Source organism: Nicotiana attenuata, unplaced genomic scaffold (genome assembly GCF_001879085.1).
Source record: "Nicotiana attenuata strain UT unplaced genomic scaffold, NIATTr2, whole genome shotgun sequence".
Lineage (NCBI taxonomy): Eukaryota > Viridiplantae > Streptophyta > Magnoliopsida > Solanales > Solanaceae > Nicotiana > Nicotiana attenuata.
Genome location: NW_017672181.1, coordinates 77,887 through 149,975, shown reverse-complemented (window position 1 = coordinate 149,975; position 72,089 = coordinate 77,887). Strand labels below are relative to the sequence as shown.

The 72,089-nt window shown below is 39.5% G+C and overlaps 3 protein-coding genes across 3 annotated transcripts; 2 read left to right on the top strand and 1 right to left on the bottom strand.

Annotated features, from left to right (window-relative positions):
* The first annotated feature begins 31,374 nt into the window (after positions 1-31,374).
* On the top strand, positions 31,375-36,554 carry LOC109212192. The gene is made up of 5 exons (XM_019375818.1): positions 31,375-31,764; positions 31,984-32,098; positions 32,238-32,870; positions 33,253-33,436; positions 36,131-36,554. The coding sequence occupies exons 1-5, from the start codon at positions 31,688-31,690 to the stop codon at positions 36,154-36,156; spliced, it is 1,035 nt and encodes a 344-aa protein (XP_019231363.1). The 5' UTR covers positions 31,375-31,687; the 3' UTR covers positions 36,157-36,554.
* Positions 36,555-38,908: 2,354 nt separating this feature from the next.
* On the bottom strand, positions 38,909-43,421 carry LOC109212193 (cytochrome b5). Its single transcript, XM_019375819.1, has 6 exons — positions 43,232-43,421; positions 43,078-43,122; positions 40,700-40,732; positions 40,456-40,611; positions 39,752-39,807; positions 38,909-39,491 (listed from the first exon to the last, which is right to left on the bottom strand). Exons 1-6 carry the CDS (start codon positions 43,269-43,271, stop codon positions 39,129-39,131), a joined length of 693 nt encoding a protein of 230 aa, XP_019231364.1. The 5' UTR covers positions 43,272-43,421; the 3' UTR covers positions 38,909-39,128.
* Positions 43,422-46,887: 3,466 nt separating this feature from the next.
* On the top strand, positions 46,888-50,329 carry LOC109212197. Its single transcript, XM_019375821.1, has 4 exons — positions 46,888-47,009; positions 47,223-47,323; positions 47,930-48,204; positions 49,150-50,329. The coding sequence occupies exons 1-4, from the start codon at positions 46,980-46,982 to the stop codon at positions 49,923-49,925; spliced, it is 1,182 nt and encodes a 393-aa protein (XP_019231366.1). The 5' UTR covers positions 46,888-46,979; the 3' UTR covers positions 49,926-50,329.
* The last annotated feature ends 21,760 nt before the right edge of the window (positions 50,330-72,089 follow it).

Genomic DNA, 72,089 nt, shown 5'->3' with positions numbered 1-72,089 from the left:
GTTAGACAAATATACTACTAGTATCATTTTCTTGATTACTTTTCTCTCATCCTCGCTGAAATGAAAAGTTTGATGATCTCTACTTATTGTTTGACTAAAAATTATCGAGATCTTTTTGGCTAAATCAATTAGAGAAGAATGAAGGAAAATCTTAGTCAAACATAATAACCTCGAGATCATAAACAAATCAAAAAATAATGCATAAGATGAAATAGGGGTGATCAATCTTATTGATGTTTGTCATTTCTTCTTTTGTTAATCGACGGAGATGACTGTTTTTCATTCTCCATGGAAGATGACTTTTCCTTCCTTTTGCTAAGAAGATTACAGAGGAGAGGGAAGAGAGAGGAAAAAGGCACCTTTTTATGAAAGACTCCTCTCCTATATATAGTTATGGAATCCTCACTATGGGTCGATACACTTGCGCACCACGTCCGCTTTCGTCGTTCCCTGAGTATCATTCCTTGTCATGGCGGGTATTGTGAGTACGGGATTTTGGTGCAAACCATGCTGTCTTCCACTATCTTGTCGCTTGGACGGGATCTCGGTTAGGCCGACTGCAGCGGTCAGATTTTGACCAATACAGTTAGTCCTCCGTCTACCGGGGTCGTCTCTTGTCGGGCCTGGTAGGCGGATCATGATTGTTACATATCTAAGAGAAATCTGACTACCTACCCCTTGGGTATTGTCTTTAGATTCTAGTAATGTGACGACGTCTTTTCGATATCCTTGAACCATTACGGTCGTTTCGGAACCTGAACATCATTTATCTTGAAGCGTTGTTCATGGTTTCCCGCCATTATGACACACTTTCCCAGGGGATTGAACCGTTTCATGCCCAATCAACTTCAATTGGCGACTCTTGGGTTTCGCGCTTGGAAAATTTATGTCTCTTATAAATAGGACTCACCGTTCGATTTGGCACATTTTTTGCCTTTACTTAAGAGAACTTTGCGAATCTTCTTTTCTCCTGATACTTCGGATTTTTTATTTTCTCCGATTAGCCAGGAATTTTCGTCTTTCCTTTTCTTTATCCCTTTACTTTATTAGATTGATTCAAATGGCTGGAGATTCTTTTCGCGCTGACCTCTCTGCCACAACTTCGGGCATCAAAAAATGATGTTCTGGCCACTGGATGAGCAGAAGTGTAGAAGATGAGGAGGTCCCGTCGGTGGCTGAGATCTTGCCTCGCCCTGGGAAAGCGTGGAGCGATTTCCACAGCCCTGCCGGGGAGGAGCCGGAACCTGCTCACTCCGTCATAACCGAGGAGGGGATCGCAGGCGGTGGGGTACCACATAGTCCATTTTTACCGCCCAGGGTATTGCGCGTTCTACGTCTACCCCTTTATTGTTGGGTACACGCTTCCTCTCCCTCTCTTGGTGGTAGATTTCTGCCGCTTTTACGTGGTATGCCCAGCGCAACTTTCGTCGTACCTATATAAATTGTTCCTCATGCTGCTTAAGTTTGCGGAGCTCGCTGGTCGTGAGATCACTTTGGGGTATATGCTCAATATTTTCGCCCCTCAACTTATTCGTGGCACGATGATTCAGATGCGCCACCGAGAGTCGAAGAGTCTGGTGGTGAAGATAGATGATAGAGCTAACCGTCGCTTCTATGAGAATTACTTTTATGTGCGGACTGAACACCTTATGGCGGATCCTACAGGGTTCCCTGAGAAATGGAACTTCGCCCGTAAGTTTCTATGTTTTTTGTCGGAATGATGTTTGACTGCTTTCTTTCGGCTAGTACTAAACTGTGTTTTTACAGCCGCGAAGTACCTCCCGCACCTGTTGATGGTATCCGCGAGTGGGTGAGCGCCATTCTTCCTCATACGGCGGGTGTCCGTACATGGTCGTCTTTCTATGAGAAATATGGACGCAAACCCCTTACTAGTGAGTAATACCGTCTTTGTTCGCTATTCCTTCTCCTTCCCTTTTTACTTGGTTTCTTATGTGTTGTTTGTCGATTCTAGGCAGAGTGCGGAGACTCCATTAGCTTTTCGTCAACCTGCCTCGTCCGCTCGTCCTGCCTCGGCATCTACTACCCGACCTTCGTCGAGGGCCGCTTCAGTCGAATATACGGCTACGGCCGTACACGCGGAGGTTACCCCTCGACCTGAGATTTCAGCCCCTGTCACTTCCCTAGTGAGGGAATCTTCCCGTGCCGAGGAAAGGGAGGGGCCATCAAAGAGGCAGTGAGTGGATTTCGAAACGGCTCCTTCAGCCGTGATACATTTAGGGGAAGACCTTCCCTTGATGGGATCTGAGGCAGGAGTTGATGCCGTTCTGCCTATAGAGACGGTGCCAGCTGTTGTGTCTGACCTATCGACGGAGATTCTCGCCGCTGTGATTAATCTGCCACCAGCCGTGACGGGGGGTCAGATTTCTGAGGCTGCTGCTACTGCTTCGGACGGGCCTTCATCCTCGGTACCTGGTCATGATTCTTCATTGGCCGCAGAAAGGGGAAAGGGTGTCGCGGTCGACGACTACGAATTCGAGTCTGTTCTTGATCCTGATGATGTCAGGATATTTGAGGAGGGTCTTACCCGTTCGGTGGTTCAGGCGGGAGGGCCGTCCCGTATTCTTGAGACTCCGTCGGATATCAACCTTCTGGGAGATACGAAGGACATGGTGCCGCACTTTGACCTCTTGTGCTCCGCCGCCGAGAGCGAGGCTCTTCGGAACGTTCCTGATGTTGATTTGATGCACGAAGTGGCCGCTATGGGATTGAGGGTACGTTTCAGTTTTCTTTCATATTTCTTTCGTTTTTCTTGCCGGCCTGGCCTTACCCTGTCATTTTGTTTTTTCAGACGTATATGGTGGAGATTTGAAAGTGCTCGCAAGGCCAAGATTTTCCTGACGATGTTGGGGAAATATCAGCGCTATCGCGATAAGTGCCATGAGATGCACGAGCAGCTGAAGGCGAACCCTGATGCTTGATCCCTCAGCGAGGAGCTGGACAAGAGGGACCAGCAACTGATGGAGGCTATCCGCAGAAGTAGTGTACTTGAGGAGAAACTTCGTGCAAAGGACGAAGAGCTTAAGCTGGGCAAAGGGGTTGCTGCAGAGTGCGAATATCTTCAGGAGAAGTTGAGGTCTATGCAACCAGAGATGGATCAGAACCTTATCAGGGTCGAGGCGATGAGCGCGGAGTGGATGGGGAAGTTGACCGAATTGGAGAGAAAAGTTGCCGGTTTGGAAAATATCGAGAGTGCTTGGTCTTCGTCTTTGGCGAGGGCTGCGGCTTTAGAGAACACCATTCGTGTCCTCCAATCCGAGCAGGAATCAGAGAGGGCGACGACCACACTGAGGGAAGCGAGGCTTGAGGAGCGCATCGGTGAGATCGACCGAGAGGCATCGACCCTAGGGGATCGGGTCGTTGCTCTTGAGGCCGAAAAGGAGCAACTGTTGGCTCAAGTCGAATCCTCCTCCACCGCTGTTCCTCGTCAATTGCACGAGCTTTGGGTTCATGTTGAAGCCCAGCGGGACATTTATAAGAGTTTGAGGGAAGCAGGCAACATTACTGAGGCCGCATATGAAGGAGCACGGGCAAAGGCGCGAGAGGCTCGTGTTAACTATGGATATGACTCTGCAACGCCGGAAGCTGATGAGGGTGCGGGTGATGAGGGAGGATCTCCTGGAGATGGTGCCGAGTGAAAGAATTGCTATCTCTGTTTTTCTTCCTTTTTTTTATTGTTGTTTATTGTTCTTTTCTTGGACTCCGTTGGTTTTAGCTGTAGCTAATTTGCAGCTGTTTGCGCAGTAGCTTTGTATGAAGAGGATTTTTCATTGTTACATGTCTTCTGTACTCCTTTTCCTGTTTTGCTCTTCGTAATTTTGATGCAAAGTAGATTTTTGCATGCTGACCTCCCACTTCTTAGGGGACTTCAAGGTCACTCGGGTTGAGTAGAGCCTTGGTGATGGCTTTAGCCAACGGGACGGTGCTTGTCACCTTGTGTCGAGATGCTAATCCATCAATGTCCGTATAGTATCGGATTCCTTTTCTGATAGAGGCCTTAGCCGTAGGGATTTTATTTTCGAGCTTATATCAAAGTATCATCCCGTCGGGAGTCCCAGTTTTCTTCGGCGATGGCTTTCGATCTTAGGGGTATCATCTAGAATTCTCGTTGAAATGTTGACCCGTCGTTGTTCGATCGAGGTCTAACTCTTCTTTTTGACGGAGGCCCTTGGCCTTAAGGGTGTTATTTTGAGCTTTCCCTCGAAATATTAACCCGTCGTTGTTTTATCGAGGTCGAACTCTTCTTTTTGGCAGAGACCCTTGGCCTTAAGGGTATTTTTCAAGCTTTCGTCGAAATATTAACCCGTTATTGTTCGATCGAGGTCGAACTCTGCTTTTTGGCGGAGGCCCTTGGCCTTAAGGGTGTGATTTTGAGCTTTCATGAAAATATTAACCCGTCATTGTTTGATCGAGGTCGAACTCTGATTTTGGCGGAGGCCCTTGGCCTTAAGGGTGTGATTTCGAGCTTTCGCCGAAATATTAACCCGTCGTTGTTCGATCGAGGTCGAACTCTTCTTTTTGGTGGAGGCCCTTGGCCTTAAGGGTGTTATTTCGATCTTTCATCGAAATATTAACCCCTTGTTGTTCGATCGAGGTCGAACACTACTTTTTGGCGGAGGCCCTTGGCCTTAAGGATGTGATTTCGAGCTTTCGTCGAAATATTAACCCGTCGTTATTCGATCGAGGTCGAACTCTGCTTTTTGATCGAGGTCGAACTCTGCTTTTTGGCGGAGGCCCTTGGCCTTAAGGGTGTGATTTTGAGCTTTCATGAAAATATTAACCCGTCATTGTTTGATCGAGGTCNCATATCATCTATATACACTTCCATGGTTTTACCTAAATGTTCTTGAAACATTTGGGTGACCAACCTTTGATACGTTGCACCTGCATTCTTAAGAGCGAAGGGCATTACCTTGTAACAGTAAGTCCCCTTGTCTGTTATAAAAGAAGTTTTTTCTTCATCTCCTGGATCCATCTTGATTTGATTATAGCCTGAATATGCATCTAAAAAACTTAATAGCTCATGCCCTGCAGTAGCATCAATTAACTGATCTATGTGCGGTAAAGGAAAGGAATCTTTTGGACAGGCTTTATTTAGGTCTGTGTAATCTACACAGACTCGCCACTTACCGTTCTTCTTAGGAACCACAACAGTATTAGCTAACCAATTAGGATATTTTACCTCACGAATTGAACCAATTTTTAGCAACTTTTGAACTTCCTCTTGAATCACCTTATTTTTGAAAGTTCCTTGCTTTCTTTTCTTTTGCTTGACGGGAGGATATGATGGATCTTCATTCAAATTATGAGTCGCGACTTCCGGTGGTATCCCTGTCATGTCAGAACGGGACCAAGCAAAATAGTCCGCATTAGCTTTTAAAAATTCAATCAATTTACGTTTTACCTCCGGGCTAAGATTAGCCCCTATGTACACTTTTCTCTCGGGCCAATGTACAAATAATACCACGAACTCTAGCTCTTCTATCGTTGTTTTGATGTTCTCATTCTCCTCCGGTTCTTGAATGGTATCAGGTCTCGAATCCAGATCTGTTTGCTTTTGCTCAGGTGAGGTTGACTCCGTGTTACCCTTACCTAAATTCTGTAATTGCTATTTGTCTTCACCTTTAACAGTTGAATCTGCAACGGAATTGATGCTTCTAGATGTTTGTTGATCGCCTCTGATTTGGCATATTCCCCATGGAGATGGGAATTTAATAACTTGATGTAAAGTTGAAGGAACAGCTTCCATGTCATGAATCCATAGCCTCCCAAGAATCATATTGTAAGCCATTTCCATATCTACCACTTGAAATTTGGTATCTTTAACGACGCCTTCTGCGAACGTGGTAAGTATTGCCTCCCCTTTTGTTACAACACTAGAGTTATCAAATCCCGACAAAGTATGCGCCTTTGGAATTAATTTATCCTCCGCTTGCATCTCGCGCAATACCCGTATTAAAACAATATTTACGGAACTACCTGGATCAACCAAAACTCGTTTCACGTTAGTATCATGTACAAGTAAAGATATTACCAGTGCGTCGTTATGCGGAGTTATGAGTCCCTCGGCGTCTGCGTTGTTGAATATAACATTCTCCTCTTCCAGTACATGTCGAGGCCGCTTCCCGTGAGTAATTGTCACTTTTGAAACCTTTTTATATGATACATCATTGATCTCTTCACCTCCACTTATAACGTTGACAGTTCTCTTGGGCGAAGGTGGTTTTGGAGGCTCCTGTCTGTTCTTCATGTATGCTTGTTTACCTTTCTCACTGAACAACTCAGTAAGATACCCTTGTTTTAACAAATGATCAACTTCACCTTGTAGAAACCTGCAATCTGCTGTTTTATGCCCATGATCGTTATGAAATTCGCACCAATGATCAGGGTTTCGTCTGTTCGGATTTGATCGCATTTCCTTTGGCCATCGTACCTTATCTCCCATGCTCCTTAAAACAGCCACGAGTTCAGAGGTGCTTACATTGAAGTTGTAACCACCGAACCTTGCCTTTAGACTTCCATCATAATCTCGTAACCCGCATGTGTTTCGATCATTCCCGAACCTTGATGAGGAGCCTGATTCCCTGTTCCTAGGTTTGTGATCGTACCTTTGATTATCTTGTCTTGATCGTGAGTCCTTTCCCGCAGGTCCCATGTATGGTTCGTACCTGTTTTTACCGGATCTCTTTTCATTTTTCACACGCCTTGAGCTTACCTTTTCTTCTGTTTTATGTCGTAAAATAATGTCTTCTTCAATCCTCATCTTTGTACTGTATCTGTTGTAGACATCATTCCACGTTGTTGCTGGAAATTCTCGAAGGCTTTCTTTGAGTCGCCTCGTGGCTTCTGAACTCTTCTCATTCAAATTACTAGCAAAGGCTATGGCTGCCCAATTGTCAGGTACTCATGGCAGCGTCATTCTTTCCCGTTGAAATCTATCTACGAACTCTCTAAGTAACTCTGAGTCTCCTTGCTTGATTTCGAAGATATCTTCCATTCGCTTTTCAACTTTTTGAGCTCCCGAGTGTGCTTTGATAAATAAATCTGCAAGCTCAGCAAACGAATTTATAGAATTTTCGGGTAAAAAGAGAATACCATGTTAAGGCTCCTTTAGTGAGTGTTTCACCTAATTTTTTGACCAAGACCGACTCAATCTCTTGCTTAGTCAAATCATTGCCCTTGACACCTGTTGTGAATGCAGTAACGTGATCTCGTGGATCTGATGTATCATCATACTTTGGAATATCAGACATCTTAAACTTCTTTAGAATTGGGAGGGGAGCAGCACTTGGCTTCCATGGTTGTTGGGAATATTTATCTATATCCACTCCCTTGATCACTGGCGGTACTTCAGGTATTTGCTCTATGCGTTCATTTTGCTCCTTAAGCTGTTTCTGCAAAGTTAGTACTAGATTTTGTAAATCAGAGTTAACTGGATTACCTGGGTCTCTCTCTTGTGTTTCACTAGGGGTTCCACCGGTGCCTGAATTAACCAATCCTGAACGAGGATTCTCCAAAGTGTTGTTGTTTGGAGTAGATGTGGGTGGAACAGTAGGTAATTGGCTAACAAAAGCTTGAAGAGCGTTATTGACTTTAGAGGCAATGAGTTTTTGCAGAGCCTCATTCATGGTTTCAACATTTTCGAATTGAGCCTGTCCATCTGTGTGAGATCCATCAGGAGTTCCTTCACGAGACCGTCGTGGGGAGCCTCGTGAAGAACCTTGTGGAGAGCCTCGTGGGGAATCTCCCTGAAGTTGTTGGATTGTCTGAATTTCTGGGTTTTCTTGAGTGTTGTCATTGTTGTTCGACATGATTGATGCAATCAAGAAAATTAGGTTGAGATATGCTTGATTATCAGATTCCCGGTAACGGAACCAATTTGTTTAACCAAAAATTAGATTTTAGGTCAAAGCTTGAATTTAGAAGAACTCGGGTTACTGATAATCGGAAAAGTATATAAGAAAGAGATTTTGAATAATATAATCAGAAAGCAAATAGAACAAAGTATATGCCAGTAATATTTTTTCGTGTCCCTACAGTTGTTTGTGACTTTCCCTTTTATAGCTGTTTTGGGAATACGGATTTTTCCTTTGTCATAATAAGACAATTATGGGTAATTAATGACCTTAAATGTTACGTTATGCAATCATATACATTAAATACATATTCTCTAACGTTTCTAGTATTTAATACTCATTAAATGTTGTATCTGGACTCTTTTTGTTGTCAGATTCATTCCTTTGTCTCTTCTCGATCTTTGACCTTTGAATGTCTTGAATAGGTACGAGCGTTGAATTATTTGTATGACTGCTCGTACCTTCTTCATTTAACTTGCTCGTATCTATCGTTGCTCATGTCTGTTGTTGCTCGTATCTCTTAACCAACCTTAATTCTTTGACTGCTTCGTCAGTCTACGTGCCATGACACATCACCATATAAATACAATTTTCCCCAATACAAACGCCATAACCTTTTCCCATATCCCATATACATATATATACATATATACGCGTATATAACGTTGTCTGTCATGGGTCAATGTACATGCATAAATGCATGAAAATATGTTAAAAATCTCAATATTGTTTTCGGATAAACTTTATCAACTGCGTATTATTTTGATACCCATGAACAGAAAATATAATAATATACCACATGGGGAATCAAGAACACAGAGACCCCTAGTATTTCTATGAATAGAGTCGTTATGAAAACTATGCGTTTGCTCGTTTCTTCTGTATAACTTGGATCATGCCAAAAAGAAAGAAGGGATAGCCTTAACATACCTGGAGTAGAAAAAAACCCGTACGATATTCTTGGAAAAGGTTGCACCGTACTCCCTTAGAACAGCAAAATTTTACGTTGCTACGGTTCTAACAATTCGAACGAGAATTGTTTGGTTTCAAGAATTTCGTTGGAAGCTCTTTTTTTTATTTATTGAGTTTAGCTTATGTTCTTGACATATTTTGAGTTAGGAAGAAATATATATATAAGAACCAAACTTGTAGTATAGACTTTACATGTTAAAGTCTAGCTTCTGTTCTTGATATTCTTTGAGTTAGGAAGAAACATATATGAGAACTACACTTGAAGTATAGACTTTACACGTTAAAGTCTAGCTTCTATTCTTGATATTCTTTGAATTAGGAAGAAACATATATGAGACCTAAACTTGAATGTATAGACTTTACACGTTATTTGTTTGGTTAGAATACTAGTCATTTGTTTAGCTAGTTTTCTTGCTGCCACCTAAGCCAATATGATTCTTAGTCATTTGTTTGTTTAGTTGTCTTGCTGCCACGTTTTGGTCGGAAAATTTTAATCTTAACTCATAATTTGTTAATTAACTAGATAATGTTCCGTTACCTGATAATTAATCAATTACCCGCATAATTAAGAAATATCTCAAATTACTTAAAATACTACTCATTTTTAATATACCTTATACATCATACTATCACGGTCATATGGTATGGTACCTTGTATGGTACTAGTCCACAAATACCGGGTAGTTTAGCTAGGGTCGTATTTTATTCCGAACTGCCAAACTTCAACGAAACTCATTTTTTCGATTTGTTTACCCTCTCACCTTCACTAATTTACTTATCCCTCGTTTGAAATAGCGTGATACTTATAATCCCAAAATAAATCTCATTCCCGAACTGACATCGATTAACTTACGATGAAACTTCAGCGTACGAGAATGCGGGACGTAACATTTTACTTCTTATCTTATATCAATTTACTTGTGGCGTACCTCCACGCGCGAAAACAAGGGGTATAACACTCCTCCTCCTCCAAGTGATCCTAAAAGCAAGGGAAAAGCCAAAATGGACGATATGAGTGGTATCAGGAAAGACAATGCTACGCATGCAGAGAATGTCGAGACTTCGGATGGTCGGAGTACTCCGGTACAGAACTATTTGGTCTTATGGTTAGAACAGAAGATACTGGAGCTACAAGGGGAACTTGAGCAGGTCCGGAACTTGGCAAATCTTTCTCTTACCGTAAACGTCCCCGATGTCAACCATCAAAATGCGCAAAACCCAGCACCTTCCCAGAACACACAAAACCAACAAAATCCTCCCGCACCTCATCAGTATGCCACACCTACTCAAAATCCTAATACTCCACCAGTAACTACCCTCCACAACTTCATCACCATCCAACCCAGTATCCACAATCCACCACCTACCATACTCCTCAAAACGCACCACAACATACCCCTGATCCCCAAAACTCATCCAACTACCACCACTACGCCCAAATTCCTGGAGTCCATCAAAGCAACCCTATATACGTGGAAACCTTACCCCACACTCCACAACAGACCCTGTACACAACGTAGTCTGCCGAGAAGGACCTGCTCATCAAGAACATGGCAGAGGAACTCAAGAAACTTACTAGTCGAGTCCAAGGTGTTGAAGGCAGTAAAGGCGTCGAAGGTTTGAATTATGAGGATTTGTGTATTCAGCCGAACGTAGAACTACCAGAGGGTTACAAACCTCCTAAGTTTGAAATGTTCGACGGGACAGGTGATCCGAAGGTACACTTGAGAACATATTATGACAAGCTCGTAGGGGTTGGTAAAGATGAAAGAATCCGCATGAAGCTGTTCATGAGGAGCCTCACCGGAGACGCCCTGTCCTGGTACATCAGTCAAAACCCGAAGAAATAGGTTAACTGGGTAAGCATGGCATCAGATTTTATAGATCGATTAAGGTTCAATACAGAAAATGCGCCAGACGTCTTCTACATTCAAAATCTTAAGAAGAAGCCAACAGAAACTTTTCGCGAGTATGCTACTCGGTGGAGGTCTGAAGTTGCGAAAGTAAGGCCAGCACTGGAAGAAGAACAGATAAATAAGTTCTTTGTCCAAGTTCAGGATCCGCAGTATTATGAGAGACTGATGGTTATTGAGAACCATAAATTTTCTGATATCATCAAATTGGGAGAAAGAATAGAAGAGGGAATTAAAAGCAGAATGGTATTAAATTTTGAGGCACTCTAGGCTATAAACAAAGCCTTGCAGTCGGGCGGTATTTCTAAAAAGAAGGAAGTAGGGGGAATGATGGTAGCCCAAGGTCCAAAGTCTCCCCTCACATACCAAACACCACCACCCGCATATCAGCCTTCACCTCCCAGATACCAACAACCCGCCACCATTTACATACTTATAACACTCAGCCAGCATACTACCACTCCCCACCAACCTGCCAAAATTACCAAAAACCCAGACCAAATTCCGACCGCAGACCACCCAGATAATACACTCCTATTGTTGAGCCCATTGACCAGTGTATGAGAGACTAAAGGCCGCCGATTATGTCACTCCCATTCCCGTTGTTGCCATGGAAAACTCCTCTTAGTGGGTCAATCCAAACAAGACATGTGCCTATCACTCGGTCATGAAGGGTCAAACATGTGCCTATCACTCGGTCATGAAGGGTCAAACTATCGATGAATGTCGCACTTTGAAGGATAAGATCCAAACATTGATTGACACCAAGGTTCTACAAGCGAAAGAGGCTACACCTAATGTCCGCAAGAATCTTTTCCCGGATCATAGGGGTGAGGGGGTAAATGTGATAGGTACCGATGAAGAATGGGATCCGAAAGGGTCAATTGGACTCATTCTTGAAGGGGATAAACCTAAAATGCCTCCAGTCACTCTCACACCTATTGTGGTGCAGATTCAGTCACCAATTGAGGTCGAAGTAGCCGCACCAACTCTGTTTGAGGTTGAAATAACAACACCCTCAGCCACGCCAACTCTGTTTGAGGTAGGAGTGACGACACCCTTCACCGTGACGGTAGCACCTACATTGTCCTTTAAATCCAATGCCATACCTTGAGACTATGCTGTGGAAGCAAGAAGGAAAGGAAACGGGAAAATGGAAGAAACCGGTGCAGCACAAGGCATGACTAGAACTGGTAGGGTTTACACGCCCGAGCATTTGAGAGGAACAAGTAAAGAAACCATTTCCAAGCCTCCTATTATTGAAACTGGTCCAGATGATCTTTGGAGAAAGGTGCAAGTAAGAGAATATTCTGTGGTTGATCATCTGAACAAAACCCCTACTCAGATATCCATTCTGTCACTACTACAGAATTCGGAGGCGCATAGGAATGCATTGATGAAAGTGTTGAATGAAGCTTATTTATCCAATAACATCACTAGTGGAGAAATGGCCAACATGGTGGGACAAGTGTTGTAAAGCCACAAGATCACTTTTCACGAAGACGAGCTACCACCGGAAGGATTGAGTCATAATAGGGCACTATACATCACAGTGCAGTTTGAGGACAAATTCATCGCCAGGGTCCTGATAGATGGTGGTTCGAGTATCAACATTTGTCCATTGACTACTTTGAAGAGATTGGGTAAAGGTTTGCATGAAATACGAGCATGAACTATGAACGTGAAAGCATTCGATGGGTCCCAAAGGGCCACAATTGGGGAGACCAACCTCTGTTATCAGATGGGCCCGACTTGGTTTGATGTTGAATTTCAAGTATTGTACATATCCGCCACATACAATATGCTGTTGGGACGACCGTGGATACATGCTGCCGGGGTCGTAGCCTCTACTCTACACCAGGTCGTGATATTTGAATGGAATCATCAGGAAGTAATCATCCACAGGGATGAAAGTAATCCCATTTACACCAATCAAACTGTTCCGATCGTCGAGAATAGAAGGAAGTGGGGTGGAAAAACGTACCATCGCATTGAACGCGTCAATGCAATTAAGAAAGACAAATGGTGGAGTAACAAGATTGAAAGCATATTGTTATGGACAGGGTATGAACCCGGCAAGAGTCTCGGCAAGAATCTCCAAGGGATTACCAAACCAATACAACTAAAGCGTCATGGTACGACTTTTGGACTTGGATATCAGTACACCTGGCAGGAGTATGACGATTGGTCGCCGCCATGGCGTGGTCCTTATTACCCTCTTGAATAGCCAATACTTCATTTGCACTAGACATTTCAACAAACTGACATGATATGGGGATCTGAAGACGATGAAGCTTTAGCTGGCCTAAGGAACCTATTCCTGGATGATAAAGACATGGATTGCAGTGCAATAGTTGAGGAGGAGGAAGAGGAAGACCTTACTATTCAGACCATCAGAAAAGGAGCTGTTCTCAAGAGCTGGACTGTCGCACCGTCCCGGGCCCGTCGAGTTCCTGGGTAGCCTGGAAAGTAGCACAATCTATTTTTAAAAGCAATTTTAAGCATTTAAGACATTTTCAGTATTTTGTCTTGAACATATTTTGTTTTGAAATAATTGCTCGAGTCATCGAGACGTACTTGTTTTAATGTTTTCAAGATTTATTTAATGCATTGCTATTTTAGTATTCATTATTATCCTTTACATTTCTCTACAGCATTATTATTACTTATCCTGATGAACCAACAACTGTGACATGTAATGAGACAACGCAACATAAGGATAAGTGATTCAAAGGAAATAGAATAAGAAGATATAATACCTGAGGAAATTGTTAGAGAAGTGGAAAATTTTGAGAACAAGCCTAAGTCCAGTCTGGACGAAACCGAGATAGTCAATTTGGGAGATTCTGAAACAGTCAAAGAAACTTGCATAAGCATTCACCTGTCACCATCAGAGAAAGAAGAGTACACCCGTTTCCTAAAAGAGTGAAGATATTTTTGCATGGTCTTATTATGATATGACTGGTTTGAGCACGTCTATAGTGGCTCATATACTACCGACCAACCCAATGTGTCCGTCTGAAAAGCAGAAGCTCAGAAAGTTCAGGCCACATATGAGTCTGAAAATAAAAGAAGAAGTCACCAAGCAGATCAAAGCTAAGGTTCTCACAGTGGTTGAATGTCCTACCTGGTTGGCTAACATCGTGCCAGTTCCGAAAAAGGATGGGAAGGTTAGAGTATGTGTCGACTATCGAGATTTAAAGAGAACAAGTCCCAAAGATGATTTCCCGTTACCAAATATACACATACTAATCAACAACTATGCCAAGCATGAACACCAATCCTTTGTGGATTGCTTCGCGGGATATCATCAGATCTGGATGGATGAAGGAGATGCCGAGAAGACAGCCTTTATTACGCCATAGGAAGTGTACTACTATAAAATGATGCCATTTGGTCTGAAGAATGCTGGGGCTACTTACATGACATCCATGACCACCATTTTCCACGACATGGTACACAAGGAGATAGAAGTGTACGTGGACGATGTCATCATCAAATCCAAGAAGGGTACAGATCACATAGCAGACTTGAGGAAATTCTTTGATCGTTTCGAAGGTATAATCTGAAACTGAATCCCGCAAAATGTGCCTTTGGAGTCCCTGCTGGAAAGTTGTTAGGATTCATCGTCAGCCGCCGTGGAATCGAGGTAGACCCGTCAAAGGTCAAGGCTATCCAGGATTTGCCACCGCCAAAGAATAAGAAAGATTGATGAGTTTCTTGGGGCATCTCAATTACATTAGCCGCTTCATAGCGCAATCAACCGTGATCTATGAGCCAATTTTCAAAATGTTAAAGAAGGATGCCGCAACAAGTTGGACTGAAGACTGCCAGAAAGCTTTTGACAAAATCAAGGAATATTTGTCCACACCACCAGTTCTAGTCCCGCCAGAACCTGGGAGACCTCTACTACTCTATTTGTCCGTACTAGATGGGACTTTCGGTTGTGTCTTGGGACAACACGACAAGACAGGAAGGAAAGAGCAGGCTATATACTATCTGAGTAAGAAGTTCACACCCTATGAAGCACGATATTCTTTGCTGGAATGCACCTGCTGCGCCCTGACGTGGATAGCTCAGAAATTCAGGTACTACTTCTGTGCCTACACTACATATCTCATATCAAGGATGGATCCTCTGAAATATATTTTCCAGAAACCCATGCCTACAGGGAAACTAGCAAAATGGTGGATACTGTTGAGTGACTTTGATATTGTTTATGTGAATCAGAAGGTGGTCAAAGGACATGCATTAGCAGATCATCTTGCAGAAAATCCTGTAGGAGGAGAATACGAACCACAGAAAACGTATTTTCCCGATGAAGAAGTATCATTTGTAGGAGAAGCTATCGCCGAAACCTACGAGGGTTGGAGAATGCTCTTCGACAGGGCCGCAAACTTCAAAGGAGTGGGTATTGGAGCCGTTTTGGTGTCAGAAACAGGTCAACATTATTCGGTATCCACAAAACTCAGGTTTCCGTGCACCAACAATATGGCAGAATACGAGGCTTGCATCTTGGGGCTCAATTTGGCCATTGACATAAATATCCAAGAATTGCTGGTAATTGGTGATTCAGACCTTCTCGTACATCGGGTTCTAGGAGAGTGGGCTATAAAGAATACCAAAATACTACCGCACCTGTATCATGTGCAAGAGTTGATGAAGAGATTCTCAAAGATAGAGTTCAAACATGTTCCGAGAATCCAGAATGAGGTCGCAGACGCATTGGCCACTTTGTCCTCCATGATACAACACCCGGACAAGAATTTCATCGACCCTGTTCCAGTAAGAATCCATAATTAGCCAGCCCATTGCGCTTATATTGAAGAAGAAACAGATGGGAATCCGTGGTTTCATGGTATCAAGGAATACTTGGCAAAAGGAGAATACCCGGAGCATGTAAATCATACTCAGAAGCACTGAAGATTATCCAATCATTTCTTCCAAAGTGGAGGAATTCTGTACAGAAGGACTCAAACGTAGGATTATTACGGTGCGTTGACGCCAAGGAAGCTTCCAAACTGCTCGAAGAGATACATGCCGGAATTTGCGGACCACACATGAACGGTTTCCTTTTGGCCAAGAAGATATTGAGGGCAGGATATTTTTGGATGACTATGGAAACAGACTACATCAGGTATGTCAAAAAGTGTCATCAGTGCCAAATACATACAGATATGATACGGGTACCACCAAATAAACTCAATGCAACGAGTGCACCTTGGCCTTTTGCCACTTGGGGAATGGATGTCATCGGTTCGATCGAGCCCGCCGCTTCGAACGGGCATATGTTCATTTTAGTGGCCATACACTACTTTACAAAATGGGTTGAGGCTGCATCTTACAAGGCGTAACCAAGAAAGTCATTGCAGATTTCGTTAGGGATCGTATTGTTTGCCGATTCGGGGTATCAGAATCCATCATCACCGACAATGCCGCCAACCTCAATAGTGACTTAATGAAAGACATGTGTGAAACCTTCAAAATCAAGCATAATAATTCCACAGCATACAGGCCTCAAATGAATAGCCGTGGAGGCCGCAAATAAGAATATCAAGAAAATATTGAGAAAGATGGTAGACAATCACAAGCAATGGCACTAGAAACTCAGTGACGCAGAGTGGATACAAAGTTGCTATAAACAATTAGCTCTCATTGACGGGAAAAGAATGAATGCAGTATGCCATGGTCAACTTTATCAAAGTAGAATGTCTAGAGCTTTCAACAAAAGGGTCAGACCTAGACAGTTCACACCGGGGCAGCTGGTGCTGAAGCGGATCTTCCAGCATCAAGATGACGCCAAAGGGAAGTTTTCACCCAATTGGCAAGAGCCCTACATGGTTCACAGAGTACTAACAGGAGGAGCACTTATACTCACAGAATTGGACGGAGAAATTTGGCCAAAGCCTATCAATTCAGACTCAGTCAAGAGATACTATGTTTAGATTGTTTGCATTTCTTCATCTGAAGTAACTGAACTATGCTTGACCTGATTCCCATTTAAGAGGGGATACGTAGGCAGCCCTGTGGGTTCGATCACAATTCAATAAAATCTTCACTTTCCCCATGGTCAGAAACTAGGGCAGAATTTTGAGGAGGACTCTCAAAATTCTGGAGCAAGTCTAGCCAATTCCATCATATACTGAACGTCAAAGAATCGCTTATTAAACTGGGGCAGAATTTTTAGGAGGATTCTAGTGCAAAGAAGTCGCAATGTCTTTGAAAATATCACAGTCATTGGTTCATCTAATTTACTTGATATTGCATATTACTGTGTTTTTAAATAACTATATTTATCAAATGCGCGCATATTTTTCTTGAAAACATTACTTTCATAAACAGCCAGATGCTACAACTTGAGCAGGATCCCGATACAAAGCAAAGCAAAGCAAAACAAGCAGGCGAAGGCACGAACCAACCTTTCCCACAAAACCCACAATTTTTCTTTAGATGCAGGAACAAGGAATATTAGCAAAAACATACACACATCAAAATTACTACCTTCATAACGACAAAGCTGCCAAATGCAAACATATCTCCAGCTAAGAAATGCTCTGCTATCACTATCTTTTCTTTGCATGAGGCTAAGCATTGCCTCCCATTTCGCATGAGGCTAAGGCCTGCCTCCTTTCTTGCATGAGACTAAGCATGGTCTCCCATTTTGCATGAGACTAAGCCATGTCTCCTTTAATTGCATGAGACTAAGCATTGTCTCTTATTTTGCATGAGGCTAAGCCCTGCCTCCTCAACTGCATAAGGCTAAGCATTGCTTCCATTGCATGAGACTAAGCCCTATCTCCTTATTTTGCATGAGGCTAAGCCCTGCCTCTTCAACTGCATAAGGCTAAGCATTGCCTTTCCTTGCATGAGACTAAGCATGATCTCCCATTTGCATGAGGCTAAGCCTTGCCTCTCTAATTGCATGAGGTTAAGCCTGCCTTCTCAATTGCATAAGGCTAATCTCTGCCTTTCCTTGCATAATACCGAATGTTATGCTACTTGAAATCTAGCACTTTTTTGCTTTCCCGGAGCTAAGTTCTGCCCCAATCTTATGCAACACTAAGCTCTGTCTTGTTTTGCTTCTTATATGACCAAGTATCATATCTTTGCATTTCATGGGCTGAAACATCGCCATTTTGTCCAAAGGCGTCATAGTTCAAAGGCATCATCCTCATAGCCTGAAGACACCATGTCATGACCTGGGGATCTCTCAAAAATTGCACATCATTATTCAAAGGCGTCATAGTTCAGAGGCACCATTCTCATGGCCCGAGAACATCATTTCATGGCCTGCGAATCCCCTATCACGCGATTCATAGCTTAGGATATCATGGTCTAAGGGCATCATCCTCACTGTCCAAAGACAACCTTCATGGTCCAAAGGAAACTTGCATCATGTTTAAATTCTTGTAATGACCCATATATATTTTCATGCATCGTGTTTTAAGTTTTGCAGGTAATCCAAGAAGGAATCGTTCTTCAAACGGGAGCAATCTTCGCTCCAGTTTCTGTTCATAATGTTCACATCCTGCAATTATTTCAAAACATAACCGACTACCATCAAGTACTTGACTTGTTACTCCATGACTGTTCAGATACTCACTCTACGATACATTTGTAACCGTCCTGAGATACATCCATTCACAATTACGCATAAATTCATTCGATACTGTCCTACCCAAAAGAACCCTTTCCGAAGCATACGACCATTCTTATAACAACTCCATCGGTTTCGTTAACCGTTGGAGCCAGAACTACACACGGCCTGATTCTCGTAACACCAGGGATATGTAGGCAACTCGGGAACCAAGGTTCGGTCCCCGTTTTTAAAATCACACCATTCCTCACTCGATTCGGCCAAAATTGGTCATCATTTTCTTTACCCGACAACTCTTTCATCATTCCCTGGTAAAGAGGGGCAGCTGTTGATACCCAATTTTGCCCTCATATTTCTCAAATGGTATATATACTTTGAAAATATCATTTTTGCATCATTTTTTAGTTTTCAAATCTATACAAGCATTTTCTATAATTTTTCATAATTTTTAGAGCTTTTAAATTGATTTTCCTACATTTAAATTACTTGAATAATTATTAATTATTCCTTCAAATTATTTTTGGACTCAGTTACCTAAAATTATTACTTGCATCTATAATATATGTTTCAAATATTTTTACCTCATTTTATATAATTACATTAGTATTTTTCAGGCTACTTGCACAATCTTGTAATAATAGCCTGTATTTTACAATTGTATTACATTTGTTATCTTATTCAAAGTCAAAATAATAGCTTACATTTTTATAATCTTCTACTATTATTTTAAAGTGTTAATTTGCATAAATAGCATTTTTATATCTTATTTCATTATTTTTATTTAAATTATTTTCCCCAATTATCTATTATAAAATTTGGCCCGAAATTGGGATTAATTTCGGACCATTAAGGTCCAAATAAATCCCTGGCCCAACAAACTCATCAGCCCAAAATGACCCAATTCCCCAACCTAGTCCAAAGAACCGACCCCAGCCTACTTTAATCCCAGCCGTTGATCAAAATTGGTCAACGGCTCATAACACTTCCCCTTATTCTCCTTATATCCCCTCACCCAAACCCTAATCCCCATTATCTCTTTAGCAGCCGCCCTCAAACACTCCTCCCTCCCCTAGAAACCCTAGCCGCCCTCTCACTCTTCTCCTAATCCGTTTCAATCATGGATCCCTTCCATAATTTTTTTGCCTTTTATGTGTTATCTCAGTATTACTTGCAAGATTATGGCATCACCTAGTACTTGCCTAAACATGGCAACTACCATATCTCAGATTTGGGTCCGTTCAACTTCAATCGCTTGAATTTGGATAAAATCTCGTCCATATACGTTTATATCAAGGCTATATGAGTTCGATTAGCCAGGATCTCCGGTTAATTTCGGATTTCTGTCAACTAGGGTTTACCTATTTTTTCCCTAAATCCGATTTTTATTGATTTTGCATGTTAATACTTCCTTATTTTATGTTAGATTTTACAGCTTTCCTTGTTTACTTGCTCAATTTCTGCTACTATATAAATCCCTCCCCATTCCCCTTTAAGACAGACTTGAATCAAAAAAATCTTTACTAAAAACTGAAGTTATTGCTCTTTGTTCTCTAATTCTCTTGTTCTATACTCTGGTTCTTGGCCGGCTGAAAGCCAAGGCCACTGAAATTCTGGGTTCTTGCTCTCCGTTGATATTCAGAATACTACGGAATTTTGTTTTTTCGCTTAACTGCTGAGTTACTGGACTTCGTAGTTTCATTCCTATGTATATGTGATTTGCATATGTTTTCACTCTTGAAGTTCTGCTTAATGTGTTCTTCTGGGTTGTTTTGTGTGCAATTCTGTTTGTTCTACTTCAATTCTAGCTCTCCTTAACTCTTAGCTTCATATTAACAGTTTAAAGCATGCCTAAACCTGATTTGAGTAAATTAGATTCCTTTAAAGCTTATCTAGTCTATGTAATGCAACTTACTAATGTTTAGGACCTTTGTATTTTAGCATCTCTTTGTTGTTTAATTTTGCTACCAATCCTGTTACTTGAACATGCTTTACTTACATAATTCGTATCCCTTTTAATAGACTAGTTGATTGTGTTCAAAAGCATGAATGCATACATTCACTATATGGCACAAGTCCGTTTCCTATCTTATTCTGAATTTGCTGTGATGATATATTGCCTATATAGCAAGTTTGATCTTGTTCCCTATTAGTATGCTTCTAGCATGTCTTGACTTCCCAGTAGTTGCAATGATCTGTTCTCATCTTGTGTAAATTCTGTTCCCAATTAATATGATTCTCTCTTGTAACACTAGGACCTATACTTAGCATAATCTGAACCTTTTCCTTAATATGAGGCTGTGTACACCAATCCCGCAAATATGTTCTGTTAATGTGTGACTACTTATGCACTAGGTGTTGAACTTGTTCTTCTGAATCTTTACTAAGTCTGTTCTTAAAACCTAAAGCCTGTTCGATTATCTGCTCTATGTGCTCAAATTGACTATGTTTGTACCCATCAGTGTTGTCCCTCAACCTTAGTTTACTCCCTTTCACTTGTTACCTGGGTTCTTTTGAGTTCTCATTCTTAGCCAGCTGAAAGCCAAGGCTACCTAGGTTCTATCATTGACCTTCTTAGTGTGAGCACTGCTCGGGGTCCAATTGAGACCCTTGTGAACTCTGACATATTAGGGTCTAAGGTTCCTTGGCACTTTGTCCTAACAGCTCAATTCTCCCCCCTTTCTACCTACCGAATAAGCCAATGGGCTTGTGTAAATGGTTGTTCTCTGGATCCTGTGATCAACTATGGCTATTGGGTTTTGGCTATTTTGTGTTGGATTGACTGTGACTTTTGGGCTATGGTGAAACGTGTATGGATACGAAATTGAAGGCCTGGCTGGGCTAGGTATAATTTGGGCCTGTCTTAGGCCCACTATTGTTATTTTGTAACTTTGTAGTTTATTTCATTCGTTGGGCCTGTAATAATGTTGTAATAACAATTGGGGTGTTAGTAAAATTGGAAAAATGGGTCTATTCTAATATTTGCATGAAACAGGTAGAAATCCTGCCTATAGGTATTTAATTCGTTTAGCATGTTCTGCTCCTATGTGTTTGTTAGATAACCTGCCTATAGGACCTAAGTGTTTAATTCGTTCAACATATTCTGGGCAAGCCCCCTCCTGTCGCAATGGTGTGGGGCGTCAGAGGCTGTTACCCCGTGGCCAACTCGAAGGGGCTGAAGTTCGCCCGAGATGGCCTTATGGTCAACTTCTATTCTGCTTGTTGGAAGGTTCGTCCGGTCCTCGCCTGCACAAGCAAGCAGATTAGCTCCCTCATTCTCTTATTGTGCCGGCAGGCCTGGGCGGAATAGCCGGAATAGAATGAAGGAATGATTCAATCTTCCATCATTTCAGAGCCGACGCCTCCCTTTCTTCTACATGTTTGTTAGATATCATGCCTATAGGAAATAAAATGTCAATGACCATTCTTTCAATTTGCGTAACTGCAGCATATTCATCAGATTCTATGACTATAGGATTATGTTCTACTGATCTTCATCTAGAAATCATGCTTATAGGTCTTTAATTGACCAATTCGCTGCTGTTATTATACTGCTCACCTAGAAGACATGCCTATAGGAGTTAAGTATAAAAAAAATTCAGTTTCAATCGTTGATCATTAGAAATCCTGCCTGTAGGACATTACCACTCGCTTTAAGGTGTTGAACTTTCAAACGTTGTTTCGTTGCTTAGCTATGTCATCATTAGAATGCATGCCCATGGGATCAAACTGAGTAATTCTGAGTATTTTCAATGGTTATCACTGCCAGCTACTGCGTAAATCACCCAGGAGACCATATCTATCGGTTTAATCATGTATAATTTGTAATGTCAATAATCAGCATGCAATAACAGATTTCCCTAAACTATATAGTTATTTAGAAACCACATCTATGAGATTGCACCTTGCATCTGAAACTGCCAGCATGAGGTCACATAGAAACCATGACTATAGGGCTTAATGGCTTTAATTTGGCTGAATTCTGAAACTGTCTAACGCCCACTGTGAGAATTTGTTCGAGTGCATTTGTTGTCTAAAGTGTGGAGGCTAACTCAAGCCCTTAATTGCTTTTACATGAAGTCCAACTTATTTTGTATGTCGCCTAGTTTTATCATTTTGGGCAGCCTAAGTTAAGTCTAGAACTATCCAAAATAGAGGTCCAAACGCCTCCTAGGCCATAGGCATGGGACGGGTAGTGCACGCATAAGACACGATTTAGAATCAATTAGTGCGCTCTAGGTAACAAACTTAAAGATAGTAATCGGGTAGCAGGAGATGATAGTTTGTGCCCGCTGAATAATACGAGTAACACTCCACCTCGAGGGAGTTACGAAGTATTATTTATGTTGCACGGGGTGATCCTTTAGGCTAAAAAACTTAGGACCCCCAATCTTGTCTTCAAATCGAATGTTTGTCCTTGATAATAAAACTGCCCAAACTTCTTGTTTTCTCTCTGTCTTCGTTTATCTGACTAATTCATATAACTCGAGTTCGGCCGGGACCCGCAGTTGTGGACCTCGAAGAGTGCCTAAAACCTTCTCTTCGAGGTAATTTGAGCCCTTACCCGATCTTTGGTGACGCAAACTGGTTAAACCAGAGTTATTTGCAAATAGGTGCCCTAACGCACCTCAAACCTGTTAGGTGGCGACTCTCTCTTTTAACACCTTCCTTAAAAGAGTTGTCACGTGTCGAAAACCGATTTTGCGAGAAAAGGGGGCGCGACAGCCCTTATCAAGCAAATCTTGCAACTGCTCCTTCAACTCCTTCAACTCTGGCTGGGCCATACGGTATGGTGGAATAGAAATGGACTGAGTGCCCGGAGTCAAATAAATATCTCTGTGGAGTAGCATCCCCAACAGACCTGCAGGAAACACTTCTGGAAACTCACACACAACGGGTACTGAATCCATGGAAGGAACCTCCGCACTCGAATCGCGAACATAGGCCAAATATGCCAGACACCCCTTCTCGGCCATACATCGAGCCTTTACATAAGAAATAACTCTACTTGTAGAATGTCCAGGAGTCCCCCTCCACTCTAATCGAGGCAACCCCGACATGGCTAATATCATCGTCTTGACGTGATAGTCCAATATAGCATGATAAGGAGAGGCAATCCATACCCAAGATAACATCGAAATCTACCATATCAAGAAGTAGAAGATCTACACTAGTCTCAAGACTCTTAACAGTAATCACACACGAGTGATAGACACGATCTACAATAATAGAATCCCCCACAGGCGTGGACACATACACAGGAGCACTCAAAGAATCACGAGGCACAACCAGATGTAATGGATGATACATAGGAATAAGTGGATCCCATATCAAATAGAACTGAAGCATCTCTATGACAAACTGGAACAATACATGTGATAACAACGTCAAATGACTCGACCTCAGGCCTAGCTCGGAAAGCATAACACCACGACTGGGGCCCACCACTCTGAACTACATCTCTACGACGACCTCTAGTTGGCTGGCCTCCACCTTTAACGGCCTGACCTCCACCTCTAACGGTCTGACCTTTCCTGACCCCTGCCTCTAGCTGGATGAGCGGGCTGTGAAGAAACCGGTGCCGGAATCATTACACGAGAGCCCTGCTGCTTTACACTGCCCTGTGACCGGGGGCAAAATCTAGCAATGTGCCTCGGATCACCACAAGTACAACAAGCCCTCGGCTACTGTGACTGCTGACCTTGGAACTGGACCTGTCGACCTGGGTAACCACTTTGGTAACTCTGGATCGAAGGTGCACTAATAGGAGCTGGTGGTGCACTGTAGGCTAGCTTCTCAAGATGACACATAAGGACCACGGCTCCTGAAGCGCTGTGTGATGCCTAAAGTGCTTAATGAAATAGCCTAGGAGGGTGGCGTCTACCAAAAGTACCCCTACCTCCAGATGAGGCACCACCGAAACTACTGAAATGACGAGGCCTCTTATCTGACATCGACCCCCTCTCCGAAGCACGAACCAACTCGATCCGTCTGGCAATATCTACGGTCGTCTAGAAAGAAATATCACTCCTGATCTCTTTGGCCATCTATAGCCTGAGAGTGAAAGTGAGACCATCAATAAATCTCCTCATTCTCTCCCTCTTAGTAGGAAGCAACATAGTGGCATGACGAGCTAGGTCCACAAATCAAGTCTCGTACTGGGTAACAGTCATACTATCCTACTAGAGACGCTCAAACTGCCTGCGGTACTCCTCTCTCAGGGTGAGAGGAATGAACCTCTTTAGAAATAGTTGTGGGAACTGATCCCAGGTAAGTGCATGAGACCCAACTGGTCTAGTCAACATATAATCTCTCCACCATCTTCCGGCGGAACCAATCATCTGAATGTCGTAAAGTCGACCTCATTGGTCTCAACTATACCCATGTTACGCAACAACTCGTGGCAACAGTCCAGAAAATCCTGTGGGTCCTTAGAAGATGAACCACTGAAATGAACAGGAAAGAGCTTGATAAACTTGTCCAACCTAAACATAGCCTCAGAACACAAAGCGGACCTATCACTGGCCTGTGCCGCAATAACCGGCTGAACTACCCCAACTTGCGGGGCTGTTGGAGTCTGATACTGGGGAGCCACCTGCTCCGGGGTGTGACTGATGGGAGTCTATGCTCCTCTCTCAGCCCGAGAGATGGCTGGTGCCACTGGAAAGGTACCGGTCTGGGCCACACTCTCCATAAGGCCCACCAAACGGACTAGAGCGTCTTGAAGCACGAGAGTGGCTATGAACCCCTCCGGGACCTGAGTTGGTCCGACGGGTACAGTCTAAGCTTGGAACCTCCTCCTCAAATTCCACTTGAGGCTCCACTACGGGTGCTGCTGCTCGAGCTTTAGGCTGAGCTTTACCTCTGCCTCGGCCTCGACCTCTGCCCTGGTCGTAGCTGCCACTTGGGATCCGGCTCCTGCCCGACTGTAGGTGCAGTGCGTATTCTCGCATCTGCGAGAGAACAAGAATAAAAGGGGTCAATCATCAATGATAGAATAAAATCACACGACAAAGTAAGAAAGAAATGATATTTTTCCTAAACTCCATAGCCTCTAGAAGATAAGTACAGACGTCTCCGTAGCGATCCTCCAACCTCTACTAAGATTGCTCGTGACTCGTGAGGCCTAGGCAACCTAGTGCTCTGATACCAACTTGTCACGACCCGGAATCTCAACCTCAGGGTCGTGATGGCGCCTAACATCCACTTGCTAGGCAAGCCGATGTGAGATAGTTAATTAGCCAAATTTTAACAGTTTAAAATAGGGTGATGATAAATAGCGAGATATAGGAATTCAAACTAATAAAACACCAGCATAATTCATGTAATAACATCTACTCCCAATGATCCAAAGTCACGAATACACGAGCTATTAGAAGTGCTACAAACAGAGTATGAAATAAATACAACTGTTTCGAATAAAATGAATAGTAAACGAGGGAAAAGGAAGGGGACTCCAAGGTCTGCGGATGCCAGCAAATCTACCTCAAGTCTCCGTATGCAATGATCCAAGCTGACGCACCTCACGCACCATTGGGACCAATACCAAAATCTGCACAAGAAGTGCAAAAGTGCAGTATGAGTACAACCGACCCAATGTACTCCGCAAGTGTCGAGCCTAACCTCGACAAGGTAGTGACGAGGCTATGACCCGACACTCACGTAATTAAACCTGTACAAACATGTATATATGTACAACAACAACGAAACAGAGATTTAACAATGTATAATTGGGAGGGGACATGCGAAAGGGGAAAAACATACGATAACTACAACAGATATGACAACACAAGATAGCCAAATAAATCATCAACCAATGAGGACATATAAACATACGGTATGAAGATGGCACGGCATCACCCTTCGTGCTTTTACTCTTATCCTTGCCATGAAATGATGACATAAGTAAAAATGAAACGGTACGGCATCACCCTTCGTGCTTTACTCTCGACTTGACCATGTGACAATGAATAATTGATATAGATGGCACGACATCACCCTTCGTGCTTTAATTCTCTTCCTCACTATGTATTAATCAATAATGAGAAAATAAAATCGCACGACATCTCCCTTCGTGCTTTAACACTCTCCCTTACCCTGTAGTTAAGACAATATACATTCGAGAGATAAATAGTGCGGAGAATGTGTTTTGCGTCCAATATGATTCCAAAATACCAAATCTCAACTTCCAAAAATATTCAACCATTACCAACTAAGCAATAATTATGGAAGAAATGATCAAATAAGTAATAATCTAATTTAAGCATGGATATCATAAATAAGAGGAAACAAATCACAAGGAAACAAGTTCCACCGGCATGCTTTATCCTACAACAACACATAATTGCTCGTCACCTCACATATACGTTGTACCCACACGTTAATCACGTAGCAAATAGGCAAACAAGTCCTAATCCCTCAAGTCAAGGTTAATCACGACACTTACATCGCTCCACAATCAAATCAAGGATCAACCGGGGCCTTTCCTCTAAAATCCTCCTCCAAACCAATCGAATCTAACTAAATATCATTCAAACAATCCAAAATAAGATTTAGAAACTACCCATGAGTGAAAGAGGTTCAATTTAGATCATCATTGAAGAAAGTCAACAAAAGTCAATCCCCTGGCCCGCTTGGTCAAAATCAAAATCCGGACCAAAACCCGATTACCCATTCACCCTCGAGCCCGATTATGTAGTTTATTTCAAAATCCAACCTCAATTCGAGGTCTAAATTTCAAATTTACAAAAATTCCTAATTCTACCCAAATCCCTAATTTCTACCATGGAAATCCTCGATTTGATGTTGAAAGCTTATGAAATATAATGGTTAATTGAAAATAGATAGACTAAACTTACTTTACTAATGAATATAGGAAGAAAATCTCTTGGAAAAATCGCCTCTAGGGTGTTTAAGGTTGAGAGTTTGAAAGAAATGAGCTAAATCCAGTTTTCCCCCTCTTTTGTCCAGGCTCAGATTTCGCAATTACGACATGGGATTCGCAATTACGGACCCCGCAAATACAAAAAAGTCCTCGCAAATGCGAAGATTCCATTCTTGAAAGCACCTAGATCTACGAATCGGACACAAAAACAAGTGAAATATTCAAAGAAACTTAAGAACTTTCAATTTCCAACCGGACGTCCGAATCATGTCAAATCAACTCCGTTTCGCACCAAATTTTGCAGATAAGTCATAAATACTGAAACGAACCTATAACAAGTTCCAACCAAAATTCAAACCCGGTAGCAATAAAGTCAAACTATGGTCAAACTTACGAATTCTTTAAACCATTAGATTTCTAGTTTTCAACAAATTGCGTTTGTTCAAGCTAGGGACTTCAGGATTCGATTACGAACATATGTCCGAGTCCCAAATCACGATACAGATCACCGGGACCGTCAAAACACTGATCCAAGTTCGTTTGCTCAAAACATTAATCGAAGTCAACTCAAATGAATTTTAAGACACGATTTCACATTTTCATCAATTTTCTCATAAAAACTTTCTGGAAAAAGGACATGGGTTGTGCACGTAAATCGAGGAAGGCTAAACATAGCTATACGAAGTCTCGGAACAGAAAAATGAAGGGTATAACTATAAATGACCTATCGAGTCATCATAGTCCAATCTTTCCATAGTTTTGGCAATTACCTTTGAACTTCTTCTTGCTCGGGTAATTCTTTGGACCAGACGGCTTCTTTCTCTTTCTATTGCTTCTAGACGCTTTCTCAACAATATTTGCTCCCATTATTGTTGAGTTACCATGAGAATTCTTCTCAGCAGCCTTATTGTCCTTTTTAATCCGTAGACGAACAATAAGGTCTTCAAGCGTCATCTTCTTGCGCTTACGTTTCAAGTAATTCTTAAAGTCCTTCCACAGCGGAAACAACTTTTCAATAAATGCCGCAACTTAAAGCGGTTCATTTATGACCATACCTTCAATCATAAATTTACAATTAGTAAAATAATTAATATCTTGAATAAAAATATTGACTCGATTTATACCTTCAACAAGGAGGTCATGGACAGTCACTTGCAATTCTTGGACTTGCGTTATGACAGATATTGCCGTCAACCATTTTAAAATCCAGAAATTTGGCGGCCACAGACTTCTTAAGTCTAGCATCTTCAGTCTTGTACTTTTTTTTCAAAAGCATTCCATAACTCTTTTGATGTTTTCATGAAGCTATAAACATCATACAAGCCGTCTTCCAAGCAACTTAAAATATAATTTTTGCATAAGAAGTCAGAATGCTTCCATGCCTTTGTGACCACAAATCACACATATTAAAAAATTTCCAATGCCAAAGTCCTGATGATTTAGATTAGAATATCACCTTAGTTTACTTTTTATTTATTTATTTTGAAGATGTTCTCTACTTCATTTAGATTGTACTTTCACGATTATGAGATTTCAATATTCTAATAAAGAATTTTTTTTGGCTTTCTTTAATATATTCTCCAACGTCAAACCAATTATAGAGCCACTTTGCGCAAAACACTTCTCTCCTTTTCAGCGGTCAACTCAAACAAAGTTGAGAAAGATGGTATTTCTTTTACCATACATAAAAAAGGTGGTTGAATAAAGCTAGGTGTGACAATGGTTGATAAGGTAAGATTAAAAAAAGAAAGAAAGTCTAAGAGCATAATTGACACATTCACAGAAATTGGAGGACCCCATAAATCTTTTAACTAAAGTTATTGCTAATCTTGTTTGCTTTAGATGCCCTCCATTCCTTTCTTTCACAAGGAGAAGTGTCTATTTATTCGTTTTTTGGAACAGAAAAAGCTTTTGACACAATAAAAGGAATGGTTTTAGGATGACTCTATGACGTTAATTTGACAATATTGCAAGTTTCCTCCCTTTCGAATATATTATGAAAATATTTAGTCGGAATAGTGGATATCTAATGATTAAATGCAAATTTCTCAGGTTAATATCAGAAATAACATGATTTACAACTGCTCATTAAAAATTAACAATAGTTTCAAAAGTAATCGAAATTTAGCCATTTTTTATATAAAAATAAAATCTGAACAAAAAAAAACCCTTAAAAATCCGGAAAAATCCAATATAATATGTTGGATTTCGAATTTTTTTTACATATGAAATGTACTGGAATTTTGTAATGTTTTGGAGTTCCAACATAATATGCTGGAAGTGTACACGCAGAAGCTTCATAACATATTATGCTGGAACTTTCCGTATTTCAGCTAGAGTATTTTTGTCCAGATTTTATCTATGCATAAAATAGTGGCTAATTTTTAATAACTTTATAAATAATAACTATTTTTCAATTACCAGTTCGAAAATTGGCTAACCCATACTATTTTGACAAATTTCTCGTCCATATAAACCCAATACCGCTTTTCATTTTTCTCAAACAGATAATAAAAGTATGTAATCAAATTCATGTGTTGATTTTCAACATGAATTCTGAGTTTTTTTTTTCCTTTTATAAGCTCCATGCATGTGGCCTCATAAAGAGAATGACTATTTCTTTGTGAGTAGTTTAACTTTAAAATTTTATTTTGTTCTTAATCAAAAGATTTTAACCATACAAATATTGTATAAAATGTTTAAGGCTACAAATTTTATAAGTTTTATAAGTTATAACTACAAAACTATAACGACATATTTAATACCTTGAATTTTACAAGTATTTTCTTCTTTAATTTTCTATGAAATTAAAAATTATGTCACATAAATTAAAACAGATGAAATATATATAAAAACATAATCGCATAGTTTTCCTAGATAATAGGCTTGTGCTAAATGGATTTTCTAGTCAGATGATTTTCAACTCTCTCCGGTCCCCAATAAGTGATTTTTGGCTTTTTATTTGCGGTCCAAAATAAGTGATTTTTTCGGATTTCAAGAATGAATTAATTATTTTTTTCCTACATTGCTCTTGGAGTAAATAGTGTTAGAGTATGTGTTAGGAGTATTTATGAAGACATAGTAAAGGTAAATATGGTCAATTTTATTACTAATTAATATTAAAAGGAAAATTTATTAATATGTGTGAAAAGAGCCAAAAAAATAACTTATTTTGGACCGAAGCGAGTAACACAAAAATGCAGTGGAACTCTCTTCAGTAAATCCATTGGCCATCGACAGCTCAAGTTAAACCAAACTCGACAAATTCCTTAGGGGTCGTTTGGTTGCCGGTTAGAGTTATGCAGGTATTAGTTATACATGTATTAGTTATGCAGGGATTAGTTATGCAGGGATAAGTAATGCATGGATTAGTTATGCATGTATTAGTTATGCAGAGATTATTTTTTTGAATGTTTGGTTTGTTGTATTAGAAATTCATATACATTATATAAATTTTAAAGTAAAATGCTTGTTTACAACTATACCCCTGACCTTCTTTTGCATTGTTTTTTCTCTCTTTCCATTTATGTAGGAAACAATTTAGTTAGGAACTTTGGGTGTTACTTTCACTTCTTCGTTATACTACTGAACTATGTGAAGTTTAGACATATTTGATTTTCACTTCTTAGTTTTGGTATTTCCATTTTCTAGTGGCTTCTCCAGTTTGCTTTTGCTAGTTTGTTCTTTAAAAATGAGAGAAGACAAGGTATATAGTTGGCAAGTGAAAGCAAGTGAAACCTGTTGACGGGTTGGCAGAGAAATAAGGAAGCCTTATGTGTAAAGTGATCGGGGTAAATTTGTCATTTCAGTATTTTATCCATGTATTACTAATACATGTATTAGTTATTCCATCTTCTACCCCGCATAAAATAATACACAGATTGACTCATAACTTATACATGTATTATTTATGCATAATTGAAAAATGTCAACCAAATATGGTATTAGTTATGCAGAATTTTATACAAAATAACTATTGCCTACCAAACATGGTATAAGTTATGTTACCCTTTATACATGAATAACCTTTGTTCTAGCCAGCTACCAAACCACCTCTTATTGTTTTACACAATCATATTCTCCTCAAAACGACGTCGTTGCTCTCCACATATAACCCCCTCTCTCCTGGAAACTCTCCCCAGCTCTATTTCCGGGCGTGCGCCACAAACAGCTCTGTTTTTGACGCTTACTTTTTACCTATTTCTTCTTACCAACACTTTTTTTTTTGTTGTTGGGTAAAGCACCTTCTTATCAACAGATATATTTTAATTAAGGAAAAAAGAAAAGATCTTTTTAATCTGGGTTTGATCCCAGCATGTGCAGATCGAAAATACACCTGGATTCATTCATTATTGGATGATTTATTGATTTGGGAAAATTAATTTTGCTCATTTTTGGGTGAAAAGTTTCTCTTTTTGGTGATAAATATTGGAAGAAATATTTGGAAGATATGGCATCGCATTTTGATCGATGGGAGAAAGATCCGTTCTTTTCTGCTGCAGAAGAGGTTCAAGAATCTGCCGACAGGTAAATACCTTTTTTCCGTTTTAATTCCCATATTTTTCTACTTTGTTTTCGTGGGTCTGCGTTGATTTTGTTAGAATCATCATTTAAGTTGGTGTTTTCTTGTATTATCTATGAATTATTGATGGTTAGTGATGCAAAGGTTTAAACTTTATTGGTTTTGACATGTGGGGTTTTGTATTTTTCACTGACAATGACATAGATTTTGTTTTCAATTTCAAGAATGGAATCAACTTATAGGACATGGATTCATGCGTTGAAGGATACTTCAGGTAGTTGGAATTGCGACGCGCTTCGCAGGGACCTTAGGACTACCCTTGGCACTGCTAAATGGCAGGTAGGTACCCCCAACCCCTTAAAAAATGAAGTCAAGAAGTGATTTTATTGTGTATATATCTTGTGTAAGGGATATTATTGGTGTATGTGCACAAAGGGTAAGAGCTTAGTTTAATTTGTTGGATGGAATTGCAATGCAGTTGGAGGAATTTGAACGGGCAGTTAGATCGAGCTACAATAGTAATTCTGCTGATGATGCAAGAGATAGACACCACGAATTTGTTATTGCAATCGACAGTCAGATTAAGAAAGTTGAAAATTCTCTTAATGAATCAGCTGTTTCACAAGGCAAACCACCACTTCCGTGGGTGCGCTTGGATGAGGGAGAAGTCGATGAACTTGCTGCATTTCTATCTGGGCCGTCCACTTCTTCTGCGGACATAAATTATGCAAAAGTACATGGAATAGAGCTGCAAACAGCCAAGTCCGAAGAGGTTGCAAATCAATCATTGCTAGAGTGTTCAGAGAATCCTCCTCATTCAGTGGATGGTGTTCGAGGTGAGGCCATAGACGAGAAGTTTCTTGGCCACCGGAGAACAGCAAGTGCTAGTGCTGACATTGGTGCATGGCAGATTGCAGTCGGTGATGATATCTCCGTCAAAGAACCTGCACCACCTCCTCGCAAAATGCCCAGTTACCAGGGATTGTTGAATGCCGTGGAATCTGTTAAGGAGTTAAAATGGTCCAAGAATGGTTACAGAAAGTTGAAGTCCAACCAAGATTATCACCAAGAAGCTGACAATATATTGCCGCGGACTCAGCCACTGACAAGGGTGATATATTGTTCTTACAGTATCCAAATTTGGAGTACATGACTTTCTTTGGACCATTTTATATTATTACAATGTCGAAATTCTCATTATTTTGTGTTATTAATATCAGTTAGTTCAATACTTGAAAATGGGAATCTGAACAAGTAAAACTACAAAATAACCCTGTCTATACATACTCAAAGTATGTCCATAAAAGATCATGATTAGTATTTTGACGGTTTAACTTAAAGCTCCAAACTATATAAAATCAGTTGGACCGTTAAAAAAGAACTATATTCATTCAGTTGGCACAAGTGGAGTATTTATCAATGATCCAGAAATAGTCTTATATTTTTATATCAATAAATGATGTTAATGTAATGGGATATTGCTTTTACTGCAGGGCGTAAACACATGCTATGAGAGGAATAAGAGTTGCCTTGATGGTTGTGATGAATGTTATGATAAGCAACTCTATGGTTGGTATGGTGCCATTCAGCGCCAGCTGCAAAGGTCTCAGTATTACATGCAATATCGTCGACCTGTTCGAATAGTTTTCTCAGTGTTTCTTCTCATTTTCCTGATTGGTGAGTCTGCTAACTGACTCTTCTTTCATCAATTAACCTTTTGTTGATTCTTTCACCTAGAAACAGCTTTTGAAGAACTAAGAAAAAAAAAATCTTATTGTGTATTGTCTCGCTGCTGAGGTTTATCTTCATTTCTTCTGGATTGGGAAAATTATCAATAGATATTGTTGAGATATCTGGATCACAAGATCCTATTCGGTAGCTAGACTAGATAACTTGTGGTCTGTGCCATAGATGCTTCAGTTTCAAACCTTTTTCCCTGTTTTGAGCTTGCTTGCGGTGATTATTATTTTAGGTTACCGATTCTTCTATTTCCCAGTGGATAGAAGTCATTCATATACAACATATAGAACTATTAATTACTATGAAAAAGCTCCAAGTGGGATCTCTGTGGATACAATTATTAAAATAAGAGGGCCGTTTCTCTCAAGTGTATATTGGATTGAAAGTCATTTACAGCAAATTATCACAGCCAGTTGTCATAAAAGCTGGAAGCTTTCCTCCACCTAGCAGCCTTTGCCAAAACAGAGAACCGACTTTCCTTGTAGTGATGATATTTGTTCATCTAATCTAAAATCAACCACAATTTTTTCTCTTCATGCTCAGTTACATAATAGCTCGAGCAAAAACTTGAATTTTCTTTTTTTGGTTTGTTCATTTATCTAACTTGCATTTTTTCTTTTTTTCTTTTTGGCTGAAGTCTTGCTGTAGTGATTAAGTTCATGACATATGTCAGCCAATACTGGCTTGTTGCTTTCTTAACTTATTTTTATCACTGGTACCGTTCATTTATAATAGTTCCCTCTACAAAAATTTTAATTGATTGGGCCTTCTAAAAAAAGGCTGCCTTCTCAAAATTTTTATGGATTGGAGTGAAGGGTGTTAGAGCTCAGTCTGCATTTACACTTGTCTTCTGCTAAAGTGCTAATAAAGTTTTACCCAGTGCCTGAAGTGCTACCAGCCCCTGCTGGGTAGGGGGGAGTGGGTGTATGCCATATGCAGCTTCCCCTTATATTTCTATGAAGAAGCTTCGAACCCATGGCCTATAAGTTACCAAAGGAGCAACTCTACGGTTATGCAAAGGCTCTCCCTCCAGACTTGTCTCCACTAGAAAGGGAAAAACTTCTCAAAGTGTATAGTGTCAATTCTCTTTTGAGCAAGATTTGCATTATTGGGAAGTATACTTATCGTCTGTTTAGAGTTTGATAAACTGGATTCTATTTTTTCTTTTCTGGTGAAAGCTTTCACGGGTTCCACTCCTTTACTTTTCTTTTCGTCACAGTATGACTAATGATAATCGGAATGGCCTTGATTTACATCTTGTTTATGTACAAGAGGCAGCAAGATAACACAGTGAGGTTTCTGAGAGAAAGTTTCAGTAATAAAGGAAGACAAAAAGTTGGACTTTCTTTTGTATAAATTTGGTACTTGCACCAAGTAAGAGAGTGAGGAAATTAGTCAAAAGGTAATTACCTTTTTTATCCCCGTAATTTTACTGGATTGCAGCTTTTCCATTAATTAAGCTCCTTTCTTTGATTCTGCTACAAGCCCCTAATAGATATTCCGCAATAGAGAGGTCTACTGAACAGAAAACCTTTTTCTCCTTACGGTCGCTCCTTCCAACCAAAAGAAAGAAAAAGAAGAAAGATTACCTGCTTTGTAGATTCACATGCATTATTTCCTGTGTAGAATAGCAGCCAGTATCCGCAGACACCAAAACAATTAGTGACTTCACAAATCGACTGCCACATCTGTGATGGGTTCCCAACTATCATCATTTTGTGGTTGTCTCTGTAGTAAATGCCACTGAATCTTTAAATACGTTATTGAGTTTGCTTCTTGCCTTCTCGCCTCCCCCTAACAGGACCAAAAGAGCATCATAAAATATTGATGCAAAGTACAGTGGTGCAGAAATTCTCATTCCGGATTACCTCAGACATCAACCTCACCACCACTATCTAATTTACTTATACATGTTTGCAACACAGTGCTCATTAATGATTAAACTATGATGTATGCTTTTTCTTGATTGGTTCTGTCTGCTAGTCTCTCCCCCATTGTTCCAATGTAGTAATACACTTTACTTTAATCATTTTGTGCTCATGTTGACCTATTAAATTAGAGAGAGTTGAGCATGGGCAGACTGTAGCCCTCTTTACACTACACAAAGTGCTTATCTTCTGGTTGGTGGTTGTTTTCCATTCTATTTTCTCAGCCACATGTGTTGGTTAAAAGAAATAGAAGTAGCTCTTTACCCGGTACCCGGGCTGTTGGGAGGTAGCAGGTACCCGGTCAAGTAGTCGAGGCGCGTGTAAGCTGGCCCAGATACCACCTTTCTTGAGAAAAATGAAAAAGAAATGAAAGTAGCTTTTTATGGTCTTGTTGAAGCAACCAATTTGAAAATTGGTAGGATGTTTGGAATATTGCCACTTCTTTTTTGAATACTAATAAGTATAACCCAACCTACCTTAACATCTCTGGTATAGTGTATGCTCTTTATTTTTGAATTCTATAGTATTATGTAGAGCTATGTTATGTATATTTTACAATATTTGGCCTTGTATATATAGTGTATGCTCGTATTGGTGATGCATTGTTACAGCAGTTTTACATTGAAACCGTGTCTCAGTCACACATATATCTGAGTTTCATTTGCTAGCTAGGTGTCTGAATAATTATTTTTTCCTGCTGCAGTATTAGTTGCAGTCCATACAATCTGAGCGATGAGCCATTGTTTGTCTCCACGCAATCAATAAGGTTGCAGCGTTGAAAAAAATCTGAGGAGAATGGCCTAGTGCAATCAGTTTTGGCATTACCTTAAAGAGGAAAGGTGTAATTATGTCCAGGACATGGCAAAGGTGGTGCTGGTATCTCAACATACTTGTACTAATACCTTAACCTCTTTCCTGGCTCCTAATCGGCGGTGATATTTAATGGAGGCCAAATTCTGTTGTATTATGATATGAATGTTGTGGATTGCAGGTGGTGTTGATTCAGTACTGCATCCACAAAAATGAAAGAGCTTAGTTGTATTTGACTTGCTAAATCATGTATATTATTGTATTGTCCATCGATTCTGTATGCTTCTACAATGTGTGTTTTTTTTTTTTTCATTTCCTTTTTGGGTTTTAACTTCTTACCATTCTTTTGCCAATTGTGCATATTGCTCATGTCCAAGCAAACTAAAGGCCAGTCCGGTGCTCTAAGTTTCCGCTATGCGCAGGATCTGGGTAAGGGCATGACTACAAGGGTCTATTGTACACGGTCTTACCTTGTATTTCTGCACGAGGCTCATGTCCAAGTAAACTAAACACATTAATGCACTTGTGTATTGTTTCTTTATTCAAGTTCAACATATTCCTGATGTCAATGTCTAGTATCTAAAATTGAACATAATATTATTCTTGGGTGGATATAGCTATATAGGCAATATGAAATAGAGTTGCTCCTGGGTCCCTAAAATCTTTAATGGATATGTCTTGTGACAAATTTGGACTCACATTCATTGCGCGATTTCATTCCACAATGCTTCATTTCATTTTCTTTTAAATATTTTTTGCAAAGAGTATACTCTTATGATAAAAGTACAAGCACTAGCAACTAACAAGTAGAAAAAGTAGTAGTAATAGTAGTAAAAGTTGCACGGGGCGCCCTATTTGGTCGTCCCATTTAACCTATACCCATTTTTTTTAAAAGTTTTAACTTGTACCTACTTTTTAAACAACTTCAGCCCCCGTTCTCCTCCTTTCCTCCTCAAAGTTTTATCTTTTCTTTTTCCAGAAGTAATGTTCATCCCTATCTGCTTCTTGTTTCTCCGGTGAGTCCTATAAATTTTCAATCATTTTTCCTTTTCGCCGAACACCCTCAGCTATAAAGGTTCTATCTTGGTTTTACAACTTGAATCTTATGCACAATTTTGATGTGAAAATGGGACAAGAGAAATTAATTATTAATTTTATATTGTTGCTTGGTGAATTGGGTCTGGCGGAAATTGGAGATTTCAGTTGTCGATTGGATTGGTAATGTGTTGATGTTTCTTGGTTCCTGTTAATGTTGCTTTAAGTTACTTCGTGTGGGTGCAACATGCCCCCTAGAGCTCTAGAGCTAAAGTTCGCCAGTTACAAAACAAAAACTTCAGCTCTAGAGCTGAAGTTCGACAGTTATGAAACAAAAACTTCAGCTCTAGAGCTGAAGTTCGCCAGTTACAAAAATAAAAATTTCAGCTCTAGAGCTGAAGTTCGCCAGTTACAAAACAAGCTGAAGTTCGCCAGTTACAAAAATAAAAACTTTAGCAATTACAAACAAAAACTTTAGCAAATAGAGAACAAAACTTCAGCTACTATGCTTAAGTTCAGTAATTACAAATAAAAACTTCAGCACACTTGGTTCAGCACACTTGCTACTTCAGTCCCGTCTACTAGAATGCTGAAGTTTTGCGTGATTGTCTTTGCTACTTCAGCCCCGTATGCTGAAGTTACGCGAAAAAGTGGGTACGTTTGCAATTTTTTTTGCAAAGCGGGCACAAGTTAAAACGTGACCCAAAAAACGGATATAGATGCAAATGTCCCGTAATAGTAGTAGTAAGTACACTAAGGGGTTGTTTGGTAAGATTTATTAAGAAAATAATACATGGATTAGCTTTGGTATTATTAATTCTTTGTTTTGTAGTGTTTTTCAACCTATGCATAACTAATGCTTGTATCAAATTATACACCCTATTCAATACTATTCTTGTACATAGCAAACTGTTTGGCTCAAAAGTTAACAATATAATTTGTAAGCTAGAAAACAATCAAAAGTAAGGAAAGGGTAAATCGTAATCAAATATAATAATCCTAGAGATGCAAAGATGATATTATTGTTGTAGATCTAGTATTGCAAAGTGATAATATGAACTCAATAAGATATGTTCGTCTGAGGTAGAGATAGAGAGAGAAAGCCAGAAAATGAGAGAGTTGTATTAGATCAGAATCCCCCTTTTTTACAATGTGAAGGTCTCCTTTATATAATAAGAGACCTTCCTCGAAAGAATCAAAAAGTTACAAAGACAGGTAACGTCTTCCTAGTGAAGACACTGAGTCCTAAACGATGTCGCTTTTGTCCCCGCGTCCGAGTCGTACCCGCTACGTTAGTCGGCGTACACTCACTGGGCGTACCCTCTGGCGTAGAGATGCTGACGGTCAAATTTGACCCCATAGACAAACCATCAGATTATCAATACATGATTTTTAATATATGTATAAGCATGTATAAAGATAAAACTGTCCTTTCAAACCTTTAATACACCAAACCAAATGGTAGATAAGGAATAATCAAAGCATAACTAATCCTAGCATTATTAATCTCATCATTACTAATACACCATATTCAGTACTATTCTTATACCCTACCAAACGATCCCTAATTTCAATTTGTTAACATTAACCTTTTAGCAAAACTGTCATTTCATATTAAAATTTTGAACAGAAGCTCTGGAAATGAAAATGATGGTGTACTTTCAACTCTCTCAACAAGAATAACACTTTACACCAGCTTTCTTGGATGATCAATAAGGAAATTAAGAATTCAATTTCCCAAATCACCTCTCTCTTAACAATCCAAAGCCTCCATTTTTTTAACACAATTCACAATATAAGTTTTTCCTTTTTTGAAGCAAAAACAAATTATTAATGAAAATCAGTGTTCTGGGAGCTCAAAGCTGGAGATTTCCAGTGAGATAGCGATAATAGAGGAAGAAGGCAGCAATCAAGAATGGCACAAAGTACTCAACAAAAATCATATACTTGGGCTGGGAATCCTCTTTGATCACAAAAGCTTTCATTTCTTTGGCCTTTGGTTCTTTGAAAGAATCAGTAACTAAGTTGAGATCAAGCTCTGACTCATCTGGAATTTTGTAGCCTTGAATATATCCAACTTGGTATTTTAAGAGCAAGTTCTTGGCAGCTTTACTATGCCCAATATCTTCAAACTCTTTAGTAACATCTTTTCCAGCTGATTCAATCAACACTTCTTCTCCTCCAGGATGTTCTTCCAAAAACTTTGTCACGTCTAATACCTGAAGAAAACATAGAATATATTTACATTAACCATGTATCTATGTTGTCATGCATGTATAAATATGGGAATAGGGATAGCGGCGAATCTAGGACGTGTTCTGTGGGTTTAACTAAACCTATTGCTTTGCGTGTGAACTATGTATGCATATGCAAAAACTATCTAAATGTGTAGATATAATAAGATTACACTTATTTTCAATCCAATGACTTATAAGGGGGTCGGGAATTGGGGGGGGGGGGGGGGGCGGGGTAATAGTACTCTGCCATTGATGATGATCCAGCAATCTTGCTTTGACTTGTGTTGTGTGATTTGGGAAAGAGTAAAGACTCTTTCTTTGTCCATTTTCTTTGGGGTGAAAGCTGAGGTTCTTGAGGTGGAATAAATGTATTAGTATTTATAGTGACATCTGGGGATTTATTAGTTTACAAGGAAAAGAGAGTGAAGAAAGGTAGGTAGGTTTCTTCCCATGTGATCATTATCTACCATTTTGTTTCCCCTCCACAACTAGAGACGAGTTGGTGGGTGTAATAATATTCCTTCTATTTATTCTCATTAAGAGTATAATAAGGTAAGAAATTATCTTCTTCCCCCCTCCCCCCAACAAACAATAACGACAACAAAAAACCCAATTCTTGTGGAATCTGGGGAGGGTAATGTGTACACAGACCTTACCCCTACCATGAGGAAGTAGAGAGGCTGCTTGCGGAAGATCCTCGGCTCGAGAAGATGAATAGTATAAAATTGGTTTACCTTATCAGTGATATCAATTATTTACTTTCTCAAGCAACATAAGCAAACAAATTTTACACACTGAAGGAAAAAAGTGATGTCAAATGGTACTAGTCACTACTACATATGGAATTGATGGTACAATACTACAACTTTGACCAATTTAGAAATAGGACAACCAGTGCATCAACAGAAAATGTGTAACAATATTTACTGAGAAGCCTGAGCTTTTCGAGTGCCTTTGAATAGATCTTTTGCATCTCTTTCTTCATTGTGCTCTTTAGTAACAAAATCCATGCCGTCAAATGTAACTCTAGAATTCCTGTACTGGCTACCAAAGGCAGTGCCGAATCCCCATCCAAGGCCTACTCCAATCCCACAGCCGCCACCTATAAAGAATAATTGTGAAACATATCATCAAGAATTCGGACGCATAGATTTATTTCCATAAAAACATGGTTTTGATTTAGTTTTTACCTACACCAAGACCCAAGAAATTCAAAGGCATGCCTGAGGAAAGATTAAACATTTGGTTAGGTGATGCTATAAAGAAGAATATTTTGCAAAAAGAAAGAGGACTGACAACAAAAGCGAATGAAAAAATTACGCAAAGAGTAAGCAAATAAGATTTTTTTTGTAGATAAGTGAATGAAGAACAGTGCATATTCTTTTCTTTTTCTCTTGGAAAAGGGGGGGGGGGGGGGGTTGTGGAAGCTCGGATGTTTGGACAGAGATATGTCTGAAAACTTAGAAACAACAGCCTTCCTAACCTACTAGATAGCCAAAGATAATCTCCTATTCTTTTCTCTCTAGAAACATGAGGATAATCTATTTCATAAAATAACGATATATTACATGATAAGTTTATCATTTTACATGCGAACAATCAGACACAAGGGAACAAGGAAAAAGAAACTGAGAAATGTGGATAGAGAGATGTAAATGTATGATTTTAAGCAGACAAAGATCCTTGTGAAGAATTAATATGTCATGAGACGTATAGAATATTCAAAGATTTCCTCCATTTCTTGGGAGGTCCTGAATAACCAAGCTGGGAGTAAGAATCCCGAATGGTGCCGATATGGCACAGCCAATCTCAGAAAATCAACAAGAAGACAAAGGTTGCACCAGCAAATTGCGCCAGATCATGCCAACTACCAGTGTTCCGTGCTCTAGACTGGCACCAACAGCGAAACTTAGGTATCTCCGGGAATGCTTGCTTCCCAAATCTACCACTCACATGGTGCTAAAATAATAAATAAGTGACATCTTAGTCGACTAACATATATTGTTTACTGCTACATCTATCCATGCACTTAAGCTCTAGCGAAAGAAAGAGAAGGTGGGGATTATCTATAGCAAGGGATACTGGAGATCACATGTCTAAAGGCTTAGAGGGGAGACTTGTTTAGATGCATTTGTTCCTTGCCTTAGCCTCAGCTTAGCTGAAACAGTAGCAGCTTCTAAGTCGGCATAGTTCACAAAAAACATGCTTCAGAAGTCTCCTCAGGTCCATTTATTCCTTAGCTATCACTGCTTTCAATAGGTAAATCTATAGATTTCGTAACTTCCAAAATGCACAGTTGATATAGCTACTACCATGAAACAACCTTCTCTACGAGGATAGAAGCATTAACATGTTCCCTTCCAAGCAGATGCCAAAAAGTACTGATCTTTCCTTTTGGTTAATTCCTCTTAAAAGAGGTTAAAGACAACAGCCATCTGTTTCTGCTCTATTCTATTGCTGAATAACTTTGGGGCTTGTTTTGGAACATGTTTGGGATAAACCGGATAATGCCACTTACTGTAAAGGAAAGTAAGAGCTGACGAAGACAATTCCAGCATACATCTGTTGGGTTTTATGGAAAGAAAGGAACCAGATATGCATTGTGGGAAAAGCCAACTGCTCTACATATTCTGAAATATGTATTTGAGCTTGTTAGCTCTCTGGTGTGACCTGAAAATGTATACGAGGTAGATAGGACAATAGACTTTATTAGCTCAATACATTATAATTTATAGGTATGTGTCTTTTTAATGATGGCGATATGTATTGAGCTAATTGAAAGGAATGAAGATTCATATTGCCAACCCCAACTTGTTTAGGAATGAGGCATAGTTGTTGTTATCGTCGTCTTTGGAGGGGATACCCCCTTTTTCTAACTACCATCACTATCTTAGCGTTAACTATTCTTACAAATAATTTTTTTTACTTATTAATAAGAAACAACACAGCAGCTACTATCCTCAAAATATCTTATATGCATTTCCAGCAACAATGGCCACATTCTACATCATTAAGTAGTGTTCTACAGATTTTCTTGAACATACGTTCACGATCTTCTGACATCTGCATTCTACATGTATGAAATTCTACCAAACACCTTAGTGCTATATAAACTAGAGAAATCATGCACTTGGATGCATGACAAACTAATCATATACTTTCATGTACAATCTTTCAATCTATGTTCAAGATCTACCAAACTGGTACCAAAGAATATGGATAAGTACTGCCCTTTCTGCAATACCATATTTTCATGGCTGACGAGTCGTGTAATCCATACTACGCCAATTCACAGGCATGTAATAAAGATGAAAACTTTTCCACTCAACTAATATTGAAATACCATAGTTTCACCAGTGTCTCACTACTAATTATAAGAAGTCATCAAAGCAAATTGAGAATCAATGTAAGAGACACAAAAAAAAAAGCTCAACCCCACTAAGCTCCTAATATACAACACATATTTCCCTGTGTCCGAGCTGGACCATTAGATTGGTAACAGGGAAAATTGTTTTAGCTGATGCAAACACAATAAAACTATTAAGTAAGAAATTGGAAAGAAGCAAACCTCCGAAACCCCATCCTACTCCAAAACCGCAACCAATGCCAGCACCTAAACACAATATCCAATTTTTGTTATTTTTTGCATCAGTACATGAAAGTATACAAAAGTAAAGAAAGACAAGAACTAAAGTCAATCGGCAAGTGAAGATTTATCGTACCGAAACCTACACCAGTACCATTGAAGTTGGTCATCACCATCGCTACCCGTCGACCGAAGTACCAATCGGTGGAAGATTGGGAGCAGTGTCACTGTGCGAGTCCGTACCACCAGGGCCGGTTTGGGCTTGGAATAAAGCCCGTTTATACAAGGCCCAGTGTTATTCTCTTTGGTATTTAATCACAATACCCATTGTGATATTTTAGAGAAAATGACAAAAATAAGTTGAAAATAATTTCTTAAATATGATTTTGAGAAATATTTACCTTTTAAGTTTATAAGAAATGAGTACTTTGATATTTGTACATTTAATAAAATTTATGTTAGATTTAACGAGTGAAAATAATAATTGAAAAACTAAGAAAATCTTGTCAAATCCCAAAATTTTACAATAAAATCGAACAAAATATCAGAAATAGACAAAGAATAGTATTCCAGAAAAAATGCATCAGACACAATTACACAAAAAATAAATCAATGTATTCCTTTTGTCCGTCTGGTTCTCTTTTACGAGTCCCTTACAAATATTAATTACGAGAGGTTTTTAACTGTTTTACCCTTATTTATGTCTTAAGATATAATCTTATTTCATTTGATATTTATTTTATGTATTTTTAATCTTCAAGAGCAATTAAAGTAGAAAATAAATAATTAATTTATAGCCTGTTTGGCCAAACTTTTTTTGGGGCCAAAAGTATTTTTTTTTTTTTGTGGCTAAAAACACTTTTGGCCAAAAATTTAGGTGTTTGGCCAAGCTTTTGGAAGGAAAAAAAAGTGCTTTTGAGGAGAAGCAGAAGCAATGTTTGAGAAGCAAAAAGTAGCTTCTCTCCAAAAGCACTTTTCTGAGAAGCACTTTTGAGAAAAATACACTTAGAAGCAGTTTTCAAAAGCTTGGCCAAATACTAAGTACTGCTCAAAAATGCCTTTTAAAATAATTAGCCAAACACAAACTGCTTCTCACCAAAAGCACTTTTTTAAAAAGTACTTTGAGAAAAGCACTTCACAAAATAAGCTGATTTTAGAAGCTTGGCCAAACATGCTATTAGTCTTAGAGCAACAACAACAACTATAACAAACCCAGTGTAATTCCACAAATGGGGTCTGGGTAAGGTCTACATCTTACCTCTACCCTGAGCAGCTAGAAAGGCTGTTTCCGATAGACCCTTGAAAAAATAATTAATTTAGTCTTGAACTTCTAAAATGACAAATAATTTGAGACAACTATTTTTGAAAACCATGACAGATAATTTGAAACGGGGGAGTAGCATAAATGACAAAAGCTATACCTCTAAATATGAGTTCCCATTGATTTTATTTTTATAGTTTGTCGTTAAATCTAACAATCATAATTTCTTAAAATTAAGGGGATGTTATAAATATATTATATTATGGATGTTCATTTAATACTTCGTTGTAAATAAGCTTCCTGAAGAAGCTTATCCATATGGGACTCCGCCGTAAATATGTTTATCTATTGAGTACACTATTGAAAATAAGCTTCCTGAAGAAGCTTATCACTTCGGTACCCGGTTATGGATAAATATTACCTCCGGTAGAAGATTATCCATACCGGGTATAATAAGCTTATCACTTCGGTACCCGATTATAGATAAACATTATCCCCGGTAGAAGATTATCATTAATATGATCCTCACTTAGAAGATAATTCAAGTCAAATGCCAGAAGCATTTGCTGATCCAAAATCAAATATCATATTTCAGCTGCAAATGCTCCTATTAAAATTTAAAGTCCCTGAAGGATAGAGTTTACTGTACGCATGAAGCGTGGTAGACCAATCGGTTCCAAAGGTAACAATCCTTGAAAAATGATAAGGAGCTAATGATCAAAATGATCATAATGAGGAGGAAATGAGCTCTAGAAGAGCCTACGACATAACATTTCACGAAACTCCAGAAGAAGTTCAGGTGCCTGAAAATAAAGAAAGTGATGAGATCTCAACAAGTTATGTCGCTTAGGAACCGATACAAAAATGATCGTCGACGATATATTTGATACAATATAGTGCACAATACTGTGAAATATTATGAGGATCGGACCAGTAGTCCAGACACCTGAAGATGTCATGCCATTTAAATGCGAGTCGTAATCTATATGACTCATTTGATTAAATATCTATAAAGATCCCTGAAGAATTTAAAATTCCTGAAGCATGTAGTTCAAAGTCTCGGAAAATGTACTCGATCAGATTATAAAGATCTTTGTACGGTTTAAATCAATCTGGGCGCATGTGATATAATTGCCTCAGTGAATATTTGCTGAAAGAAAGTTACATAAATGATGTTATTTGTTCATGTATTTTTATAATGAAAATGTCATCAGAATTTGTTACACTTGCTGTTTACGTTGATGACATAAATCTTGTTGGAACACCGAAGAGCTCCAAAGGCAATGGAATATCTTAAGAAAGAATTTAAGATGAAAGATCTTGGAAAAATAATCTGCAAATTAAATATTTAGCAGACGAGATCTTTATCCATCAATTTGCCTATATAGAAAGGGTCTTTAAACGCTTTTACATGGACAAAGGGCACCCATTAAGTACACCAATGGGTGTTCGATCACTTGAAGTAAATAAGGACACGTTCCGACCTCCAGAAGAGGATGAGGAACTCGTTGGTCCTGAAATACTCTATCTCAGTGCAATTGCTATGCACTTATGTATCTTGCTAATGCTAACAAAGGTGGTGCAGATCGTATTGGTTATGCAGATACAGATTAGAATGCAGAGACTCAAATATTTGAAACAAGGTTTTCATCAGGGGGAGTAAAATACGCGATGCACTCTTTTTCCTTATTAAGGTTTTTTCCCACAGGGTTTTTCTTATAAGGTTTTTAATGAGGAACCTAGCAATGCGTATTACTATATATGTGTACTCTTTTTCCTTCACTAGAATTTTTTCCCACGGGGTTTTTCCTAGTAAGGTTTTAATGAGGCACATTATCTTTTAATGAACATCTAAGGGGGAGTGTTATAAATATATTATATTATGGATGTTCATTTAATACTCCGTTGTAAATAAGCTTCCTGAAGAAGCTTATCCATATGGGACTCCGCCGTAAATATGTTTATCTATTGAGTACACTATTGGAAATAAGCTTCCTGAAGAAGCTTATCACTTCGGTACCCGGTTATGGATAAACATTACCTCCGGCAGAAGATTATTCATACCGGGTATAATAAGCTTATCACTTCGGTACCCGGTTATAGATAAACATTATCCCCGGTAGAAGATTATCCATACCGGGTACAATGAGCTTATCCTTTCAGTACTCCGTTATGGATAATCATTGCCCCTGGTAGAAGATTATCCATATCTGGTATAATAGCAGCTTACACAACAGCTTGCAGTAACAGCTTACACAGCAGCTTGCAGTAGCAGCTTACACAGCAGCTTGCAGTAGCAGCTCGCACAACAGCTTGCAGTAGCAGCTTACACATCAGCTTCCTTTCTTCTATAAATAAAAAAGATTTCAGTTCATTATGTACATCAGTTTGAATTCGAATAATATATGAGTTTTTCTCTATACTTGTTTTTACTTTACAGTCTTTAGTTTTATAACAGGGGACAAATAGTTGTTCAAATCTATTTAACAGACTAAATTGGATCTACTCAAAACATAAGGGACCATTTTTAGAATTGGACCTTGATCTTTTCTAAAATACGAAGCCTCAAAGTTGAGCTGCAGCAGTCAAGAACATCAGGAGGCAATGATCGAGCTACCTCTCCATGGCTTTCCTCTTCCACAAATTTCAAGAGGTTCTCTCTCCCCTCCCCCTCCTACCTCCCCCCCCCCCCCAAAAAAAAAAAATTATGTTACTTGCTTCTGTATTGTTTCTTCTTCATTTCTTTGCTCTCTCGTTCTTTGTGAATGACCATCTTGAGGTCATTTATAATGTGGGGTTGCTTATGGAATTGACACAATTAATTGTATAAAGTTGAATTCTTTTTGCTGCGGGACACAATTTTCAGGCGGTGAAAATTCTTGCTAAAAGCCCCACATTCGCCAGAGCTAGAGAGGCAAGGCATCTTCAGTTTGAAGCTGACATAAATCTCCTCTTCCTGTATACTAGGTAAGATTTATTTACTTATTGCAAGTGAAAGGAAAAGGGGGGGAATGGGGGTGGGTGTACAAATTGAAAATAGTTAAATTGGCTAGTTGCTATATATTTGTCATTGCAGTGCAATTATATAGCTGTATAAGCATTTCATTTAAGTAGGCGTTTGGACATGAATTGGTTCTTGGTTTATCATTGTGTTGAAATTCTTGAAGTAGGTAGGCGATTGGACATAAAAAATGTAATTTTTGAAAAAAAGTAGTATTTGGAGTTAAGTTAGAAAAATAGTATTTTGAACTTGAAATTATGTTTGAACATGCGTTTCACTTGAAAAAATGTTGCAGTTTTGTGAGTAAGGAAACAAAAATTTCTGAAAATTGTGAAAAAGTGATCAAAACCACTTTTTGGTTATTTCTAAAAACTTGCAAAATTTTGATGAACACACACATTTTTTAAATAAAAAATCGAAAAAAGGAAAAAATATCTATGGACAAACGGGTCCACTAGTGTATTTTAAGCCTTATTTTGAAATCTTTAGTGGTGAAGTTAAATGTATCTTTTTGAATAGTTGAACTTGAACCTACTGTAGTTTCGTCTTGCCATGATAAACTTTACTTTCAGTTACAACCGTTTAGGAAGGAATGCTGATGAAGCTGATGCAGAGGAGATTATCGATATGGCTAACAAGGCCTCCTTAGCTGATCAACGGAAGCAGGTCCATGAGAATGTGCATTCTCAAGTCACAAGCTTTTGCGGATATATGAATGACATATTACTCCCTGATCATAAGTTCAAAGACAATCAGGCCACATCACCTACAACAACAAGTTCTTCTCCTGAAAACAGTGGGCTCGGGGTTGCTGTTGGTCAGAATTCTCCACTACAAGTCGACACTGGTAAGAATCCCCTGCATATTACTTAAATATTCCGTGCAATTCTTCGTTGTTGTGTTGTGGAAACTTGTTTGGAATTTTGACTGGCACCCTACTTCAGTGTTTGCAACCATTGGATGTCCTGCTTCTTCTTTGTCATGACATTACTTTACCTTGCTTCATGCTGTCATTCAACTTCTTTGGCTGTATATATCCAGTATATATCTGGGATTAACGTTAGTGCTACTACTTTATCCGGTCATTCTTAAATTAAACACCATTAGCCTTCAGCCATTGTTGACAACATTTTTTCTATTGAGATAGAAGCTGAAATATTACTCCTGCCTCTTGTCTCATGTGGCCGGTAATCAATGAGTTACTTGAGATTTCTGGTGTAGACTATCACTAAATTTTGTAGAAGTTGATCAAGTATCTAGAGTTTGTAAGATGGATATGCACTTCTTTATACAAACAGAAGGAGGAATAGCACAACTTAAATCTGGATTCATTAATGGGAGGTAATGCCTCAAAAGTGAAACTTTTCTTCTTCACTTATCTTTTCGGGAACTATTCAGTATGCTCTACTTTGTGCACATCTCCACATGGATTAGGTAGATCACATCTAACGCTCAGCTTAGCTATTGAGAGCTAGACATGAATTGCTTTAGGAATGGAGCAACTATTCCAGTTGAATGTTACTTCAACTGTTTCATTTCATTTTGGGAGGGGCGAATTTTCATTATTATTTTTCCTTCGAATCATTTATTATAAAACATGATTTGTAATGAAGTTGATGGACAGCTCTAGTGGTGTAAAAATTTAAGCCTTTGCAACATAGGCAATAACATAAAATTACATATCATGAGACTCTATGGTGGTTTTGCAGAAATTATATTTTATCTGTTCATTGCAGTGGCTTCATAGCTGCATCGCCCTGGATTTTGATTACTGATAAAATTTTCAGCACAGCTGTACCTGAAACCAAGGCATTGCAGCGCGCAGAGGTTTCACAGAGGTTAAAGGATCTTATGGGCTACACTCTCGAGGTCAAACCGTCTCAAATTCCTCATGAGGATGCTGGGAAAGGTTTATTCTTACATGGTGAGGCCAATATTGGTTCTGTCGTAACATTTTATCCTGGGGTAGTTTACTCTCCAGCCTCTTACCCTAGAATTGATGCCCAAAATTCACATTTGATCACACGGTATGATGGGACTGTGATCAATGCACAGCCTTGGGGTGTTGGTGGCGAATCTCGTGAAATATGGGATTGGACTCGTCTTGCCGAACCTAAGCACACGATGCAACCTGATGCAAAAGGTTCTGATGGAGTTGAGAGGATGCTCAGCAAGCCATTGGATGAAACACATGTTGGAGGTAACCGCGAAGTGTTGGAAAGGAGAAACCCTCTAGCCTTTGCTCATTTCGCCAACCACCCGGCAAAAGGCATGGTTCCTAATGTAATGGTATGCCCTTATGATTTTCCCCTCCTTGAGAAGGACATGAGAGCCTATATACCTAATGTTTCATTTGGGAATGGTGAAGAAACAGACACGAGGAGATTAGGCAGCTTTAGGTTCAAACCGTGGAAGTCCAGCAATAATGAACCAGATGTCCCTGTACTGAGGACACTTGTTTTTGTGGCTACTAGAGCAATTTGTGATGAAGAGGTTCTGCTGAACTACAGACTGAGCAACTCAGAGCACATACCGTCGTGGTACACTCCAGTAGAAGAAGAGGATTGAAGGAGGTGGACCTAAGATCATTATGATCGACACATGTTGAAGTTTCAAACATATATAAACAAGCAGGTTTAATTTACCATTGCTCAGGCCAAGACAGAATGAAGGCATTAATTTTGGTGAGAGTATCTAAATCCCCTTTCAGTTTTCATGCTTTTGAAAGCTTTAACTAGTACTAACATTTATAGCTGACAAAGGAATTTTGTCAAGAAATTGTCTTGCTGATTCCAGATAGAGTTGAACTTTGCCACATCACGACGAATGGTTATATTTTCCCTTAGTTACAGAATAAGGCAGGAAAAGGAATGCGTCTTAGTTGAAATTATGCACTTGTGACTGTTGTGATAGTCAATAGCATGCTCTTTTTGTGCTTCATTATCCAATTAAGAGTCAGGAGTCATGACTTATACTTTGAGACAGTCTGTTGTGAACTTTCGTTGAAGCACGGCGTTTTATGTTCGTTTATTTGAAAGACAAATGGTAGATTGAAAAATTTCTACTGCAAGAAAATACTACCTAGTTTTACTTTAAATTGGTCAGAACTAGTTTTGAATCATGATACACATGCAAAATACTGGAGTGTTTCTTTTTCCTTTTTCTTGTCGTAAATTTTATACTTTTTAAAACAGAAATGAAGTCAACCTTTCTATTTATTTGTGTGCATTACTGTGATAGATCAAACAACTATTCTCTGGAATCTATCTATATCTATATCTATATCCATATCTATCTATCTATATATTATTATAAAAGCACGAATACGATGTCGGTTGACCAAAATAGCCCTAAAATACATAAAATTATAGGTTATTTTGGTAAAAACAGGATAGAAATAGAGTTCTAATTAAGTACTGCTTCTTGATTTTGGTATCTAAAGATGTGCTACTAATAATCTAATTAGAAAAGCACATCCTAATTTTACGAAACTTAACTATTCTCAAGTATCCATTACATCTTTCACCCAAGTTGATTTGTATTTTCTTTAAAAATTAGAACTTAAGGTCGATACAAATTTATCATGTTGTCCAGCGTTATTGTCAGCTCCTACGCTATTAATGAGCTTTGTTAAGATTTAGTTTTGGTTATGCATAAGTTATCATGTATCTCCTTTGCTTTATTTTCTCTTTTTGAATCGACCAAATTATGGATTTTAAGGAGAAAGTCTAGAACTATCAGGTGAATTTTTTTTAATCTGGTTTTATATTTCATTCTTCTAAAGCTCAAGTGATTTTGAGTTTGGCACGGGCGATGTTGTGGAGGTTAATGGGTTTTTTGAAAAAGAAACTGGGTTATTTTTTTAACGGAAAAGGGTCTAATATATCCCTCTACTATTAGAAATTGTTTAAAATTACCCTCCGTTATACTATTGGATCAAAAGAACCCCTATCGTCTTACTATCCAAACAAATATTAAGACGGCAGGGGTTCTTTTGATCCAATAGTATAACGGAGGATAATTCTACACAATTTTTAATAGTATATGGATATATCAGACCCTTATCCGTTTTTTTTAAATATGGTAGCTTTCCGTTAGGTGGAGGATATTTTTAAAAAGTTTGGTTAATGATAAGGATATAGATGTGACCAATAGTATAACGGAGAGTAGATGTCAATAATATACCAAAGTAGAGAAGTATATTTGGCCCGCCAGCACCCATTATCTTTGACCATGTATAGTAAATTTGCATAGGCAATTATAAAATTATGTATATAAATAATGAGTGAGCACCCACAATTAAACTCATTTTTTCTCTTTGTTTTGGAATTCTTATCGATCGGCACCCATGGCTTTACAATCCTGAATCCGCCACTGCCTTATCCCTACTATATATTATCATCATTGGCATAAGTCCTTGCTCCTTATGTTTGTGATGATAATTGTGGTCTAGCTGACACTATTTTTTCCATTATGCAGTTAGGCTTTACCCGACGAAAATTTTATCTGCCATGTTCCTCTTAAATTTACTTTTATCTTATATCTTTTTTCCTCTTTTTTATTTATCATAGATTTAAATCTAATAACTAACTTTAGATTGGTTAAATTGTGAAAATAATAGATTTGAATCAAATTTCAATATGAATTGCTTTCAGAGATGTCATCGATTACTATTAAAAATCTAACATTTTGAATGTAATAGTGATAATAAAAAATATATATTATGAATTAGCCACAAATATGATGTCTTTAATATCTTCATAAAATATAAGTTGCATGAAATTTGCTTAGTATTCACTATTAATCTAAGTATAATTATATTGTACACTTTTAATTTTATTCTCCTACTTTACATATCTCTCTTCTTCGTTGGGGTGCTACCTGTGAACACGTACATAGAAATTAATACTTTTAAAATATACTGGTATGGATTAGATAAAAGAGTGGGTTAGTTAATATGAACGTTTCATGAAATCAAGCGTACTTTTCTGGTTACAATTATTCACATATCCTACATTATCTATTAGTTGCATATGTTATTGAAGACTTCTAATATCTACTCTCTTATGTTAGCATTCTAATTTTTCATCTTTTTCTTCTCATTGCTAAAGTACTACGTGTGAAACACGTACGTAGAAACTAGTTATTATTAAACGTGTCGTCACGGATTAAATATGGAATGCCAGGTGTAAGCATTATCAAAACAATGAGAGACAAGAATGGACCACAATTTCTTCCAAGTAATGTTATTTATTCCAGTACTCGTTTGCGAGTTCAATATTACAATTTATTGCATCTTTACCACAAATTATGTCAATTATTATTCATACACTCAAAAAGAAAGATTTAAATAATTTGGAAAAGCACAAAAGTCAGACGTTGCGTCTACAATGTTGATATATACCACTATGTTCTTGGTGAAAACCCGCCTCACTTAACGTCCAAATAATTAAACTCCACTTTCGACGGAGAATTAAGGTGAAAAGGTGGGTGACATTATCATATTCAATTTGAAAAAGCTAAGCTTGAAATTTACATGTGCATGAGTTATAGATATAGGCTTCCACAAAACGTTCAATTTCCATGTTATTTGTTCAAAGTAGAAGCTGGCTCGAGCTCAGCTTGAGCTGCAATGGAGGTTGGAGAGAGAGAACATTCGAGAAGAAAGAAAGTGCAAGGCTGGGAAATGAACCTCACGTGTTATTGATACCTGTAATGAATATATACATAATGTCTTATCTAATTAACAGAATGTCTGGCATAGCCACTTTGCATCTAACTAACCACTTTGCAACTAACTAGCCATTTTACATAATTAGGTAATCTCAATACCCCCCTCAAGTTGGTGATATAGAGAACACTGCCAACTTGTGCAAGGCTGCTGAATGCTTGACTCCTGCCAGGGCCTTTGTTAGCACATCTGCAAGCTGGTCTATAGTTCCCACATGATGTAGTGAAATCAATCCCTCTTGTAGCTTACTTTTCGCAAAGTGACAGTCAACTTCTATATGTTTGGTTCTCTCATGGAACACAGGGTTTCTGGCTATGTGCATGGCAGACTGACTGTCACAAAACACTACAATGGGCTTGGGAAAAAGGGCTGCGAGTTCTTCAAACAATCTACTGAGCCACACCAGTTCTCCTGCTACCTTCCTTAAGGCTCTGTATTTTGCTTCTGCAGAGGACAAAGAGATAGTGTCCTGCTTCTTGGACTTCCAACTAACTGGACTGCTGCCCATCAACACAAGGTAACCACTTACAGATTTTCTGGAGTCTGGGCATGCTGCCCAATCAGAGTCACAATATGCTCTGATTGTATAGTCTGGATCCTTATACAAGAATATGCATAAGGTGGGATCCCCTTTTAAGTATCTGAGCAGATGAAAGGGTGCTTTTAGATGAGGTTCTCTGGGTCATCCATGAATTGGCTCAAGTGTTGCACACTGTAAGCTATATCTAGTCTGGTGTTGGTGAGGAAATTGAACAACCCTACCAATTTTCTATAGAAAGTAGGATCTATTAATGTTTCTCATTCCTTAGCTTTGAGCTTAACAGTAGGGTCCAGTGGAGAGTTGAAGCTGCTATAATCCATGCACTGGTATTCCTTCAACAGATCAAGAGTGAACTTTCTCTGGGATATTATTACACCATCATCTTTGTAAAGAACCTCCAGTCCCAAGAAGTAGTGTAGCCTCACCAAATCCTTTATTTTGAAGCTGTTGTTCAAGAATGATTTTAAATCTTCAATCTGTTAGTTATAAGTTTCAATGATGAAAAATAATATATTACATTTGATGTAGGATCACAAAGAATAAAGGGAATAAAGAAGTAGCATTGGTCAGGAATAGATCAAGGAACATAATCAATGATCAGCGATAAAAGAAGGAAGAAGCAGTGAAGATCCGGCAATCAAAGATTGACGGAAGCCAACAAGGAAAAAAAATCAATGATCAGCAAGGAAGAAGTAGCGGAAATCTGGTAAGAGAAATCAATTAGAGATCGACGGAAGCTATTACTGGAAGGCCCCAAAATCAAAGGGAATCGAGATCACTGAAAATCAATAAAAGCGGAAATCAAGGGATCCAGAGGATATGCCTAGAGGATAGAAAGCTCATCAAAGCTATTAATCAAGGAAGATCACCGGGAACTTGACCTTATTCTTGAAAAGAATCAATCTATGATTCCTTTCAAGGATAAACTCCCTTGGGTTTGCAATCTCTCAAGGTTCTTGAAGGCCTCATGGAAAGTATATATACAGATGCTTTTGACGTGACAACATATACTTTGATCGAACCATCTACCCTCTTTTTGTTCTACTCCAAACAAACATTGTAGTTTCTTTAGATCTGCTGTGTAACTAGTGAGAGAAGAAAAAGAGATAAACACTGGTGCGCCATTGTATCAAGAAAAGAAAAGAGACATGGAGACTAAGCTATTGGTGTAAAGCTACGCCATTCATTCTGTACTCAAGAAACATCGATCACTGAAAGAGAACACCCTTGCAACCCAAGGGGACTAGACTAGGATTTATATTGAATCCGAACCAGTATAAAAATTTCGGTATCTTTATTTCCTGCATTTTATTTCTGCATTTATTATCATCCTGTTCTTATTTCAAGTCGACTAATTGGTAAACTAGTCAACTACTTATAAAAGTTTTTAAAATTAAGCAATTCACCCCCTCTCTTGTACTTTCAATTGGTATCAGAGCTAGTCTCACACTTTTTGCTTAACAACTTGTGAGAAAAGATTAATGGCAAATCAAGTAATTGTTGGAGCAGTCTTTCAATAAGGAACATCGCAAGTTAGGCCACCGTAGTTCAATGGACAACACTTTTCTTACTGAAAAGTGTGTATGGAAATATACACAAAGTCCTATGACGTCAAAGTTTGGCGAGTTATCAAAAAGGAAAACTATCCACTACCAACAACTGCTCAACCACCTGCTGATCCAGAAGATATAGATGAATACACAGATGAGCAAATGGCAGTTGTTCAAGTCAATGCTAAAGCAAGAAACTTACTCCATAATGCTATAAGTGGAGAGGAATATGAGAAAATCTCTAGTTGTGATACAACCAAAGAAATGTGGGATAAACTCAAAGTTACTTATGAATGAACATCAACATGTTGGTTCATGACTACAAACTTTTTCAGATGAAAGAAGGAGAGTCCATTGAAGAAACGTTTACGAGATTCAGCAAAATCATTAGCGATCTAAAAGCTTTTGGTAAACCATATTCAAGTGGTGATCAAGTTCGGAAAATTCTGAGAAGTCTACTTACCACTTGGTAGACAAAAGTGGTTGCACTTGAGTCACAAGATCTGAACAAATTGTCTTGTGATGAACTTCGAGGAGACCTTATAGCATTCGAGAAAACTCGCCTCAAGAAAACAAGCCAGGAAGAAAAGAAGAAAACAGTCGCCTTCAAGGCTACAACTGAAAGGACAGACAATGATATTGATGAAGACCCTGAAGCTCTTGAAGAAGAAATTGCCATGGTATCAAGGAACATGGATGGTCTAATGAGGAGATACAAAAACACAAGAAGAGGTAGGAACCACCCAGGCGAACCATGCAATATAATGAACAACACAAAAATGATGGTAAATGCTATGAGTGTGGAAGATATGGGCATGTTCAAGCTGAATGCCCAGATCTTAAAAGAAAGGTTTCCAGAGGTTTTCACAAAAACAAATCATTTGGAAGCTGGAGTGATGAAGACAGTTCAGAACACAAAAAGATAGCAAATCTATGCTTCATGACAATCCTGGAAAATGACATGAACAAACTCTCAGGATGCTGGACAGATGAGGATATATCAGACGATGAATGCAAAGACAATAATGAGAATTGTTTCATGGCACGAGGTGAAACAAGCGAGGTAAGATCTTACAATTGTGAAAGATGTAATGAATTGTAGGACATTCTCGACCTTACTCTAAAAGAGTCTCAAAAAATGATGAATGAACTAAAGAAACTCAACAGAGAAAAGAAAGACGGGGAACTTAAGCTTGAAGTATGCAAAATTGAAAAGGAAGTACTTCAAGATGAGTTTCAGGAATTGCAAATGCAACTCAATGGCATGCGCAAATCCACCAATCATTGTTCTGTTAAGTCGAACCAGGAGACTTACAAGTCAACTAGAAAAGGACCAGCCATAACAGAGTCCACTAGTACTAACACAAATGGAAGATCCAAGAATGGATCAGTACCTATGTGTCACTGCTGTAATAAAAGTGGACATAAATATTTTTTTTTGTCAATTGCGTAAATCAAATGTTTCGGGGTGGATTTGGAAACCCCAAAACAATCTTGATCCTAGTAATACTTACCAACGAGGACCCAAGCAAGCTTGGGTACCTAAAAGGAAGTGATAATTATGTTTTGCAGGAACATCACAGAAAGAGCCACAAAGGAAAATGGTACTTAGATAGTGCGTGTTCTAGTCACATGACCGGTGACAAAAACCTGTTCAAAGAAGTTACAAAGATAGACGGAGAAAGTGTTAAATTTGATGATGACTCAAAAGGAAAAATAGCCGGCATTGGCACAGTTCCATTCAATAACAACTGTGATATTACTGAGATTTATCTTGTAGATGGACTCAACTACAATCTTCTGAGTATAAGTCAGCTATGCGACTCAGGGTATGACGTAAAGTTCAAGAAAATAGGTTGTGCTATTGAAGATGAGACAGGTAAAATAATCCTCCCAGGAAAAAGGTATGGAAATGTTTATATTCTTGATGATTTTGAAAATCTAGATAGTCATATTTGCTTAACATCCATATTTGATGATCCATGGTTATGGCATAAGAAACTTGGTCATGCAAGCATGCATCTTATAGAGAAACTCTTCAAGCATGATTATGTTATCGGTTTATCTAAACTCAATTTTTCTAGAAATCATATATGTGATGCATGTCAGATTGATAAACAAACCAGAAACTCTTTAAAAAATAAAGACATTGTGTCTTCATCAAAGCCTTTGCAATTGCTTCATATGGACTTGTTTGGACCCACTAGAAACTGCTAGCATAGGAGGAAAACGATATGCTTTTATTATTGTTGATGACTACTCACGTTTTACATGGGTGATTTTTCTATCTCAGAAAGATGAAGCTTTGAAAAACTTTGAGATCTTCTGTAAAAGAGTTGAAAGAGAAAAAAGATATCTTATTACAACCATTCAAAGCGATCATGGAGGAGAATTTGCAAGCAGAGAATTCGAAGACTTCTGCAATGACCACACCCACAATTTCTCAGCTCCAAGATCACCTCAACAGATAGGAGTAGTTGAGCGGAAAAATAGAACTCTGCAAGATATGGCTAGAACTATGATACTGGAATACTCCTTGCCAAATCACTTTTGGGTAGAAGGAGTAAGCACAACTTTCCACATTCTCAACAGATGTCTCATAAAACCTATCCCGAAGAAGACTCCATATGAACTATGGAAAGGTAAACGACCCAATATAAGTTATTTCCACCCGTTTGGGAGCAAGTGTTTCATCCACAATAATGGTAAGGACAATCTTAAAAAATTTGATCCAAGAAGCGATGGAGGTATTTTTTTAGGTTATTCCATAAAAAGTAGATCTTTTAGAGTTTATAATAAACGCAGTCTATCTGTAGAAGAATCAGTACATGTTATATTATGAAAATAACACTATGGCGGAGAAAGGAACTATTACAGGTGATGAAGATCAAAATCAAGAACCTCCTAAGTCAAGCAAATCTCAAGAGTCGACTAACAGGCCTGATGGTGTCACGGAGTCAACTAATGAGATTAGCAACAGTCAATCAGAATCACAGAAGGAGTCAACTACTCATATGAGTGTAACTCGTCCAAATGAATGGAGAAGTGACCAGAATATCCTCAAAAGTTTATCATAGGAGACCCAAGCGAAGGAATGAAAACCAGGGGGGCTATCAAGAAGAAGGCAAATATAGCACTAATTTCTGAGATTGAACCTAAGAAAATAGAGGAAACTCTAAAAGACTCAAGCTGGTTACAAGCAATACAGGAAGAATTGGATCAATTTGGCAAAAATCAAGTGTGGAAACTACTGCCTAAGCCTGCAGACGCTAATGTAATTGGAATAAAGTGAGCTTTTAGAAATAAGCTTAATGAGGATGGAAAGGTTGTGAGAAACAAAGCCAGATTAGTAGCTCAAGGTAACTCACAACAGGAAGGAGTCGACTACGATGAAACCTTTGCTCTAGTAGCTCGACTGGAGTCGATACGAATTCTTCTTGCATACGCATCTTTGAAAAGATTTAGGATTTTCCAGATGGATGTCAAAAGTGCTTTCTTAAATGGTTTCATTAAGGAGGAAGTATATGTAAAACAACCTCCTGGATGTGAAGACTCAAAGTTCCCCTACCATGTCTATAAATTGACCAAAGCACTGTATGGAATTAAACAAGCTCCACGAGCGTGGTACGAAAGACTTAGCTCATTTCTACTTGATCACAGGTTTAGAAAAGGTAAAGTAAATACTGCACTATTCATCAAAAGATCATCAGAAGGTAATCTTATTATTCAAGTTTACATTGATGATATTATTTTTGGTAGTGCTAACCCTCTTTTGTGCAAGGAATTTGTCAATCTTATGCAAAATGAGTTTGAAATGAGTAATGATGGGAGAGCTAACGTTCTTTCTTGAACTTCAAATCCAACAATCTGAAGAAGGAACTTTTATATGCCAGAAGAAATACACAAAGGAGCTAATTCAGAAGTTTAGTATGAGCAGTGCCAACGCTATTGGCACACCAATGAGCCCATCAACAAATCTTGACAAAGATGAAAAGGGAAATCCTGTCGATGAAACTAAATATCGTGGAATGATTGGCTCTCTACTTTATCTAACTACCACTCGACCGGATATTATGTTTAGTGTATGTAAATGTGCCAGGTCTCAGTCAGCTCTAAGGAATCATATCTGATTGCCGTAAAGAGAATAATTCGTTATCTCATTGGAACTATTTCTTACGGATTATGGTACCCACGCTCTAACAATTTTAAACTAGAAGGTTTTTTAGATGCTGATCTTGCAGGTGATAAGGAAGATAGAAAAAGCACCAGCGGAACATGTCAATTACTTGGAAAAGCACTGATATCTTGGAACAGTAAGAAACAAGGATCAGTTGCACTATCCACAACAAAGGCTGAATGTATCGCCATTGGAAAATGTTGTGCACAGTTATTATGGATGTCTCATCAATTGGGTGACTATTAGCTACTCTTTAAACCTATTCAAATATTTTGTGATAACTATAGTGCTATATGTCTTTCAAAGAATCCTGTGCATCACTCTAGGGCTAAGCATATAGACATCAAACATCATTTCACTAGAGATCATGTTCTTAAGGGAGATATAGAATTGTCATTTATTGGCACTACCGATCAATTAGCAGACATTTTCACTAAGCCTTTACTTAAAGATAGATTTTGTTCTCTAAGAGAACTACTTGGCATTATTCCTCTTGATCATAAAAACTAGGACCTCTGTGATATTTTTTAATTCTTGTACGCCTAATATTTTAATTTTACCTGTTTATGTTCATTAATGTAGCACCTCCGATTTTCCTCTCTTTTCCCATGTGTTGCAGCTTTGAGAAAGGAAAACCAATCATCATGACTTTTCACTAACACCCTTTCCTTTCCTGTACTCAACCGTTAGAATTCCCTTTTTAATCTCTGAACCACTTCTTTCAATCTCCATCGTTCCTATCGCTCAGAAACCCTCTTCAGGAACCCTTTAACGTATCTCTCCCAATAGTTTCTTCCATGGATAAACACTCAAAAAATCCTTCTGCCTCCACTAGGAAAAGCACTCGTTCCAGAGGAAAACCCTCTTCTCAGCCTCCTGAACAAGTAGACCTAGGTCCGACCACTCAGAAGGTTTCGCCTCTTCTCAGGCAGAACTTTCATATCACTCTCATCACTTAGGAGAAAAAGCTCTAGGAAAAAGGCCTTTGGTAGATCCCCCTGAATCCTTTACCCCAAAGAAATCCAAAATAGACCTTTCAAGTTCCTTAGAGTCACACTTCAATTTCTGGGATACCTCAAACAGGGATTTCTTCGTTGCTCTGAAAGACAAACCGATTGCTCATGGCAGAATAGTCGGCCTTGATGACATGGAAGCCCTAAATTGTAAGGTAAAGAATTTGTTAGTTTTTTAAGGATGGCCAAAATTCCTCTCTGTTCCCCCTCCTAAAGTCTATGAACCCTTAGTGAGAATGTTTTATGTAAATCTTCGCTCTAGCAAGTCTAACAAGTTGGAATCCCTAGTCTTAGGTAAAAGCATTGTTCTTGATTGTGCCATGTTCGACTCAATTTTTCAGTGTAAGTGCTCTGATTTTCCCATGCTTTTCAAAAATTCTTGGCCAGATGACTTTGTAATTCTTTTGATCAAGCAAAACGTTGTATTGCTGAGTGTCTATCTGATTTCCTCCCTAACCAGTTAGAGCCCAATGATGTTAGCTTTGAAACCTGAGTTCTAGCCCACAATGTTGGAACCACTCTTTTTCCTCGTACTGGATCATTCTCCACCTTCTCTCAACGAGATACATTTCTTGTTTACTGTCTTGTGACCAAACTCAAGATTAAATTATCCTCTTGGGTTATAAACTTCATGATATAAAGTGCTGATGATCCCACCAGTTTGCCCTATGGTATGGCCATCACTCACATCCTGGAAGCTTACAACATCTCTATCTCAGAATACCCTTTTGTCTCTGTTTTAAAATCCTAGAATTCTAGAGCGTTTGTTAGTATGGGATATGTGTGTGTGAAGGGCTCCTGGGTTAAGAAACAGGAAGGTGAAGTCAAGCATGTTCAACTTGATCCCAAGACCAAAGCCTTTGTTTCCCATCACAGCGTAACTGATCCTGATCTTGCTGAGAAACTGACTGCCATTGATGACAATCTAACCATCATCAAGGATATCCTTACTGCCACTCATTCTACTGTTGGGGACACCCATGTAATCTCCAAGGAGACAGGGTCTGATGTTTCAAAGATAAGGGTTACAACTTTCAGACTTAGAGAAAACGCTGTCAAAGCATTCAAGGAAGTACACGACATGATTGATGGGGTGACAGTCTCAGCAATGCAAGTTTTGAACGACTGAAGGAGGTGATTTGCAACACTCCTACTTACTTCTTGCGTCGTTAGTGTGGAAGTTTCAAACAATTTTTTTGTGTTTTGCTGTTTTGGACTGGATAACCAGTCGTTGGATACTTTTTTATTCTATGTTGTAACTCTGCATGCCTATAATGCCTTTTTTACATTGGTTGTTTTAGAATCAATCTATCCCCTCTTTGCTGATGTCAAAAAGGGGGAGAAAGACTATACATACATTGCAGGTACAGGTTGGAGTCGATAGTCAACTAAACTATGCTTAAACTATGCCGCACTCACTGAGGGGGAGTCGACTACAGGAACTACAGGGAAATCAACTGTTGTTTATACATATATTATTTTTGTCATCATCAAAAAGGTGGAGATAGTTAGATATAAGTTTCAATGATGAAAAATAATATATTACATTTGATGTAGGATCACAAGGAATAAAGGGAATAAAGAAGCAGCATTTGTCAGGAATAAATCAAGGAACATAATCAATGAGCAGCGATAAAAGAAGAAAGAAGCAGTAAAGATCCGGCAATCAAAGATTGACGGAAGCCAACAAGGAAAAGAATCAATGATCAGCAAGGAAGAAGTAGCGGAAATCTGGTAAGAGAAATCAATTAGAGATTGACGGAAGCTATTACTGGAAGGCCCCAAAATCAAAGGGAATCGAGATCACTGAAAATCAATGAAAGCGGAAATCAAGGGATCTAGCGAATATGCCTAGCGGGTGGAAAGCTCGTCAAAGCCATTAATCAAGGAAGATCACGGGAACTTGACCTTATTCTTGGAAAGAATCAATCTATGATTCCTTTCAAGGATCAACTCCCTTGGGTTTGCAATCTCTCAAGATTCTTGAAGGCCTCATGGAAAGTATATATACAGATGCTTCTGACGTGACAACATATACTTTGATCGAACCATTTACCCTCTTTTTGTTTTACTCTAAACAGGCATTGTAGTTTCTTTAGATCTGTTGTGTAACTAGTGAGAGAAGAAAAAGAGATAAACACTGGTGAGTCATTGTATCAAGAAAAGAAAAGAGGCATAGAGACTAAGCTATTGGTGTAAAGCTACGCCATTCATTCTATACTCAAGAAACATCGATCACTGAAAGAGAACACCCTTGCAACCCAAGGGGACTGGACTAGAATTCACATTGAATCCGAACCAGTATAAAAATTCTGGTGTCTTTATTTCCTGCATTTTATTTCTGCAATTATTATTATCGTGTTCTTATTTCAAGTCAACTAATTGGTAAACTAGTCAATTACTTATAATTTAAAAAAAAAAAAGCAATTCACCCCCTTCTTGTACTTTCACAATCTCCACAGTGTCAGTTCCTGTAACTACAATATTATTTTCATACACTGCTATATAAACAGATGAGTGCTCAGTTTTCTTGTAAAATAAATAACAGTCATACATTGAATGTTTATAACCCCTTGAGAATAAAGCATCAGTTAGTTTGGCATACCATTGTCTGTTATAGGCCATAGAGAGATTTGTTGAGTTTGCAAACCAACTCTGTGTTATCTACTGCTAGGCCCTATAGGACCTCCATGTACACTTCCCATTTAGGTCCCCATGTAGGAATGCATTGTTTACATCCAACTGGGATATGTGCCACCCTTTCTTGACAGCAATGGCTATTAGGGACCTCACAGTTGTCATCTTAACTATAGGGGAGAATGTTTCTGTGTAGTCAATGCCAGCTGTTGGGTATATCCCTTTACAACCAGTCTAGCTTTGAGTCTTTTTACACTACCATATGCTTTATGTTTTATTTTATACACCCACTTACATCCTATAGCTTTCTTTCCAACAGGTAAGGGATCCCAAGTATGATTGGCATGTAATGCCTCAAACTCTTGATTCATAGCTGTTTGCCAAGCAGGGTTCATAGTTGCCTCCTCATATGATGAGGGTTCACTGTCACTGCATATGTCTCTCACAAGACTTTGACTCTCAGGATTTAAGACACCAGAGGTTACATGATGATTGTTAGAGAACATGGCATTAAGAGAGAAAGGTACATCAAAGTAGTTGTGGGAAACAAATGGTGATGATTTTAGCTTGGGGAGTGAGTGTAGGTAGTCTTGTAAATACACATGTGTCCTGTGTGGTCTTTGTGATTTCCTTAAGGCAACAAGTGTGTTGATAGGTTGATGGGCAATTGGTGAGAAGGTGTGTCTTGGAGATTGTGGTGTTCCAGGTTGTGGTAAAGGACTGGAGGACCTCATAGTGGGTGAACTAGTGTTGGACTCAAGGTGTTAGGATTGGCCATGTGTAACACTGATGCCATTATCACTATCATAAGCATGTTCAGTGCCCTTTTGTATATAATCAATTAAGGGAACATAATTAAGAACAGAAGGAAATGAAGTATTTCAGGTGATATAGCAAAAGGAAACACATTTTCAATGAAGACAACATCCCTGGAAATAGATATCTTCTTAGTGGCAAGACTTAAGACCTTGTACGCTTTGACAACATAGGGATAACCAACGAAAATGTGTGGGGATGTTCTAGGTTCAAACTTGTCTCTATGCACTTTTGGTACAGAAGGGTAACACATGCATCCAAAACTTCTCATGTGAGAGTATATTGGTTTTCTCTTGTGAAGTAATTCAAATGGAGATTTAGGATAACTGTGGGAGGAGGGTAATCTGTTTATGATGTAGGTTGCACACAAGATGCACTCACCCCAGTATTTTACAGGTAATTTTAATTGGAATAGGAGTGCCCTGGCATTTTCCAGGAGATATCTATGTTTTCTTTCTACTATCTCCTTCTGTTGTGGTGTATAAGGGCAGGTCTTTTGGTGAATGGTGCTTTTGGATTGGAAAAACATACTTGCCTCTGTACTGGTGAGCTCCAAGACATTGTCTGATCTGATTGTTTTAACTTTTGTATTAAACTGTGCTTCAACCATAGAGATAAATGTTTTGATAACTTGTAAGGCTTTGCTTTTGCAGGTGAGAAGGTTAGTCCAAGTGGACCTACTGTAATCATCCACCATTGTAAGGAAGTACTTGTAGTTGTCATGTGTTGCCACATGATAAGGCCCCATATATCTGTGTAGTAGTTGGAAGATTTTAGTGAAAAAAAATTATTTTTTGGGGAAATGGTAGTCTTCCTTGCCTGGCCATTGGACAAATGGAACAAAGAAAGGGTTGCTTTGAGAAAAGGAAATGGGGATAGAGGAAATCCCTCTCATTTTGACAAATGGTACATACCCAAGTCTGTTATGCCACAGAACATTCACATCGTGATCAGGTGATACACAAGAATTCAGACTAAGGTTTTTATTACTCAAACATGAACCATTTACAGGTGGATGAGAGACACACTTATTTGTGGACAATGAACTATGTACAGATGAATCAATATGACAGTGTGAGTTGTGTTTGCAATGAGCCTTATTACCAAGGCAAGAGATTAAGTTGCTAACAGCAGAACCTGAGTACTTGTTTCTCAGACATTTTGGGCAAAGAAGGTACAACCCATCACAAGTCTTACTAATCTCCAGAGGCCTCTTTATTGAAGGGGCCTGCAGAATACAAAGGTTGTCAGTGAAGGCTACTATGCTTCTGGGGTTAAACTGGTCAGATCATGGATGGAAATTAGATTGTATTTGAAAGAAGGTATAAACATTACTTTATGTAAAGTGATATCAGGCACAAGTGTTACACTACCAATTTCTATTACTATCACTTTATATCCATTTGGTAAGACAACTAGGAGTGGATAGGGTAGTGTTACAATGTTGGTTAATAGGTACTTATTGAAGTCATGTGATTGGAAGCCTCTGAGTCTAATATCCAGGAATTACTATTGTTTTTGATACACTGAATGACAATATACCAAAATCTATAGAGGACGTACAGACTACTATACCTGCTAAGTTTACAGCTTTGTTGATAGGAATTGTGGCACCTGCATTCTCTCCTCCATTCCCAGCTTGAAAATGTTATAGCATATTCATAATTTGTCCATGTTGCTTCTTTGACAGGCTGATGTTCTGGTCTTCATCCAAATCATTTTGTTCCTCTCCTTTGTTAGATAATATATCAGATGATTGATTTCCATGTACATTGAGCCTTGATTCTGGTTTGGATTTTGATTTGCGAGGATAGCCAGAACTCTTAGGGTAGCCATGTAATTTGAAACACCTATCCTTAGTGTGCCCTGGTTTCTTGCAGTAGTCACATATAGGTCTTCCCCTTCCTTGTCCACCATAGTTGCTGTTGTTGGGCGATTAGTTGGTCCTATAAGTGTTGGACTTATAACTGGCAACATTCATATATAGAAATTGATTCGATAAACAACTGAGTATTTGGTTTGATTTCCCTCTGCTTTTCATCTTGTATTAGGAGAGAAAAGGCTTGATCTAAGGTTGGTAATGGGTTCATCATGAGGATGCTTCCCCGAATCACAGTGCAGGTTTCATTCAATCCCATGAGGAATTGTATTAGTCGCCTGTCTTGTTAAGCTTTGTAGAAATTTTTCTTCGCGCCACAAGTACAATTGCAACTGCATCGAGACTTTTTACTCAAGGTGCTCAATTCTCCTAGAGCTTCTTCAATTTGGTGTAGTAATTGGTACTATCAAGAGTTCCCTGAGATGTATCATTTATTTCCTTTTGGATTTGATACAACCGAGCTCCATTTGTCTACTCATACCGATCTTCTAGCTCAATCCACAGCTCCACAACATCATTTGCATATTCAACACTGTCTGCGATTTCTTTTGATAGAGAATTAAGGATACATGAAGTCACCATGTCATCACATCGCTCCCATTGACGAAATGTGGGTGAGTGAAGGTCCAGACGCTTGCATTCGCCATTTATAAACCCTATCTTGTTTTTCACTGACAGACCTCGCAACACACTACGCCTCCATGAATGATAACCAACTCCACTGAAAGGAACGAAAACAAGCATAGCACCGGGATTATCCGACGGGTGCAGATACAAGGGATCACTTGGATCGATTACGGAATTTCCTGGAACTCCGGTGTTTACTTCTGTGCTAGCGACCTCGCTCAAATCATCAACAACCATGAGTGATTGAGATTAATTGTCTAAGTATCACACTTTGGGAGAAAAAGCCCCTTCTCAGACAATCAATTAGGGCAAAAAATGAGTCTGCTCTCAGTAATCGATCGAATTAGGTAAAAGGCCAAAATCGACGAAGACAAAGGAGAAATGGATAATTGAGAGATGATATATCAGAATAAACCAAGATCTGCTACCATGTTAATTGTTTAAAGTAGAAGCTGGCTTGAGCTCAACTTGAGCAGCAATGGAGGTCGGAGAGAGAGAGAGAGAGAGAGAGAGAGAACATTCGAGAAGAAATAAAGTGCAAGGCTGGGAAATGAACCTCACGTGTTATTGATACATGTAATGAATACAAATACATAATGTCCTATCTAATTAACTGAATGTCTGGTATAGCCACTTTGCATCTAACTAACCACTTTACAACTAACTAGCCACTTTACATAATTAGGTAATCTTAATATTCCATGAATTTTCAAGGAAGTTGCAACACGAGGTAGGTTTGTGTGAATAATTTAACTTATGTATTCACTTGTGTGAATAATTTTTACATTATCGATATAACTTACGTATTCATTACAGTAGAAAATTTTAAAATTACCAAATCCACTTGCTATAGACGGTTATGTTTAACTAAAAAGATATTGGAACCTTTTCGAACAAATCAATTAAAGAGAATGAAGAGGTAAATCTTATTCAAACCTAATAACCTCCAGATCCATAAAAAAATCAAAAAATAATGCATAAGATGAAATAGGGGTGATCAATCTTATTGATATTTGTCATTTCTTCATTTATTAATCGATGAAGATGACTGTTTTTCGTCTTCTGTATGAATGCTCCTTTTTTCCAGAAGATTACAGAGGAGAGAGAACAGAGAGAAAAAGCCCCCCTTTTAATGAAAGACTCCTCCCCTATATATAGCTATGGAATCCTCACTATGGGTTGATACCTTTGTGCACCACGTCCGCTTCCATCGTTCCCTGAATATCGCACCTTGTCAAGGTGGGTATTGTGAGTACGGGGTTTTGTTGCAAACCATGTCGTCTTTCACTATCTCGTCGCTTGGATGGGATCTCGGTTAGGCCGACTGCAGCGGTCAGATTTTGACCAAATACAGTTAGTCCCTCCGTCTACTGGGGTCGTCTCTTGTCGGGCCTGGTAGGCGGATCATGATTGTTACATATCTAAGAGAAATCTGACTGCCTACCTCTTGAGTATGGTCTTCAGATTCTAGCAATGTGATGGCGTCTTTTTCGATATCCTTGAACCATTACGGTCGTTTCGGAACCTGAAAATCGTTTGTCTTGAAGTGTTGTTTATGGTTTCCTGCCATTATGACACACGTTCCCTGGGGGTTGAACCGTTCCATGCCCTATCAACTTCAATTGGAGACTCTCGAGTTTCGTGCTTGGAAAATTTATGTCTCTTATAAATAAGACTGCATCATTCGATTTAACAGATTTTTTGCATTCACTTGAGAGAATTTTGCGAATCTTCTTTTCTCCCGATACTTCGGATTTTTTACTTTCTCCGGTTTCAGGAATTTTTGTCTTTCCTTTTCTTTATCCCTTTGCTTTATTAAATTGATTCAAATGACTGGCGATTCTTCTCGCGCTGATCTCTCTGCCACAACTCCGGCACCGGAAAATGATGTTCCGGCTACTGGAGGGGCAGAAGTGGTAGAAGATGAGGAGGTCCTGTCGGTGGCTGAGATCTTGCCTCGTCTTGGGAAAGCATGGAGCGATTTCCACAGTCCCACCGGGGAGGAGCCAGAACCTGCTCCCTCCGTCATAACTGAGGAGGGGATCGCAGAATTGAAGGCTAGGTGGGCAATACCTTGCCACGTTGAAATACTGCCAGCGGTGGGGGACGACAGAGTCCATTTTGACCGCCCAGGGTATTGCGCGTTCTACGCCTACCCCTTTATTGTTGGATACATGCTTCATCTCCCTCTCTTGGTGGTAGATTTCTGCCGCTTTTACGAGGTATGCCCAGCGCAACTTTCGCCGTATTTGTATAAATTGTTCCTCATGCTGCTTATGTTTGCGGAGCTCGCTGGTCGTGAGATCACTTTGGGGCATATGCTCAATATTTTCGCCCCTCAACTCATTCGTGGCACGATGATTCACATGTGCCACCTATGTCTGAGGATCCGCATAGCCCTCGATTTATGTGTTATTTATCCATTCCTACTTTTTTTATGCCAATGTTGGTGACTGGAGATAACTACCAATCTAATCTATTCTATAGATATTTGGACTAGAGTTGACAAACAAACAAAACAAGCAATATTTTCCTATCACAGGCAGCTGGCAAAGCCGTGTTTAATTGTCGCGTACATGCTCTGTTACAGCTTCGTTCATGCGCCAATCAATTGACAGTGAAGCAGAGAAGGAAGAGTTTTGATCACCGTGTGGGAGGGTCGAAGAGTCTGGTGGTGAAGATGGACGATAGAGCCAACCGTCGCTTCTATGAGAATTATTTTTATGTACGGACCGAACATCTTGTGGCGGATCCTACGGGGTTCCCTGAGAGATGGAACTTTGCCCGTAAGTTTCTATGCTTTTTGTCGGAATGATATTTGAATGCTTTCTTTTGGGTAGTACTAAACTGTGTTTTTACAGCCGCGAAGATACCTCCTACACCTGTTGATGGTATCCGCGAGTGGGTGAGCGCCATTCTTCCTCATACGGCGGGTGTCCGTACATGGTCGTCGTTCTATGAGAGATATGGACGCAAGCCCCTTACTGGTGAGTTATACCATCTCTGTTCGCTATTCCTTCTCCTTCCCTTTTTACTTAGTTTCTTATGTGATGTTTGTCAATGCCAGGCAGAGTGCGGAGAGCGAGGGCTCCTCCGTTAGCTTTTCGTCAACCTACCCTGTCCGCTCGCCCTGCTTCGGCATCTACTACCCGACCTTCGTCGAGGGCCGCTTCAGTCGAATCTACGGCTACGGCGGTACACGCGAAGGTTACCCCTCGACCTGAGATTTCAGCCCCTGTCGCCTCCCAGTGAGGAAATCTTCCCGTATCGAGGAAAGGGAGGGGCCATCAAAGAGGCAACGAGTAGAGTTCGAAACGGCTCCTTCAGCCGTGATACATTAAGAGGAAGACCTTCCCTTGAAGGGATCTGAGGCGGGAGTTAATGCCGTTCCGCCCATAGAGACGGTGCCAGCTGTTTTATCTGACCTATCGACGGAGATTCCCGCCGCTGTGATTAATCTGCCACCGGCCGTGATGGGGGGTCAAATTTCTAAGGCTTCTGCTACTGCTTTGGACGGGCCTTCGTCCTCGGTACTTGGTCGTGCTTCTTCGTCGGCCGCAGAAAGAGGAAAGGGTGTCGTGGTCGATGACTACGAATCTGAGTCTAATCTTGATCCCGATGATGTTAGGATGTTTGAGGAGGGTCTTACCCGTTCGGTGGTTCAGGCGGGAGGGTCGTCCCGTATTCTTGAGATTCCGTCGGATATCAACCTTCTGGGAGATACGGAGGACCTGGTGCCGCAGTTTGACCTCTTGTGCTCCGCCGCCGAGAGCAAGGCTCTTCGGAACGTTCCTGATATTGATTTGATACACGAAGTGGCCACTATGGGCTTGAGGATACGTTTCACTTTTCTTTCATTTTCCTTTCGTTTTTCTTGCTAGCCTGGCCTTAGCCTGTTTTTTTTTTGTTTTTTAGACGTATATGGTGGAGATTGAAAGTGCTCGCAAGGCTGATACTCGGGCTAAAAATTTTCTGACGATGTTGGGGAAGTATCGGCGCTATCGCGATAAGTACCGCGAGATGCACGAGCGGCTGAAGGCGAACCCTAATGCTCGATTCCTCGGTGAGGAGCTGGAGAAGAGGGATCAGCAACTGATGGAGACTATCCACAGAAGTAGTGCACTCAAGGAGCAACTTCGTGCAAAGGATGCAGAGCTTGAGCTGGGCAAAGGGGTTGCTGCAGAGTGCGAATATCTTCAGGAGAAGCTGAGGTCTATGCAGTCAGAGATGGATCAGAACCTTATCAGGGTCGAGGCGATGAGTGCAGAGTGGATGGGGAAGTTGACCGAGTTGGAGAGAAAAGTTGCCGGTTTGGAAAATATTGAGAGTGCTTGGTCATTGGCTTTGGCGAGGGCTGCAGCCTTAGAGTATACCATCCGCGTCCTCCAATCCGAGCAGAAATTGGAGAGGGCGACGACCACACTGAGGGAAGCGAGGCTTGAGGAGCGCATCGGTGAGATCGACCGAGAGCCATCGACCCTAGGGGATCGGGTCGCTGCTCTTGAGGCCGAAAAGGAGCAACTGTTGGCTCAAGTCGAATCCTCCTCCACCGTTGTTCCTCGTCATTTGCACAAGCTTTGGGTTCATGCTGAAGCCCAACGGGGCATCTACAAGGGTTTGTGGGAGTCGGGCAGCGTTACTGAGGCTGCATATGAAGGAGCACGGGCAAAGGCGCGAGAGGCTCATGTTAACTATGGATATGACTCTGCAACGCTGGAAGCTGATGAGGGTGCGAGTGATGAGGGAGGATCTCCTGGAGATGGTGCCGAGTGAAAGAATTGCTATCTTTGTTTTTCTTCTTTTTATTATTGTTTATTGTTCTTTTCTTGGACTCCGTTGGTTTTAGCTGTAGGTAATTTGCGGCTGTTTGCGCAGTAGCTTTGTATGAAGAGAATTTTTCATTGTTACATGTCTTTTGCACTCCTTTTCCTGTTTTGCTCTTCGTAATTTTGATGCAAAGTAGATTTCTGCATGCTGACCTCCCGCTCCTTAGGGGACTTCAAGATCACTCGAGTTGAGTAGAACCTTGGTGACGGCTTTAGCCGACGGGACGGTGCTTGTCACCTTGTGTCGAGATGTTAATCTATCAACGTCCGAATGGTATCAGATTCCTTTTCTAATAGCAGCCTTAGCCGTAGGGATTTTATTTTCGAGCTTATATCAAAGTATCATCCCGTCGCGAGTCCCAGTTTTCTTCGGCGATGGCTTTCAGTCTTAGGGGTATCATTTCGAATTCACGTTGAAATGCTGACCCGTCGTTGTTCGATCGAGGTCGAACTCTTCTTTTTGACGGAGGCCTTTGGCCTTAAGGGTGTCATTTTGGGCGTTCGCCGAAATATTAACCCGTCGTTGTTCGATCGAGGTCGAACTCTACTTTTTGGCGGAGGCCCTTGGCCTTAAGGGTGTTATTTCGAGCTTTCGTCGAAATATTAACCCGTCGTTATTCGATCGAGGTCGAGCTCTGCTTTTTGGCGGAGGCCCTTGGCCTTGAGGGTGTGATTTCGAGCTTTCGTAGAAATATTAACCCGTTGTTTCACTGTCGGATTTTGGAGAACCGCAGGTCGCCGTACTGTTCGTGCGTATGTCGGGGTGAATCCTGGCGTACTCGATTTTGTTTTTACTGGAGAATATTGGGCTCACTTGCCCTTGTGACTTGTTTTCTTCGTAGAACTGTAAAGCATGAGCCAACAATAATAGGCACTTCTCCTGATACCGCTTTTCAGATGATATCTCTTCAAAAGCTTTACATATTACTGGCTGA

What these genes read in the sequence shown, in the direction of transcription:
- LOC109212193 (XM_019375819.1), bottom strand. Translation starts at nt 43,271, where the DNA reads ATGGTGATGACCAACTTCAATGGTACTGGTGTAGGTTTCG. An exon ending in TGGTACTGGTGTAGGTTTCG is followed by an intron (nt 43,123 to 43,231) that starts GTACGATAAATC and finishes TATTGTGTTTAG; the next exon opens with GTGCTGGCATTGGTTGCGGT. An exon ending in AGATCTATTCAAAGGCACTC is followed by an intron (nt 39,808 to 40,455) that starts GAAAAGCTCAGG and finishes TCTTTACTCTTT; the next exon opens with CCCAAATCACACAACACAAG.
- LOC109212197 (XM_019375821.1), top strand. Translation starts at nt 46,980, where the DNA reads ATGGCTTTCCTCTTCCACAAATTTCAAGAG. An exon ending in TCTTCCACAAATTTCAAGAG is followed by an intron (nt 47,010 to 47,222) that starts GTTCTCTCTCCC and finishes CACAATTTTCAG; the next exon opens with GCGGTGAAAATTCTTGCTAA. An exon ending in CTCCTCTTCCTGTATACTAG is followed by an intron (nt 47,324 to 47,929) that starts GTAAGATTTATT and finishes CTTTACTTTCAG; the next exon opens with TTACAACCGTTTAGGAAGGA.
- LOC109212192 (XM_019375818.1), top strand. Translation starts at nt 31,688, where the DNA reads ATGGCATCGCATTTTGATCGATGGGAGAAAGATCCGTTCTTTTCTGCT. An exon ending in GTTCAAGAATCTGCCGACAG is followed by an intron (nt 31,765 to 31,983) that starts GTAAATACCTTT and finishes TTCAATTTCAAG; the next exon opens with AATGGAATCAACTTATAGGA. An exon ending in TTGGCACTGCTAAATGGCAG is followed by an intron (nt 32,099 to 32,237) that starts GTAGGTACCCCC and finishes ATTGCAATGCAG; the next exon opens with TTGGAGGAATTTGAACGGGC.